The sequence below is a fragment of the Anarhichas minor genome, unplaced genomic scaffold (genome assembly GCF_050575085.1).
Source record: "Anarhichas minor isolate MPS153535 unplaced genomic scaffold, ASM5057508v1 ptg000074l, whole genome shotgun sequence".
Lineage (NCBI taxonomy): Eukaryota > Metazoa > Chordata > Actinopteri > Perciformes > Anarhichadidae > Anarhichas > Anarhichas minor.
In genome coordinates this window covers 11,735,849-11,796,796 of record NW_027466520.1, presented here as the reverse complement: position 1 = coordinate 11,796,796, position 60,948 = coordinate 11,735,849, and the positions used below count along the sequence as shown (strand labels likewise).

At 39.8% G+C, this 60,948-nt stretch overlaps 9 protein-coding genes, 1 long non-coding RNA gene and 1 pseudogene across 10 annotated transcripts in view; 1 reads left to right on the top strand and 10 right to left on the bottom strand.

Annotated features, from left to right (window-relative positions):
• Positions 1-325: 325 nt before the first annotated feature.
• LOC142937670 (cell adhesion molecule 4-like) lies at positions 326-7,412 on the bottom strand. Its single transcript, XM_076080719.1, has 7 exons — positions 7,137-7,412; positions 6,129-6,212; positions 3,385-5,099; positions 3,017-3,271; positions 2,757-2,838; positions 1,866-1,905; positions 326-1,526 (listed from the first exon to the last, which is right to left on the bottom strand). Exons 3-7 carry the CDS (start codon positions 3,548-3,550, stop codon positions 1,281-1,283), a joined length of 789 nt encoding a protein of 262 aa, XP_075936834.1. The 5' UTR covers positions 3,551-5,099; positions 6,129-6,212; positions 7,137-7,412; the 3' UTR covers positions 326-1,280.
• A 130-nt stretch (positions 7,413-7,542) lies between these two features.
• On the bottom strand, positions 7,543-9,544 carry LOC142937327 (uncharacterized). The gene is made up of 3 exons (XR_012949399.1): positions 9,457-9,544; positions 8,646-8,682; positions 7,543-8,183 (listed from the first exon to the last, which is right to left on the bottom strand). It is a non-coding gene; the product is annotated as an uncharacterized LOC142937327 (long non-coding RNA).
• Positions 9,545-9,928: 384 nt separating this feature from the next.
• On the bottom strand, positions 9,929-12,488 carry LOC142937815 (cell adhesion molecule 3-like). The gene is made up of 4 exons (XM_076080901.1): positions 12,461-12,488; positions 10,487-10,792; positions 10,116-10,373; positions 9,929-9,933 (listed from the first exon to the last, which is right to left on the bottom strand). The coding sequence occupies exons 1-4, from the start codon at positions 12,486-12,488 to the stop codon at positions 9,929-9,931; spliced, it is 597 nt and encodes a 198-aa protein (XP_075937016.1).
• A 4,063-nt stretch (positions 12,489-16,551) lies between these two features.
• LOC142937813 (B-cell receptor CD22-like) lies at positions 16,552-19,594 on the bottom strand (the record flags this gene model as incomplete). Its single annotated transcript, XM_076080900.1, has 4 exons — positions 16,552-17,345; positions 17,839-17,875; positions 18,648-18,729; positions 19,306-19,594. Coding segments are annotated over 4 exons (462 nt in total), but the record flags the coding sequence as incomplete, so codon positions are not given.
• Positions 19,595-19,607: 13 nt separating this feature from the next.
• Positions 19,608-21,389, bottom strand: LOC142937812 (myelin-associated glycoprotein-like; annotated as a pseudogene).
• Positions 21,390-22,722: 1,333 nt separating this feature from the next.
• On the top strand, positions 22,723-24,994 carry LOC142937811 (phosphoenolpyruvate carboxykinase [GTP], mitochondrial-like; the record flags this gene model as incomplete). Its single annotated transcript, XM_076080899.1, has 3 exons — positions 22,723-22,867; positions 23,217-23,312; positions 23,522-24,994. Coding segments are annotated over 3 exons (711 nt in total), but the record flags the coding sequence as incomplete, so codon positions are not given.
• A 95-nt stretch (positions 24,995-25,089) lies between these two features.
• On the bottom strand, positions 25,090-28,017 carry LOC142937810 (sialic acid-binding Ig-like lectin 14). The gene is made up of 7 exons (XM_076080898.1): positions 27,990-28,017; positions 27,262-27,633; positions 26,402-26,707; positions 26,031-26,288; positions 25,856-25,922; positions 25,750-25,789; positions 25,090-25,652 (listed from the first exon to the last, which is right to left on the bottom strand). Exons 1-7 carry the CDS (start codon positions 28,015-28,017, stop codon positions 25,434-25,436), a joined length of 1,290 nt encoding a protein of 429 aa, XP_075937013.1. The 3' UTR covers positions 25,090-25,433.
• Positions 28,018-32,454: 4,437 nt separating this feature from the next.
• On the bottom strand, positions 32,455-34,323 carry LOC142937809 (myelin-associated glycoprotein-like; the record flags this gene model as incomplete). The annotated part of the gene is made up of 4 exons (XM_076080897.1): positions 32,455-32,540; positions 32,617-32,889; positions 32,971-33,276; positions 33,897-34,323. Coding segments are annotated over 4 exons (1,092 nt in total), but the record flags the coding sequence as incomplete, so codon positions are not given.
• Positions 34,324-41,029: 6,706 nt separating this feature from the next.
• Positions 41,030-50,290, bottom strand: LOC142937596 (phospholipase D1-like). The gene is made up of 6 exons (XM_076080591.1): positions 48,923-50,290; positions 46,391-46,440; positions 46,086-46,221; positions 45,130-45,258; positions 44,669-44,783; positions 41,030-44,443 (listed from the first exon to the last, which is right to left on the bottom strand). Exons 2-6 carry the CDS (start codon positions 46,434-46,436, stop codon positions 44,363-44,365), a joined length of 507 nt encoding a protein of 168 aa, XP_075936706.1. The 5' UTR covers positions 46,437-46,440; positions 48,923-50,290; the 3' UTR covers positions 41,030-44,362.
• Positions 50,291-51,660: 1,370 nt separating this feature from the next.
• On the bottom strand, positions 51,661-56,400 carry LOC142937808 (cell adhesion molecule 4-like). Its single transcript, XM_076080896.1, has 6 exons — positions 56,373-56,400; positions 54,812-55,042; positions 54,363-54,671; positions 54,103-54,184; positions 53,212-53,251; positions 51,661-52,872 (listed from the first exon to the last, which is right to left on the bottom strand). The coding sequence occupies exons 1-6, from the start codon at positions 56,398-56,400 to the stop codon at positions 52,627-52,629; spliced, it is 936 nt and encodes a 311-aa protein (XP_075937011.1). The 3' UTR covers positions 51,661-52,626.
• Positions 56,401-57,286: 886 nt separating this feature from the next.
• LOC142937712 (B-cell receptor CD22-like) overlaps positions 57,287-60,948 on the bottom strand; it is a 5,424-nt gene continuing 1,762 nt past the window's right edge. The window contains exons 4-5 of the mRNA XM_076080769.1: positions 58,837-58,876; positions 57,287-58,497 (exon numbers count right to left, since the gene is read on the bottom strand). Of these exons, the coding sequence (XP_075936884.1) occupies positions 58,258-58,497; positions 58,837-58,876 (280 nt within the window). The 3' untranslated portion in view covers positions 57,287-58,257. The remainder of the gene's footprint in view (positions 58,498-58,836; positions 58,877-60,948) is intronic.

The following is a 60,948-nucleotide window of genomic DNA, read 5'->3' as shown; positions in this document are numbered from 1 at the left end:
TCAGAGTCTCCTGGTAGGTGAGTTGTTGGCTTTGTAGTAGAAGTCACTTTGTATTTAAATTGAACTGGTGTAATAAGATGCAGCCCGGCTATTGGCTGTTGTGCCCCGTTACAACATTTTTGCTGTATTTATGTTTTTGTCTATTTGCAGGTGATGGTCATTACATATATGTCTTACTTGATATTAGTGTATTTACAGTAAAATGTCATATTTAGTACATATCTGGGTTGCACCTCAATGACCAAATTTAAAGCCCCTGAAAGCTTGGCATCAAAACTTAAGAATTTCTCCATATAATAGGATACATATTTATGACAGAATAAGCAACAATCATCATTTAGCTTTAATTATGAGTTTAACACTAAAACACTTACACAACCGCGTCAATTGTCATCAAATTGTGATTCAAATGTTGCTCCTGATTGGTGACATCACCTCTTCCAAAATACAACAAGAACCATCTTAGATGATTCTTTTTTGTGTGAAATGAAAAAAACTTACATTTTTGTAAAAGCGTATTCATAAGTCACTGATCACACTGTATGCATTTGACCAACAGCACACATGGATGTACTGCAACATTTTTTTAAATCTCTAAAAGGAAGCTGAGAAATGTTACAACTGCAACTTTTAATTTATTAAATTCAACTCTTCAAACAAGTGGACTGATCACAGTACAGTGGGAAACTAAAGTGAAAATGTTTATCTCTTATTCATCCATAATTGAGTGACAAGTTTGTCTTTTATTCATGGATTTCTTCTTGCTGACCACAAAAGAGCCATGTGAAGAAAAAGGAAATGCAACAAAATAATTGTTTTGGCTTGCATTATGACACTACAAACACATAATATTGAGATTTGTTTGGCTTGCTTGTACTACAGAGTGATAGTTTGTAGCGTGCAAGATCATTTTTGCTGTTTATTGTAACTGCCAAGACTCAAAAACTGTTAATTGTGGCATTGAAACAGCTACTCATGTATTAAAGTGCAAAAATGAAAAACCTTCACATGCAGAAACAATGACTGTAAGTCATCTTTGGTTTAGCTGTAATAATTAAACACAGATCCATTTATGATGAAGAAATATGACGCATGTTACGTGAACAAATCAGCCATCCATGTGTGGTGAAAAGGAATTTAGAAATCCATCAACACCTCACGTATTGATAAATGTTCAAAATGTCCCACTTTAAATATATTGCAAAGAACTGAAGAAAAGATGTCCTTGTAAGAACAACAGCATATTTGTTGAATAAAAGTTCATGTCCATGCACTCGTTTTCACTTCAACACTTGAGCGTAGAGATCCTCTGGGCTGTCAGCAGTCTGTGTGAAGCTCTTTACTGTCTTGGACACTTTGACCTGTGCATACAGTGTGTCTTGCTGCTGTCCACTGTCCTGCACCGAGGCCGAGGACGGTTCAGGTCTCCAGTTGGAGAAGTTAATCTCTCCGTAATGGATCTCTCCTGTTTCTGTTTCTGTTGCTCTGGCTGGCTGTTGAACAGCTGGCTCCTCCGCTGTTAGGCTCTGTGATAAATGGACCAAACAAGAAATGTTGTGAAGCACCTTCATCTATTTCCTTCACTTCACCTCATTGGTCTCTCACTCAGCTCCCACTGCTATAAGACAGTGACAATCATCCAAATAACCAGCTTTTAATGGACACAACTATAGAAACCCTTATTGCTATGGCAGTGGATTATTAATGTGGGTTTCTAACAGGATGTTTCATCTTCCTGTTTGTCACCACATTTAGTCCCTAATGAGTAACCTGTTCAGTCCACATCTCAAGAGTGCAGACAGTATGACTAGTTAGAAACATGCTCATAACACATAATTATCTAAAGTATTTAAGTTGTTTCCTACCTGTGTCTGTTGTGAAGTTGAACGTTTTGACTTGAACCACCTGAAAGACACATGAGAGCTGTCAGCTTCATTTTTCTGTGTAATAATAAAGTGCTTTAAGTGCAATTTAGAAACCGTCATTAAGAACAGAAACAATCAACAATTAATAATACAGTACGAAAAGAGGAAATAGCTAAAAGCAAGTCATTTCACAGCATTGTTTGAGACCACCACATTATTCCTGCTTGTATAAGACACTTCTGATGCTTTAAAAGTGAATAAAAGAGTTTTGAGTCTGAGTATTGAAACTAAATGTGCTTGAAGTGTTCACTCATTCTGGACATCTGGCGGCCACTTCTTGTACTAACTGGTCTAAAGGTCTAAAGGTTTAGTTCAGACTGGTTTTACATTTGAAGACAGTGATCTCAGGTTTCTTACACTGATTTGTCAACATTAGGTTCAAAGATCTTTAATGACATCCAACATTTACATAACTTAGACTCCCAATTAGGGAATCAAGTTGGGTGATATTGACAAACTCTCAAAAAAATAAATGTGTCATCTGCATAAAAATTAATCTCTGTGTTCTGCATGTGTATATTATGACCTTGAGGCAGCGTGTAGACACAACAGTATGGCCCAGGTATAGAACCCTGAGGAACGCCACAAATACACTTTTGACTTTAAATAATCAGTTGAAACAAAAAGATATGAAAATAAATCAGACTCAGAGATTTTGATCAGTTGAAGACATTCATTCAAAATAGAATAATACAGTACAAAATGTCAGAGGTGTAAAAAAAAAGAGCTAATACTAACAAATCACAGATTACAATGAGAAGAATATCTGTACAAAAATACAATCATTTTGAGTGGATACATCTGGATATGAACTTGATTTGAGGTACTTACCAAATGGCAACACCCGCACAGATGAGTACAATGATTCCTCCAACAACTGCGACCCATGGTGACAAAGTTTCAAGCTGTTCTCCTACAGAAACAAAACATTATAAGTGACCAAGTCAAGTTAAGAAGAATGCTCAGCTTGACTTCATACAGTATTTTGCAAACGTATATTTAAAATGCTGCGTCACTAATGTTTGCAGACGTGATGTTAGCCAACAATAACTGCTCCTAATTCACAGGATGTGATACAGTTCCGTGTTTACCTTTAATAGTCAGAAGGATCTCTGATGTTTGATTACCAAGCTCATTGGTGGCCACACAGTAATAAACTCCTCCATCAGTGACATTAAAGCTGTAAAAGTCTCCATCAGATACATTGAAGGGTCCATCTTTGCTGATCTTGAACCAGGTGACGCTGACGGGAGGATTGGCTCTGCTGGAGCAGGTCAGGTTCACCCAGCTACCTGCTGACACCGAACCTGGTGGACTGATGGACGCCGAGGTGTCCTTGGGAGCGTCTGAGGAGAATGTGACGGAGATGTGAGGAAAGAGAGCAGCATCAGAGCCTGAACGAGATCCTTAAGAGAGAAGAATCATCATGTGCTGACAGGATCCAATAACAAACACTTACATGAAACACTGAGAGTCGTTGTCTCCTCTGATGTCTTGATATCTTTTCCTTCATTCACAGGATATCTGGCAGAACAGTTGATGATGAATCCATCATGTTTGTCTGACAGAGTGATGATATTCTGGATTTTAGTAGTGAAGGTTCGATCTGTGTTTTCCTCTGTCATGATGTGAGGGTCTTGTTGGAGGTTCCAGGTGAGTTTAGGAGGAGAGTGTGGACAGGGAGTGAAAGCTGAGCAGCTTATAGAGACAGACTCCTTCTCCTTCAGATCACCTGAGATCTCAATCCTGGGGCTTGGAGGAGAATCTGTGGTTTCAAATCAAATACAGATTGTACACTGAAGAACACAGCAACAAGACCAGGAGTCTACTGCCATGCTAGCAGTACTCTTCTACATTTGAGAGCAAAATATTGTACTTTTACTCCACTAACAGCTTTTGGATTGTTCCTTCATAAAAAAAGAAGAACGTGTTTGTTCGGGGCTTCTTGTCATTTTTCTGATGTTTCTGAGTTGTTAACAGAAATCACTTTTTTTCTCCTTTCCTCTCCCATTAATCACCTCACGACCCCTCAGATTTATCTTGTGACCCTCTGTAGGGGTAACATGAAATGTAAACTTAAACTAATGAATGTAGATTTTGTCCATTAATAATGGTAAATTGTCAAAAAAAACCTGAACTCATGAGACCTTTTCTATCGTTAAATGCAAAGGTCTGCATGAACAGAATAGTAGAGCACAAAAAAAATCACATTTTGATCCATGAAGTGTAAACATTTCATTCTCTGGTTGGTCTCTGTAGCAGATATTTACATTCACATTGAAGGTTAGCTTCAACTGATATCACATTTTATTCTAAACAATAACATCATAGACTGAGTGATAAAAACCAAAACTCTCTTACCTCGAACTGTTATTTGAAGAGGATCACAAGAAGCTGTTGCCAGAAATGGTCGGTTCTCAATCCTGAAGTAGTACCTGTCTGTGTATGATGTGTTTAAACTGGAAAATAAAGTGGTGCAGTTTTTCTGACTCAGGTCTCCAGTTAGATTCATTGGATAGATGTTATCCTTCCTGCTACTGTTGAAAATCACATTATTTGGATTTTGGCCAAACTGAGGATCATTTTTAATCCACACTCCGAAGGTTGATCTTGTGCTGTTGAATTCCTCTGGTTTACCAGTGAAGTTACATGGGATTTGCAAACATGATCCAGTCAGTGCTTCCATCTCTTGAGGTGTAGTAATGAATAGATTTAGATTCGGAACACAATCAGCCAAAGCACCTGTGAAACAGACTAATGATTAACAGTGGTGAGTAACATGTGTAAAAAAAAAAAAAAAAACATGAAGAGAAATATACTTCAGCAGTAATATTTTGCATTTTGGTCTTTTTATCACTGAACAGTTTTTGTATTGATTCATTTTCTTGGTTTTACAACAACTATCCTCCACGAGGCCGACCCCAGTGGTGACCAAACCCGTCTATATCTCCAAATAACTAAGTCAGTCTCGTCTCAGTGACAAAAGAGCTGACGCAGAGAATACAGAGTGTAACATTCACATGAATTTAGGGTAAAATGATATGTGTCAAATAGTAAATGATTCAAGAGGAATACAAGTGACTGAACCAAAAGCTCACCTGAGAGAAAGAAGACACTCAGTAACATGTTGGCTGTCACCGTTCTCACAGACCGGACTGCCATGACACTCATCACCTGGATTCACAAACACAACAGTGGATTTTACAAAGCGTTCAACATGCTCTGTACAACCACAAGTTCCTGTGTGTTAAGAGACCACCGCTCACAAGGCTGCAAATGTGTACGACTCAGAGTGTTAGATGAGAATAAAACCATGAGTGTTGTCTTACCAAAGAAGCCCACATCAACAAGAGAGTGACAAATAGATCCTTTGGTTGGTGGTTTTAAAGAGAAAATAATGATATTCATGAATTTCAACAGTCCAACAAACCAACTTCCCTTTTTTAGCTGTCGTAATTTAGAACCAAGTCAACTTCCTTTGAATTAAGAACACAGAGCGAGTGCTGTTTTATTTTTTATCAGATTTCTTCCCTTAACTGCTCATATCCTGTGAATATATCTTCTATAATCTTTATATATTACATATATCCCAAATAATTATAATAACAATAATAAGAACATGTAACAGCCAGTGACTTGAGTACAGTCACTGTGGAACACACTGAGCTTTATCTCTGTTGCTCTGCATCACAGGACTGATGAACCTCACAAACTATTATTTGTGTTATTACAATTTCATCATTGAATAAATGATTTACCCCAATAGCTAAACATTCTGCTTCCTCTTCTCTCAAATATCTATTAAAATCTTTAAAAAGTACATTTGATAAACACCAGCAGACAAAAGGTCAGGATTATTCTGTTTTATATTTAAAAAGAAAAACATGAAAATGTCCCATCAAGGAGCCAGTTTCACACAGATTATTGCAGAAACTGTATCTGTTGTTGTTTTCCTTCATAAAGGAACATAGAGGGGGAAATACTGGAATCCATGAGAAGCAGAGGAAAAGGACTCGCCAAGCAGTCAGAACAATATAAGGCACTCAATGGCATGAACAATACGGAAAAGGCTCAGATGAGCAGCTACTCTTTACAACTCATTGATATTTTATCCACCCGTGAGTCCTGACACACAGTTTTGTTCTCTGTGTACAATTTGCCATTTGATCCTAAAATGATTGATTGTAGCAGATATCAACTTACATTGGAGTGGGTGTTTTTCCTCAGTGCAGCCGTGCTGTCTGACCAGGTCAATGTAGAAGTCACAGGTCTATGAACCAAGATGGACTGTGAAAGGAAGGAGGAGTTAATGGAAGGTGGCTCAAAACATCACTGCTGGTGTTCCTGCAAATGGCAAATAAATCTATAATTCACACACTTGTGTGCACATTTGTACTACAACCACTACTGGATTCTGAAAATACCACAACGTCCATTAATTTACCAGCCAATGATTAAATGAAAGTATTCTAAATGAAGAAAGGACACATTTAGGGTTCATTCACAGGATATCTGGCAGAACAGGTGATGATGAATCCATCATGTTCGTCTGACAGACTGATGATCTTCTGGATTTTAATTGTGAAGGTTCGATCTGTGTTTTCCTCTGTCATGATGTGAGGGTCTTGTTGGAGGTTCCAGGTGAGTTTAGGAGGAGAGTGTGGACAGGGAGTGAAAGCTGAGCAGCTTATAGAGACAGACTCCTTCTCCTTCAGATCACCTGAGATCTCAATCCTGGGGCTTGAAGGAGAATCTGTGGTTTCAAATCACCTATTTCACGCTAAAGAAAACAGTCCTTTTACAGTTTGTACCAGTGATCCACAACATCTGCAAACTTGACCCCCTTATTGTTAAAGTCAGCTTCAACCATGTGGAAAAACCTCATCATGGGACATTTAAACCAGTTGCAAATTCATGTGGATGTTTATAAATGAATGTAGAGTCTGTCCTCTGCTGAGGATAAATGTGAAGGAGGGATGGAACGTCACCACATCACACTTCTCTTTTTGAAGAACTGGGCACATGACCATGCATGCCATATATCCCAATTTTGAGGACATTTTGAATAACCTGGTTTCTGTGACATTTGGCATCAGATGAGACTGTCGACAGTCCTACAGTAGTTAAAGGTAAGGGCCATGGTGTTTGCAGTTGAAGCCGAAGCTGCCACGACAACATTATAAACCTACTAATAGAACCAAACTCACTTACCTTGAACTGTTATTTGAAGAGGATCACAGGAAGCTGTTGCCATGAATGGTTTGTTCTCAGCTCTGAAGAAATATACGTCTGTGTACGTTTTGAGTAAACTGGAAAATAAAGAGGTTTCCAGTAAAACTCATGGATATGTGGTAACTGTCCCGCTACTGTTGAACATCACATTGTCTGGCTTGCGGCCAAACCTGGAGTCATTCTTAATCCACACAAGAAGATTGTTCTTGTGGTGAATTCCTCACCTCGTCCAGCGCTGAAGTGTCCAGAAGTGTCCTTACCGTACACTGCTGGGTTTCACATTACCCCCATGACGAAAATAGTGCAGAAGTACAGGCAGTTTTGTGAATGAGGAAGTCAAATATTACGACATCTTCAAATCTTTGGTACAAATGACACGACTCATTGCAAGCATTCATGTATATATGTCACATAGCGTACATAATATAATGATAATAATGACACATTTGAACATTTTACACTCACAGAAACCGTAATGCTGACTTTTGCACATTATATCAGCCGTTACCTCCACAGTTACATATCAATCATGAGTCTGTGTGTACATGCTAAATGATAACATAAGTGACAACACTTTCTGCTGATTGAAACACATCATTTTTTATTTTATTTAACACACTTTACATGCATCCAATGGAAACACCAGCTAAGCAATACAAATGATGTACATGGTCCAGGCATGTGTTTTGTATCTTAAGAACAAATAATAAAATCTGGTGCCAGGAATCAGTTTAACATGAGATAAAATATGAAAGAGGATGTTTTTACTTTTGTGTTGAGATGATTTTAACAAAGACACACAGTGCAGAGAAAGCACATATAAACATGATTCACTATTCCTCTTTAAAGAACGGAAGACCGTTAAGTATTAAGAGAAGATCTACACACATTGTGTAAGTGGCACACTAAGACTAATGAATACAGAACATATAACACAGTTGTCGTTCCATATCATCTTCTTCCTCTTCTGGCTCATGATGGATGTAACTCAACCACGCTGTTAACATAGTCCGCTTCTACTGCTTGCTGCAGCAGAAAGAGTTTTAGTTACTGCCAAGATGAACACAGATGCAACATGTCTTTTGTGTTACAGATGTGTCAGTGTCACAGGGCCTCACATTAGAGAACAGCAGACTGAACAATCCACCAACTAAATTAGGCCCTCAAAGAACATGTTAAACCTCACACACACACACACACACACACACACACACACACACACACACACACACACACACGATAGTGTTCGCCATATCATCTTTATAAGGTGATAACATGTCAATGTTGTGTTTACAGCTTGTTGGACTGCCCCTTAATAAATTAATGCAGGTTTAAAGCTGTTTTGACTTTGTGTTGTTTCAAACGTTCTTTATGTAGATTTAATTTTTGTCGGTATTCATTTCTGATGTTCTGTTTTTACGTATGAGTGAATGGAACCACTTTATAAAGAAATAATAATGAAATAGCTCTCCTCATCTCATATCTTACCTCCTGTGGTTTGGTGGAGCGTCTTGATCTAAACCAGCTGGATGAAAAAGAAGAATGAATGAATTCGTTGGTCACACTTTATAAGTCTATAATGCTTCATAAACATACTTTGTAATGTATTTTCTTTCAGCACGGCATCATTATGCATTTGATGATGACATATAAGGTCCAGTATCATAATCATTTATAATTGCTGGTCACTCGCTGACATTTGCAAGGATAGTAGTGCATTATAATTCCCATAGCTGTAATACATTATAATTGTTTTAGAAAGCATTGTACTCACTGTTATAATACATTATAATGTGGTTATACGTTACTCTGTGGTTATTGTTTTGATTTAAGTGAACATTGTGTGTTGTTATTTAGTAGAATTAATTAAATAATTCTTCACTTTTCTTTAAGCAAACAGTGCCCACTTAGAGTAACTTATAATCACATTATAATGCATTATTAAAATATTCTGATGTATTACAACAATGGGAGTTATAATACACTATGATCCTTGTAAATGTCAGTGAGTGACTAGCAGGTATGAAGTGTTGTACTTGACCTTATACGTCGTTGTAAAATGCTTTATAATGTGTATGATTATTGTTATCATCATCATGAATATTGATGGTGTATTATGCATTAATGCATTACAAATGTGTTCATAATGTATTATAGACATGGGCTTAGAGAGTAGAAAGTGTTTTTTGGGGTTATTTTGTAATGACAGTGATCTGTCTCATACATTCCAACCACATTTAAAATGAGACCAGCTGGTGTGTATCTGCAGACGATCGTATCGTAGAAAAGTTTATCTCACCACTCAAAGATGACCAATGTGCTGACGAGCATTACGATTCCCAGGATCTTCACTATGACTTGAGCACCAACCCGTTGATCGCCTGCAACACAACAGCATGGTCACCTTCTGAAATGGTATGACTCTAAAACATCTCAAATCATAATTCCTGCAGCTACCTTCAAATACCAACTGACGTCCAGTCGATAGCTGAAAGTCCAGCTCATTTCTGCATCCACAATAATACAATCTGCCTCCATCACTGCTGCTCACTTTAAAGCCATAAATCTGTTCATCAACTTTGATCAGTGTCAGTCTGCCATCATCGATCATGAACCACACAAAGGTGTCAATGGGAGGGTTTCCCCTGCAGGAGCAGGTCAGGTTCACCAAGCTGCCAACTGACACTAGATCAGTGGGACTGATGACCACTGAGGGTCAGGAAGACTTGGCACATACTGATGAGAAAAGTCAGCTGTCTTGCCATCTGCTTTCAATCTTTATAAAACAAAGACTCACATGAAACACTGAGAGTGTTTCTCTCCTGCTCAGCTTGACTTCATACTGTATTTTGAAAACGTATATGTAAAACAATGCTGCATCACTAATGTTTGCAGACGTGATGTTAGCCAACAATAACTGCTCATAATTCACAGGATGTGATACAGTTCTGTGTTTACCTTTAATAGTCAGAAGGATCTCTGATGTTTGATTACCAAGCTCATTGGTGGCCACACAGTAATAAACTCCTCCATCAGTGACATTAAAGCTGTAAAAGTCTCCTTCAGATACATTGACGGGTCCATCTTTGCTGATCTTGAACCAGGTGAAGCGGCTGACGGGAGGATTGGCTCTGCTGGAGCAGGTCAGGTTCACCCAGCTACCTGCTGACACCGAACCTGGTGGACTGATGGACGCCGAGGTGTCCTTGGGAGCGTCTGAGGAGAATGTGACGGAGATGTGAGGAAAGAGAGCAACATCAGAGCCTGAACGAGATCCTTAAGAGAGAAGAATCATCATGTGCTGACAGGATCCAATAACAAACACTTACATGAAACATTGAGAGTCGTTGTCTCCTCTGATGTCTTGATATCTTTTCCTTCATTCACAGGATATCTGGCAGAACAGGTGATGATGAATCCATCATGTTTGTCTGACAGAGTGATGTTCTTCTGGATTTTAGTTGTGAAGGTTCGATCTGTGTTTTCCTCTGTCATGATGTGAGGGTCTTGTTGGAGGTTCCAGGTGAGTTTAGGAGGAGAGTGTGGACAGGGAGTGAAAGCTGAGCAGCTTATAGAGACAGACTCCTTCTCCTTCAGATCACCTGAGATCTCAATCCTGGGGCTTGGAGGAGAATCTGTGGTTTCAAATCAAATACAGATTGTACACTGAAGAACACAGCAACAAGACCAGGAGTCTACTGCCATGCTAGCAGTACTCTTCTACATTTGAGAGCAAAATATTGTACTTTTACTCCACTAACAGTTTTTGGATTGTGATTCTTTATTGAAAAAAGAAGAACGTGTTTGTTCGGGGCTTCTTGTCATTTTTCTGATGTTTGAGTTGTTAACAGTCTCATCAAAGAAACATTTCCCCTCTGAACTTCTCACATGGTTTCTTTCAATAATTGTTTGAGACATAAAACACAAAAATTCTCCATTATTTCACAATGAAGCAAAAATTTGAGAAAGGGCCAAAATATGAACACATATGTTGAGCAGACTTTTTTTCTCTTTTCCTCTCCCATTAATCACCTCACGACCCCTCAGATTTATCTTGTGACCCTCTGTAGGGGTAACATAAAATGTAAACTTACACTAATTAATGTAGAATTTGTCCTTTAATGATGGCAAATTGTCAAAAAAAAAACTGAAGTCATGAGACTTCCCCTTTTTCTAGCATTAAATGCAAAGGTCTGCATGAACAGGCAGCTTCATCATGGGACTATTAATAGTAGTGGACAAAAAAAAAAAAAATGTAACAGGGCATGGTGGTAGACTCAAACGCAGACCAGAAGTTGAGTGAAATGGAATTTAATAAACACTTAACTTAGAACGTGAACACTACAAGAACACAGGGAATCCAGGGACGAGACAAGCAGACGTGGGAAACCGGGAGCAGGACACGACAAACAGGCGGTTAACACAAACAATGATCTGGCAGTGGGTGACTGGGAGGCAGGGGTTTAAATAGTGGCTAGAACAGGTGAGGAGAGTTGTGCTGATGAGGGAGTGTTTGATTAGTGATCAGGGGCAGGTGAAGGGAGCTAGACTGGTGCTGAGGGAGTGGCTGATAGGTAGAGTGAGGAGCTACAGAAAGAAACACACAAAGACACAGAACACACAGAACACAGAAGGCAAAGCCTGATCGTGACAAAAAATCCAATTAATATCCATGAAGTGTAAACATTTCATTCTCTGGTTGGTCTCTGTAGCAGATATTTACATTCACATTGAAGGTTAGCTTCAACTGATATCACTAATTCATTCTAAAGAATAACATCATAGACTGACTGATAAAAACCAAAACTCTCTTACCTCGAACAGTTAGATTAATTGGATAGATGTTATCCTTCCTGCTACTGTTGAAAATCACATTATCTGGATTTGGGGGAAAATCTAAATCATTTTTAATCCACACTCCGAAGGTTGTTCTTGCGCTGTTGAATTCCTCTGCTTTACCACTGAAGTTACATGGGATTTGCAAACAAGATCCAGTCAGTGCTTCCATCTCTTGAGGTGCAGTAATGACTAGATTTAGATTCGGAACACAAGCAGCCAAAGCACCTGTGAAACAGACTCATGATGAATAGTATATTGAATAAGTCTGCATGAAATGGTGATAAACAAACTTTGACAACATAAAAATGTAAGCATCAGCATTTTCTTAATAACTATCACCTACGACCTTCAGTCAGGACATGAACAGTTGGAAGAAGTAAGTCTTTCTGCTCTGGTCTTACAGTTCACACTGTAAATCATTCAAGTAACGTCTCCAATTAAAAGTGACTGAACCAAAAGCTCACCTGAGAGAAAGAAGACACTCAGTAACATGTTGGCTGTCACCGTTCTCACAGACCGGACTGCCATGACACTCATCACCTGGATTCACAAACACAACAGTGCACTTAGTAGTATTCTTGGTCATAATGCAGATTTTATTAAGCCTTTGTGTCCTTTTGAAGTAACTTCCCATTTAAAATTCACACATTGACATGCCCTGTATTCACTGTGTTTTAAGTAGTCATTTGAGTTGAGTTGAACATATATTACATAAATTCTACTCAATATGAGAGCGTTGACTCATGTCCTGTAAACACATAAAAAATGTAACATTTCATAATGCCTTTCTTTAAAATGCATATCATAAAACAAATAACTATGTGGCCTTAAAACTCAACGATGTAAATCAATAAAAGCAGTAAAATGATTTGCCTTACCAAATAAGCCCGCAGCAAAAAGGAGAAACAGCAAGGTCTTCACATTTTCAAGCGAAGTGCTGCAATTGAGGAACTTCCACTAATGTCAAAGTATGCGACCACGATACCAAACACCTTATTTAGCCTTTGCAAGAGACGTTTTGAAAACTCATGAGCTGATAGACAGCTGTTAGATACTTTTCATATCCGGCTTGCATTTTTATCACACGAATCACTGCAAGTCTGTATGTCATGTCTTCTTTCTGTGGAATATTTCATTATCATGTGCAAGAGCAATGACGTTGAAATCCAAAATAAAGCTTTTTTGTAGAGTTGCAGAGTAGATATTTCACAGAGCCAGCAGTGTGCTGGATGTCATATTTAGACACAGTAACCCAGCTATATGTGTATTTTCTGCATGCATAAAAACAAATGATCAAATATGTACAGTTTACATATGAAAACAACTGGTGAGGTAAAGAAATAAAGCTTATTTTATCTTTAAATAAAACAAGAAGAAAACAGGAAAAGTAACATAAACTGTGAAAAGATGTTAAAGAAAAGATGTATTTATTCCTGTGTTATCCTGTTTTTTTTACAAATAATCACGAGAATTTCACATTAATAACTATTTACATTCACCCAAAATCTGGGGTCGTCTTGTTCGTCTATTATTTGCCGGCCTGGAGAAAAAAAAGGTGATTTACGTTTCTTGTATGTGGCACACCAACACATAGAAACAGGAGATAAGAAATGATGTACGGTTCCGTTGATATTGAACATGACATCTTCCACTCCATCTCCACCTTCCTTCTCCATCCGGCTCACAATACTTGGATCTCAATCACTCTGTTGACGTAGTCTGCTTCTCCTGCATCCCGTGGAAACAAAACTACACGGAGAGAGTGGTGTTGGTGCTCTGCAGTGAACTTACTGCAGCTGAAAGAGCTTTGATCACTGCACAGCACAAGTGCTTTCTGCAAAATGGTTGCAATATGTCAAGTCATTTCTGTCACAGCCGGGTTACGGTTGTTTTACAAAGTGGATGTTGGTCGGTTATAAGGTCAACTTTGTTACAGAAGATTAATGTGATAAACAAAGATAAACTGTGTGCTGTCAGTAATAGATTTGTTTGAGAAAGAAGAATATGTTATTGTTGCATCCATTCCTGCAAACTATAGCCTACTAAACATTCTTAGAAGGGCATGCTGGGGGTTGAGTAGTTTAGACACATCAAATATAACTGTAACGCGCCACTTCGAATCCAGCCGGGGACACCTCTCTGTCTCCCCTCACTTCCTGTTTGAGTATTAACAAAAAGTGAGTTCAGCTCTCCTTACTGAAATGGGTCTGCATTGCATTCTGGTCTAGCATCACCTGATTGCTTTCCTTCCTCCTGAGACTTGAGCAAACCGTTTCGTTTTTGGATAATAATGTACCTAGCTCCTCATGTAGCTTACCTTTACTGGTTTGGTGGAGCGTCTTGATCTAAACCAGCTTGAAGAAAAGGAGATGACGTCAAGGAGTCCTGTTGTTTAAGATGTCATATCAATGATCTATTACATAGACAACATTTTACATGTCAACAATTGACGAAGTAGTCCATCTGTGCAAATGATCATATGACAGAAAAGTTTATCTCTACACTCAAAGATGACCACAATGACTTGAACACCAACCCGTTCATACTGTTGATCACCTGCAACACAACAGCATGGTCCCCTTCTACTTAAGGGGACATTTTATGACTCTAAAACATCACAAACCATTATTCCTGCTGCTGTTACCTTCAAATATCAGCTGCCGTCCAGGTGAGAATTTCCCACCATACGAATTGGAACATCCACAATAATAGAATCTGCCTCGTTCACTGTTGGCCACTTTAAAGCCATAATCCTGTGTATGAACATCACTCCGCTCCAGGTTGCCATCACTGGTAATAACCCAGGCAAAGACATCAGCAGGAGGGTTTCCTCTGCTGGAACAAGTCACATTCACCAAGCTGCCCAATGACACTGGATCAGTTGGACTCATGACCACCTTCATGTCTTTTGGAGGGTCTGGACGATTTGGCATATGGAGAGATTTTGCAATGATGAGAAAAAGTTTTTAAACTACGGGTAAGATTAGAATATTCAACAGCAAACTAGAACCTCTAGGTATCGGCTCGCGACATCATTTCTGAGTTGGTAGCGACTAGTTGACATGTTTATGAACACTTCAGCAGTGCCAGTGGTTTTAAACAAGTATTTAATGAATGAGATGAGGTTTCACATAAAACATCAAGCGCCACAGTCGTCTCTGCTGCTATTTGTCCCCTTCCTTCATTCACAGGGTAGCTGGCCGAGCAGGTGATGTTCAATCCATCATGTTTATCTGACAATGTGACTTTCTCCTGGATTTTGGTTGTGAAGGTTCGATCCCAATTGTCCTCTATTTGGCTCAGAGAGTCCTGGTGGAGAGTCCACTTTAGTTTAGGAGGGGAGCTTGCAGTGGGAGTGACATTGCTCTCGTAGCTGTGCCTACGGTTTAGAAATGCGATCTGAATTGTAAGTCGCTTTGGATAAAAGCGTCTGCTAAATGACTGTAATGTAATGAGTGACAGCTGAGCAGGTTATTGTGACAACTCTGCCCTCAACTAGCCGACCTGAGCTTTCAATTGTGTGGACTGATGGCGTGTCTGTGTAAGACCATAAATGACATTATTTAGATTTGTTTCATTGCACAGATTATTCACCTTCATTTTGCCAGGTTATCTCCTTTGCAAGAGAGACAGCAATTTATGCAATGAAATCAAAGATTCAAAAACATCTAAAAATGTAAGTTTAGAATCGCCCAATGTCTTAGTTTTATGGCACAACAAATTCAGTATTAAGTTGTGGGGTATCTGAAGTTTGACAGTCTCTATATCTACTCTGGTGAACAATAGCTTTAACGTTGAGGTTCTAAATTTAGATGTTTTAGTTTGAAACCGTTTTAAATGAAAATGACGGTTGCTAATAAATTCAGCCTTCATTTTCTGTAGACTTTACAATCATCATAATTGTATCTATCTTCTGTAATAATACAAAGACAACTCCATCAAATAGCTTTAGATTGTATGATCCTAGATACAGTGGCCGTATTTGGACATGTCACAGTGAGATTGTCAGGCCAACCTGTCTATTGTTAAACTTTGCTCAGTTATCAGTCTGGGCCAAACTTCCCAGCATTCATGGGAAAGGTCCAGTTCCTATATAATGTGGAAGGAAGATGATTTGAGACCACATGCAGATAGCCTGTGATCACACATGAAATAAGTCCTGAGCAAGAACATACAATTCAGTGCATTTAAAAAAAGATAAAATTCTGTTTTTGTGGTTTAGTGATTTAACCTCAAACTGTTGAGGCTTAGGAATAGTGATCATGTAGAGATAATGCTGGAGTGCAGAAATGCACATTCCATGAGAGGGATATAGATGTTCAAGTTACAGTATACATGTCACCACCTTGTAGTGTGAAAGTCAGACCAAATATATGAGCAATGCAAGAGACACTCAGTAACAGGAGTTACACATCTAGATTATGCTGATTGTCTTGAAACAAACCCAAGTTCACACTGCATTTCTTCTCTTGAAAACAGGTGATGAGCCGGAAGGGGAATTGCTGCTCATGGCAACTTCTGGCCCTTAAACACAACGGAATAACTTAAACGTTAATTTGGTTAACAAAACAAACATTTTTATTGTAGAAAATGATTTATCACAAGTGAGAATCCTGCAGAATCCGACTAACCAACTTCCCCTGTGTACTTGAAAGTTCTCAGACTTTGTTACAAATGACACAACTCATTGCAAGCATTCATGTATATATTTCAAGTAACTCAAGTAACATAATAATAATGACATATTTGAACAGGTGAAAGTATGAACTTCATGTATTTTACACGCACATAAACCGTAATGCTGACTTCTGCACATTATATCAGCCGTTACCTCCACAGTTACATAGCAATCATGAGTCTGTGTGTACATGCTAAATGATAACAGAAGTGACAACACTTTCTGCTGATTGAAACACATCATTTTTAATTATATTTAACACACTTTACATGCATCCAATGGAAACACCAGCCAAGCAATACAAATGATGTACATGGTCCAGGCATGTGTTTTGTATCTTAAGAACAAATAATAAAATCTGGTGCCAGGAATCAGTTTAACATGAGATAAAATATGAAAGAGGATGTTTTTGCTTTTGTGTTGAGATGATTTTAACAAAGACACACAGTGCAGAGAAAGCACATATAAACATGATTCACTATTCCTCTTTAAAGAACGGAAGACCGTTAAGTATTAAGAGAAGATCTACACACATTGTGTAAGTGGCACACTAAGACTAATGAATACAGAACATATAACACAGTTGTCGTTCCATATCATCTTCTTCCTCTTCTGGCTCATGATGGATGTAACTCAACCACGCTGTTAACATAGTCCGCTTCTACTGCTTGCTGCAGCAGAAAGAGTTTTAGTTACTGCCAAGATGAACACAGATGCAACATGTCTTTTGTGTTACAGATGTGTCAGTGTCACAGGGCCTCACATTAGAGAACAGCAGACTGAACAATCCACCAACTAAATTAGGCCCTCAAAGAACATGTTAAACCTCACACACACACACACACACACACACACACACACGCACACACACGCACACACACACACACACACACACACACACACACACACACACGCACACACACGATAGTGTTCGCCATATCATCTTTATAAGGTGATAACATGTCAATGTTGTGTTTACAGCTTGTTGGACTGCCCCTTAATAAATGAATGCAGGTTTAAAGCTGTTTTGACTTTGTGTTGTTTCAAACGTTCTTTATGTAGATTTAATTTTTCATTTCTGATGTTCTGTTTTTACGTATGAGTGAATGGAACCACTTTATAAAGAAATAATAATGAAATAGCTCTCCTCATCTCATATCTTACCTCCTGTGGTTTGGTGGAGCGTCTTGATCTAAACCAGCTGGATGAAAAAGAAGAATGAATGAATTCGTTGGTCACACTTTATAAGTCTATAATGCTTCATAAACATACTTTGTAATGCATTTTCTTTCATCACGGCATCATTATGCATTTTATGATGACATATAAGGTCCAGTATCATAATCATTTATAATTGCTGGTCACTCGCTGACATTTGCAAGGATAGTAGTGCATTATAATTCCCATAGCTGTAATACATTATCATTGTTTTAGAAAGCATTGCACTCACTGTTATAATACATTATAATGTGGTTATACGTTACTCTGTGGTTATTGTTTTGATTTCAGTGAACATGTTGTGTTGTTATTTAGTAGAATTAATTAAATGTTTCTTCACCTTTCTTGAAGCAAACAGTGCCCACTTAGAGTAACTTATAATCACATTATAATGCATCATTAAAAGATTATGATGTATTACAACAATGGGAGTTATAATACACTATGATCCTTGTAAATGTCAGAGAGTGACTAGCAGGTATGAAGTGTTGTACTTGACCTTATACGTCGTTGTAAAATGCTTTATAATGTGTATGATTATTGTTATCATCATTATGAATATTGATGGTGGATTATGCATTAATGCATTACAAATGTGTTCATAATGTAGTATAGACGGGCTTAGAGAGTAGAAAGTGTTTTTTGGGGTTATTTTGTAATGACAGTGATCTGTCTCATACATTCCAACCACATTTAAAATGAGACCAGCTGGTGTGTATCTGCAGACGATCGTATCGTAGAAAAGTTTATCTCACCACTCAAAGATGACCAATGTGCTGACGAGCATTACGATTCCCAGGACCTTCACTATGACTTGAGCACCAACCCGTTGATCGCCTGCAACACAACAGCATGGTCACCTTCTGAAATGTTATGACTCCAAAACATCTCAAATCATAATTCCTGCAGCTACCTTCAAATACCAACTGACGTCCAGTCGATAGCTGAATGTCCAGCTCATTTCTGCATCCACAATAATACAATCTGCCTCCATCACTGCTGCTCACTTTAAAGCCATAAATCTGTTCATCAACTTTGATCAGTGTCAGTCTGCCATCATCGATCATGAACCACACAAAGGTGTCAATGGGAGGGTTTCCCCTGCAGGAGCAGGTCAGGTTCACCAAGCTGCCAACTGACACTGGATCAGTGGGACTGATGACCACTGAGGGTCAGGAAGACTTGGCACATACTGATGAGAAAAGTCAGCTGTCTTGCCATCTGCTTCAATCTTTATAAAACAAAGACTCACATGAAACACTGAGAGTGTTTCTCTCCTGCTCAGCTTGACTTCATACTGTATTTTGCAAACGTATATGTAAAACAATGCTGCATCACTAATGTTTGCAGACGTGATGTTAGCCAACAATAACTGCTCCTAATTCACAGGATGTGATACAGTTCTGTGTTTACCTTTAATAGTCAGAAGGATCTCTGATGATGTTTGATTACCAAGCTCATTGGTGGCCACACAGTAATAAACTCCTCCATCAGGGACATTAAATCTGTAAAAGTCTCCTTCAGATACATTGACGGGTCCATCTTTGCTGATCTTGAACCAGGTGAAGCGGCTGACGGGAGGATTGGCTCTGCTGGAGCAGGTCAGGTTCACCCAGCTACCTGCTGACACCAAACCTGATGGACTGATGGACGCCGAGGTGTCCTTGGGAGCGTCTGAGGAGAATGTGACGGAGATGTGAGGAAAGAGAGCAGCATCAGAGCCTGAATGAGATCCTTAAGAGAGAAGAATCATCATATGCTGACAGGATCCAACAACAAACACTTACATGAAACACTGAGAGTCGTTGTCTCCTCTGATGTCTTGACATCTTTTCCTTCATTCACAGGATATCTGGCAGAACAGTTGATGATGAATCCATCATGTTTGTCTGACAGAGTGATGATCTTCTGGATTTTAGTTGTGAAGGTTCGATCTGTGTTTTCCTCTGTCATGATGTGAGGGTCTTGTTGGAGGTTCCAGGTGAGTTTAGGAGGAGAGTGTGGACAGGGAGTGAAAGCTGAGCAGCTTATAGAGACAGACTCCTTCTCCTTCAGATCACCTGAGATCTCAATCCTGGGGCTTGGAGGAGAATCTGTGGTTTCAAATCAAATACAGATTGTACACTGAAGAACACAGCAACAAGACCAGGAGTCTACTGCCATGCTAGCAGTACTCTTCTACATTTGAGAGCAAAATATTGTACTTTTACTCCACTAACAGCTTTTGGATTATGATTCCTTGTTAAAAAAAGAAGAACGTGTTTGTTCGGGGCTTCTTGTCATTTTTTCTGATGTTTCTGAGTTGTTAACAGAAATCACTTTTTTCTCCTTTCCTCTCCCATTAATCACCTCACGACCCCTCAGATTTATCTTGTGACCCTCTGTAGGGGTAACATGAAATGTAAACTTACACTAATTAATGTAGATTTTCTAAAAAATACTGAACTCATGAGACTTCCCCTTTTTCAAGCGTTAAATGCAAAGGTCTGCATGAACAGGCAGCTTCATCATGGGACTATTAATAGTAGAGCACAAAAAATATTCTATTGATCCATGAAGTGTAAACATTTCATTCTCTGGTTGGTCTCTGTAGCAGATATTTACATTCACATTGAAGGTTAGCTTCAACTGATATCACTTTTTATTCTAAACAATAGCATCATAGACTGAGTGATGAAAACCAAAACTCTCTTACCTCGAACTGTTATTTGAAGAGGATCACAAAAAGCTGTTGCCAGAAATGGTCGGTTCTCAATCCTGAAGTAGTACCTGTCTGTGTATGATGTGTTTAAACTGGAAAATAAAGTGGTGCAGTTTCTCTGACTCAGGTCTCCAGTTAGATTCATTGGATAGATGTTATCCTCCCTGTTACTGTTGAAAATCACATTTATTTGGCCAAAGTTAGGGTCATTTTTAATCCACACTCCGAAGGTTTTTCTTGCGCTGTTGAATCCCTCCTCTGATTTACTACTGAAGTTACATGGGATTTGCAAACAAGATCCAGTCAGTGCTTCCATCTCTTGAGGTGTAGTAATGACTAGATTTAGATTCGGAACACAATCAGCCAAAGCACCTGTGAAACAGACTAATGATTAACAGTGGTGAGTAACGTGCAAAAAAACAAAAAACATGAAGAGAAATATACTTCAGCAGTAATATTTTGCATTGTGGTCTTTTTATCACTGAACAGTTTTTGTATTGATTCATTTTCTTGGTTTTACAACAACTATCCCCCACGAGGCCGACCCCAGTGGTGACCAAACCCGTCTATATCTCCAAATAACTAAGTCAGTCTCGTCTCAGTGACAAAAGAGCTGACGCAGAGAATACAGATTGTAACATTCACATGAATTTAGGGTAAAATGATATGTGTCAAATAGTAAATGATTCAAGAGGAATACAAGTGACTGAACCAAAAGCTCACCTGAGAGAAAGAAGACACTCAGTAACATGTTGGCTGTCACCGTTCTCACAGACCGGACTGCCATGACACTCATCACCTGGATTCACAAACACAACAGTGGATTTTACAAAGCGTTCAACATGCTCTGTACAACCACAAGTTACTGTGTGTTAAGAGACCACCGCTCACAAGGCTGCAAATGTGTACGACTCAGAGTGTTAGATGAGAATAAAACCATGAGTGTTGTCTTACCAAAGAAGCCCACATCAACAAGAGAGTGACAAATAGATCCTTTGGTTGGTGGTTTTAAAGAGAAAATAATGCAATTCATGAATTTCAACAGTCCAATGAACCAACTTCCCTTTTTTAGCTGTCGTAATTTAAAACCGAGACAACTTCCTTTGAATTAAGAACACAGAGCGAGTGCAGTTTTATTTTTTATCAGAGTTCTTCCCTTATCTGCTCATATCCTGTGAGTCTATTTATTCTGAAATCTTTATATATTACAAATATCCCAATAATTATAATAACAATAATAAGAACATGTAACAGCCAGTGACTTGAGTACAGTCACTGTGGATCACACTGAGCTTTATCTCTGTTGCTCTGCATCACAGGACTGATGAACCTCACAAACTATTATTTGTGTTGTTACAATTTCATGACTGAATAAATGACTTACCCCAATAGCTAAACATTCTGCTTCCTCTTCTCTCAAATATCTATTAAAATCTTCAAAAAGTACATTTGATAAACACCAGCAGACAAAAGGTCAGGATTATTCTGTTTTATATTTAAAAAGAAAAACATGAAAATGTCCCATCAAGGAGCCAGTTTCACACAGATTATTGCAGAAACTGTATCTGTTGTTGTTTTCCTTCATAAAGGAACATAGAGGGGAAAATACTGGAATCCATGAGAAGCAGAGGAAAAGGACTCGCCAAGCAGTCAGAACAATATAAGGCACTCAATGGCATGAATAATACGGAAAAAGCTCAGATGGGCAGCTACTCTTTACAATTTATTAATATTTTATCCACACTTGAGTCCTGACACACAGACTGGCAGCAAGGTAACACCGGCGTGCCCCGGCTGTTATGAAGACATCAATCTAGCTTGACTCATGTGTTTGTTTCTTTGCCAACAAAGACATCAGTTGTAAATATTGTAAGGCCCCAAACAGAGCAAGAAGATGCTCATATAAAACGTATATATATTCCCATCTCTTTCATCACAGACTCTCTAAATCCAGAGTGTAAACAGTGCCATCTAGTGGTATGTTAAAGCAATGCCACCTATAGAAATGGAGAGACCTGTGGATCAGACACAAGTATGAACCATGACATTCAGATGTAGATTATTACAAAATCCACATTTTTTTAAAGATTACTGTGACGTTGAAGGTAGACTAAACTGTTTTGTAAAAAAAAAAAGGAAGCTCGACCCCGTGTGCCCACCCCAATTCCCGCTTCTGTGCCCCGGCGGCTCAGTGTCCCATCATTGACCCCCGGTGGGAGAGTGAGGAGGGCGTTCCCATCGACGCCATCATCTTCGGTGGCAGGAGGCCGGAAGGTTGGTGCTGCTCTCGTTGAGCATCCAGAGTTTTTCTCTCAAAAGTCTCAGACTTTATTTGAATATTATCAGCATTTTCATGCATGTTTTACCTCTCGAAGCATTTAGTCGTTAGTCTTCTGTGGTGTGACTGTCACAGAGGGAAGTGAGCTAAATTAGTCTAACTTGCATTGCAACCAGAAAAGGAAGCCCACAAACATCATGCACAATGACGCGGTGCTCGTGTTGTCTTCTTCTTTTAACACATTACATGTTTGAGTCGTTACAGTTTGTGTTGCACGTCAACGTGAGAAGTCGCGCAGCACACGAGCAGCAGTGCATTAAACGTGATCAAATGTTGACGTTGTAGGAGTCCCTCTGGTGTACGAGTCCTTCAATTGGCAACACGGAGTCTTTGTTGGAGCCTCCATGAGGTCTGAAGCCACGGCAGCTGCTGAGCATAAAGGTACTAACGCGCACCTGATCTCCATGTGGTCTGAGTCCCTGTAAAATACATTCGTACTGATTTACAGTTCTGGTCTGGTTGACTATTTGTTGATATTGTGACATCACCTATGATGTTTCAGCCATTGCAGGGCTTTCCTGTTGATGAGGTGTTTTATGATAATAGGACGTTACTAGTGCTGTTACTAAAGCCAATTCTTTATCCTCCAGGCAAGGAGATCATGCACGACCCCTTCGCCATGCGGCCGTTCTTCGGTTACAACTTTGGCGACTACCTCGCTCACTGGCTGAGCATGCAGAGCCGTAAAGCCCCCACACACCTGCCCAAGATCTTCCACGTCAACTGGTTCAGAAAGGACCCGGCGACCGGCGCCTTCCTCTGGCCCGGCTTCGGCGAGAACGCCCGCGCGCTGGAGTGGATCTTCAAGCGCTGCAGCCGGGAGAGGGAGGACGAGGCGGCCAAGAGGAGCATCATCGGCTGGCTGCCAGAAGATGGCGCCATCGACACTAAAGGTCTGAGCGGCAACGTGGATATGGGCGCCCTGTTCGACGTGCCCAAGGCTTTCTGGCAGAGGGAGACGAAGGAGTTGAGAGCCTACTTCACCCAGCAGGTTGGCGCTGATCTGCCAGCTCAGGTGGAGGCTGAGCTGAAGGCACTGGAGGACCGAGTGCACAATTAAAACGCTACGGACAGGAAGTTCAACCAGAAACAGGGCTGTAGTCACTGATGACTCAGGATTCAGATCATTAGGGTGCACTTATTAAGAGTCACTGGCTGGGTTTACACACACAGAGAACTTAGTTCTATCACCACAGATTGGGTTTCATCCATGAAATACAGGTATAAGAGAGTTCTAGTACTCGCTGCTCAGTAAAGATGATTTATTCAGTTGTTTTTTTCAATAATGAATAAAAAACTATGCCTCAAAAAGACCAATTGCCAGGCCAGCAGTTAACTTTCTCTGTGTGTGTGAAAACACAACCAGTGACTCTCGTGTTTCTCTTTGGAATAAAAATGCCAGAGATAAAAAGCTAATAATCTATAATGCAACAACTTTGTGAAAAGACTTCCCACTAATAACACTGGTGAGAGAGACTGGTGGTAGGAGGGAGGTTTGTCTCGACATGAAGGTTAGATTTCTTTGACGTTGTCAAACTCCTCATATAGAGAAGCTAATCACTACCTCCATTCACTCACAAGACCTGGCATTGTACTAAAACACAATCAACACGGCCTTGTGGTGCCTTTTGAGACGTTTAACAATACAACGTCCAGGTTGCTAAGGTTTTCAGGCTGAAGCCCAAACATCTGTTTTTTGCAAATTTCGGACAAAAAAAGTTACGCATATTTTTTTTAAGTGAGTTATAGCACCAGATCTTTTAATACACTATTGACTTGAGTCTCAGGAACTGCCCTTTCTATTTTCAATTAAGCTTTATATTCAAATCAATTTATATCAGAACACCATTAAGTACTCGAAACACCGTTTTCCACTGGGCGTTACTATGCATAATTCATTTTGCCGCTTATGTAATGTTTGTGATTAAGTTGTGTGATTTTCAGGTGGTGTTTACACGCAATATGTGAAATGTTGGACCAATAAATGCAACTGAGATTAATAGGTAATTTTAGAAGTTGTATGGTTTTTATTACGGTGCAATGAATAAATGTCTTCAAATGTGTCTCATGTTCATTTTTGAAGTTATTAAAATACAAATAAAAAATGGAGAATGCAAAAAAAAAAAGTAAGAAGCGAGCTCAGTAAATGACACAAACATTTAAAAGGTAAATATAATCTTGTAGTACAATGTTAACGTGTGAACAGAGCTGTCTTTCAGAATACTTCCCTATTGAGAGCTTGGGGACATCAATTTGAAGTGATCTGATAACACATTTCCGATCACACAGCCACCCATATGAAGTCCGTTCAAAAATATAGATGATGGTATCTCGATGACTGGCTAAAACTATCTGAGCTGCAGGAGTTCCCCTTTAATTAACTGTGAGCAATGAAGATTGCACTTTCTCCTGTTTCTTTTTCAACATAAACAGAGATGAAACTTCTTGTATAAGTAAAAAGCATATTAAGAATCCAACCCAAATGTGACCACAAGACAACACTCATTTTCTCTTCACTTGAGCGTAGAGATCCTCTGGGACGTCAGCAGTCTGTGCAACGTTTGCCGAGTCGGACACTTTGACCTGTGCATACAGCGTGTCCTGCTGCTGTCCACTGTCCCGCACCGAGACAGAGGACGGTTCAGGTCCGCGCCTCGAGAAGTTGATCTCGCTATAATGGACGTCTTCTTCTGTTCTCGCTGTCTCTTCAACAGTCAGACTCTGCAAATAAATAAATAAAGCAAAAAGGAAGTGTTTGTGAGCCTTCAGCCGGATCCTTCCAAATGATTACAGAACTACAAAGAGTTTATGTTCTCACCTGACTCTGTTGTGCAGTTGGATGTGTTGACTTCAAACGCCTGGAAGACAAAAGGTTGGGTTCAATATACAGAGTGCCAGAAGAAGATTTAATTTGTGATACTTACCAAACACAGACAACCAGACAGATGAGTACGATGATCCCAATGATTCCTCCAAGAACTGAGCCCAATTCTAGAAGGTTAACTTTGCCTCAAGACAAGATGGAAAAAAAACAAATAGAAGTGACTAAATGAAGACAATGTGAACATGTGACATTATCGAAGTCCTTTTAATAGTTACCTTTAATAGTCAGAAGGTTCTCTGATGTTTGATTACCAAACTCATTGGTGGCCACACAGTAATAAACTCCTCCATCAGTGACATGAAAGCTGTAAAAGTCTCCTTCAGATACATTGATGGGTCCATCTTTGCTGATCTTGAACCAGGTGAAGCGGCTGACGGGAGGATTGGCTCTGCTGGAGCAGGTCAGGTTCAGCCAGCTACCTGCTGACACCGAACCTGGTGGACTGATGGACGCCGAGGTGTTCTTGGGAGCGTCTGAGGAGAATGTGACGGAGATGTGAGGAAAGAGAGCAGCATCAGAGCCTGAACGAGATCCTTAAGAGAGAAGAATCATCATGTGCTGACAGGATCCAATTACAAACACTTACATGAAACACTGAGAGTCGTTGTCTCCTCTGATGTCTTGATATCTTTTCCTTCATTCACAGGATATCTGGCAGAACAGGTGATGATGAATCCATCATGTTTGTCTGACAGAGTGATGATCTTCTGGATTTTAGTTGTGAAGGTTCGATCTGTGTTTTCCTCTGTCATGATGTGAGGGTCTTGTTGGAGGTTCCAGGTGAGTTTAGGAGGAGAGTGTGGACAGGGAGTGAAAGCTGAGCAGCTTATAGAGACAGACTCCTTCTCCTTCAGATCACCTGAGATCTCAATCCTGGGGCTTGGAGGAGAATCTGTGGTTTCAAATCAAATACAGATTGTACACTGAAGAACACAGCAACAAGACCAGGAGTCTACTGCCATGCTAGCAGTACTCTTCTACATTTGAGAGCAAAATATTGTACTTTTACTCCACTAACAGCTTTTGGATTGTTCCTTAATATAAAAAGAAGAACGTGTTTGTTCGGGGCTTCTTGTCATTTTTCTGATGTTTCTGAGTTGTTAACAGAAATCACTTTTTTTCTCCTTTCCTCTCTCATTAATCACCTCACGACCCCTCAGATTTATCTTGTGACCCTCTGTAGGGTCTGTAGGGAACTCATGAGACTTCCCCTTTTTCAAGCGTTAAATGCAAAGGTCTGCATGAACAGGCAGCTTCATCATGGGACTATTTATAGTAGAGCACAAAAAATATTATATTGATCCATGAAGTGTAAACATTTCATTCTCTGGTTGGTCTCTGTAGCAGATATTTACATTCACATTGAAGGTTAGCTTCAACTGATATCACATTTTATTCTATACAATAACATCATAGACTGACTGATAAAAACCAAAACTCTCTTACCTCGAACTGTTATTTGAAGAGGATCACAAGAAGCTGTTGCCAGAAATGGTCGGTTCTCAATCCTGAAGTAGTACCTGTCTGTGTATGATGTGATTAAACTGGAAAATAAAGTGGTGCAGTTTTTCTGACTCAGGTCTCCAGTTAGATTCATTGGATAGATGTTATCCTTCCTGCTACTGTTGAAAATCACATTATTTGGTTTTGGGCCATTTTTAATCCACATTCCGAAGGTTGTTCTTGCGCTGTTGAAGTCCTTCTCTGGTTTACTACTGAAGTTACATGGGATTTGCAAACAAGATCCAGTCAGTGCTTCCATCTCTTGAGGTGCAGTAATGACTAGATTTAGATTCAGAACACAAGCAGCCAAAGCACCTGTGAAACAGACTAATGATTAACAGTGGTGAGTAACGTGTAAATAAACAACAACAAAAACATGAAGAGAAATATACTTCAGCAGTAATATTTTGCATTGTGATCTTTTTTTCCTTGAACAGTTTTTGTATTGATTCATGTTTTTGGTTTTACAACAACTATCCCCCACGAGGCCGACCCCAGTGGTGACCAAACCCGTCTATATCTCCAAATAACTAAGTCAGTCTCGTCTCAGTGACAAAAGAGCTGACGCAGAGAATACAGATTGTAACATTCACATGAATTTAGGGTAAAATGATATGTGTCAAATAGTAAATGATTCAAGAGGAATACAAGTGACTGAACCAAAAGCTCACCTGAGAGAAAGAAGACACTCAGTAACATGTTGGCTGTCACCGTTCTCACAGACCGGACTGCCATGACACTCATCACCTGGATTCACAAACACAACAGTGGATTTTACAAAGCGTTCAACATGCTCTGTACAACCACAAGTTCCTGTGTGTTAAGAGACCACCGCTCACAAGGCTGCAAATGTGTACGACTCAGTGTTAGATGAGAATAAAACCATGAGTGTTGTCTTACCAAAGAAGCCCACATCAACAAGAGAGTGACAAATAGATCCTTTGGTTGGTGGTTTTAAAGAGAAAATAATGCAATTCATGAATTTCAACAGTCCAACAATCCAACTTCCCTTTTTTAGCTGTCGTAATTTAAAACCGAGACAACTTACTTTGAATTAAGAACACAGAGTGAGTGCAATTTTATTTTTTATCAGAGTTATTACAATTTCATCATTGAATAAATGATTTACCCCAATAGCTAAACATTCTGCTTCCTCTTCTCTCAAATATCTATTAAAATCTTTAAAAAGTACATTTGATAAACACCAGCAGACAAAAGGTCAGGATTATTCTGTTTTATATTTAAAAAGAAAAACATGAAAATGTCCCATCAAGGAGCCAGTTTCACACAGATTATTGCAGAAACTGTATCTGTTGTTGTTTTCCTTCATAAAGGAACATAGAGGGGAAAATACTGGAATCCATGAGAAGCAGAGGAAAAGGACTCGCCAAGCAGTCAGAACAATATAAGGCACTCAATGGCATGAATCATACGGAAAAGGCTCAGATGAGCAGCTACTCTTTACAACTCATTGATATTTTATCCACACTTGAGTCCTGACACACAGTTTTGTTCTCTGTGCCTTTAAATATGAAAACAGAAGTTCAACAAGTAAAACGCTAGTCAGTCCTCTGGATGCTTCTGCATTGATGCTACAAGTAATCAGACAATTTGTTGATGAATAACTAGAATTAAATATATCATAACTAGAATAAATAGAAATATGAAAGACAGTTTTCTACCATTTGCCATTTGATCCTAAAATGATTGATTGTAGCAGACATCAACTTACATTGGAGTGAGTGTTTTTCCTCAGTGCAGCCGTGCTGTCTGACCAGGTCAATGCAGAAGTCACAGGTCTATGAACCAAGATGGACTGTGAAAGGAAGGAGGAGTTAATGGAAGGTGGGTCAAAACATCACTGCTGGTGTTCTTGCAAATGGTAAATAAAGCTATAATTCACACACTTGTGTGCACATTTGTACTACAACCACTGTTGTAATCTGAAAATACCACAACGTCCATTAATTTACCAGCCAATGATTAAATGAAAGTATTCTAAATGAAGAAATGACACATTTAGAGTCACAACAATGCATATTATGAGATGGAACTGATTATTTAAATTGTTAAGAGCTTGCATGCGTAGAGAAACACTCTCTCTCTCCTTGATTATTACATGCAGAAATAACTTTATTTATAGTGGATGCATTTATTGAATATTGTTCATGTTGAAATTAGATTATTAGGATCTTTCTGTTATTGAAAAAGGTTTTTATTCTCTGGATTCTGACTTTGACTCTACATGGTGTTTTTGTACCATTGTCTCACTTCATTGGACAGTCTCCTGTGAACTTTTGTGTTTTTGTCATCTTAAAACATTTACATGCACCTGCACTTTTCATCTGAGTCGTGTGTTTTGGGTCCATGTCTTGCTGGTTTCCAGTGTAGCTTAATACATATGTACATATTCAGGTGATGATGAATCCATCATGTTCGTCTGACAATAATAATAACTCATAAGGTCCCCTTTCAGGATGAATACAAAAGAAATAGCAACATTGTGTGAGTCTGCTCTTTTGTACATGATAATTCCTGTACTTATTGTTCTTTTAATGCAATATCCTATAAAATCCTACATGTTCCCATCCTTAGTACACACAACATATACTTTGAAATGAAAATCTCATTTCTCAATGAATACATTTTATTGTAGAAAATGATTTATCACAAGTGAGAATCCTGCAGAATCCGACGAACCAACTTCCCCTGTGTACTTGAAAGTTCTCAGAATTTGTTGAGGGCTTTGCACATGCCTTACCCTCCACCACTTCTCCTTATTAGTCTGGTTGATAAGCCACACAGCTGAAACAAAGGTTTCTCATCACATTCAGAGTGTCAACACCAACTAAACGTGTGGGAAACTTCACAAACAAGTATCTGCCTCGATGAATAGCATGTACATTGAATTTTAGTTGTGCTGCAGTGAATGTGATGTCCTCCTGAGGATCATTAATAATGCACTATTAACTGGACTCCTAATCACGTGGATTTATATATATATATAACAATAAGTCTTGATTTGTCATTTCAGTACATAGACTGTTTGCACTGTATGAACACCCCACATATTAAACCATATTATCTGTAGGGGAACGTGGGCTTTCCACAGTATGAGACAACGAGTTAATTAGTCAGTTATAAATACAACTTATTCTCAGTTGTCGTGTTGAGCATCAGAAATATTTGAACCATATGAAGTCAGATATTACGACATCATAAAGATACAAGCATTCATGTATATACTTCACGTAACTCAAATAACATAATGATAATAATGACATATTTGAACAGGTGAAAGTATGAACTTCATGTATTTTACACGCACAGAAACCGTAATGCTGACTTCTGCACATTATATCAGCCGTTACCTCCACAGTTACATAGCAATCATGAGTCTGTGTGTACATGCTAAATGATAACATAAGTGACAACACTTTCTGCTGATTGAAACACATCATTTTTTATTTTATTTAACACACTTTACATGCATCCAATGGAAACACCAGCTAAGCAATACAAATGATGTACATGGTCCAGGCATGTGTTTTGTATCTTAAGAACAAATAATAAAATCTGGTGCCAGGAATCAGTTTAACATGAGATAAAATATGAAAGAGGATGTTTTTACTTTTGTGTTGAGATGATTTTAACAAAGACACACAGTGCAGAGAAAGCACATATAAACAAGATTAACTATTCCTCTTTAAAGAACGGAAGACCCTTAAGTATTAAGAGAAGATCTACACACATTGTGTAAGTGGCACACTAAGACTAATGAATACAGAACATATAACACAGTTGTCGTTCCATATCATCTTCTTCCTCTTCTGGCTCATGATGGATGTAACTCAACCACGCTGTTAACATAGTCCGCTTCTACTGCTTGCTGCAGCAGAAAGAGTTTTAGTTACTGCCAAGATGAACACAGATGCAACATGTCTTTTGTGTTACAGATGTGTCAGTGTCACAGGGCCTCACATTAGAGAACAGCAGACTGAACAATCCACCAACTAAATTAGGCCCTCAAAGAACATGTTAAACCTCACACACACACACACACACACACACACACACACGATAGTGTTCGCCATATCATCTTTATAAGGTGATAACATGTCAATGTTGTGTTTACAGCTTGTTGGACTGCCCCTTAATAAATTAATGCAGGTTTAAAGCTGTTTTGACTTTGTGTTGTTTCAAACGTTCTTTATGTAGATTTAATTTTTGTCGGTATTCATTTCTGATGTTCTGTTTTTACGTATGAGTGAATGGAACCACTTTATAAAGAAATAATAATGAAATAGCTCTCCTCATCTCATATCTTACCTCCTGTGGTTTGGTGGAGCGTCTTGATCTAAACCAGCTGGATGAAAAAGAAGAATGAATGAATTCGTTGGTAACACTTTATAAGTCTATAATGCTTCATAAACATACTTTGTAATGCATTTTCTTTCATCACGGCATCATTATGCATTTTATGATGACATATAAGGTCCAGTATCATAATCATTTATAATTGCTGGTCACTCGCTGACATTTGCAAGGATAGTAGTGCATTATAATTCCCATAGCTGTAATACATTATCATTGTTTTAGAAAGCATTGTACTCACTGTTATAATACATTATAATGTGGTTATACGTTACTCTGTGGTTATTGTTTTGATTTAAGTGAACATTGTGTGTTGTTATTTAGCAGAATTAATGACATATTTCTTCACTTTTCTTGAAGCAAACAGTGCCCACTTAGAGTAACTTATAATCACATTATAATGCATCATTAAAAGATTATGATGTATTACAACAATGGGAGTTATAATACACTATGATCCTTGTAAATGTCAGTGAGTGACTAGCAGGTATGAAGTGTTGTACTTGACCTTATACGTCGTTGTAAAATGCTTTATAATGTGTATGATTATTGTCATCATCATTATGAATATTGATGGTGTATTATGCATTAATGCATTACAAATGTATTCATAATGTATTATAGACATGGGCTTAGAGAGTAGAAAGTGTTTTTTGGGGTTATTTTGTAATGACAGTGATCTGTCTCATACATTCCAACCACATTTAAAATGAGACCAGCTGGTGTGTATCTGCAGACGATCGTATCGTAGAAAAGTTTATCTCACCGCTCAAAGATGACCAATGTGCTGACGAGCATTACGATTCCCAGGATCTTCACTATGACTTGAGCACCAACCCGTTGATCGCCTGCAACACAACAGCATGGTCACCTTCTGAAATGTTATGACTCTAAAACATCTCAAATCATAATTCCTGCAGTTACCTTCAAATACCAACTGACGTCCAGTCGATAGCTGAATGTCCAGCTCATTTACGCATCCACAATAATACAATCTGCCTCCATCACTGCTGCTCACTTTAAAGCCATAAATCTGTTCATCAACTTTGATCAGTGTCAGTCTGCCATCATCGATCATGAACCACACAAAGGTGTTAATGGGAGGGTTTCCTCTGCAGGAGCAGGTCAGGTTCACCAAGCTGCCAACTGACACTGGATCAGTGGGACTGATGACCACTGAGGTGTCTCTGGGAGAATCTGGAAAATTTAGCATATAATCATGAGAAAAAATCTGCTGTTTTGCCATCTGCTTTCAATCTTTATAAAACAAACACTTACATGAAACACTGAGAGTCGTTGTCTCCTCTGATGTCTTGACATCTTTTCCTTCATTCACAGGATATCTGGCAGAACAGGTGATGATGAATCCATCATGTTTGTCTGACAGAGTGATGATCTTCTGGATTTTAGTTGTGAAGGTTCGATCTGTGTTTTCCTCTGTCATGATGTGAGGGTCTTGTTGGAGGTTCCAGGTGAGTTTAGGAGGAGAGTGTGGACAGGGAGTGAAAGCTGAGCAGCTTATAGAGACAGACTCCTTCTCCTTCAGATCACCTGAGATCTCAATCCTGGGGCTTGGAGGAGAATCTGTGGTTTCAAATCAAATACAGATTGTACACTGAAGAACACAGCAACAAGACCAGGAGTCTACTGCCATGCTAGCAGTACTCTTCTACAGTTGAGAGCAAAATATTGTACTTTTACTCCACTAACAGCTTTTGGATTGTTCCTTATTAAAAAAAGAAGAACGTGTTTGTTCGGGGCTTCTTGTCATTTTTCTGATGTTTCTGAGTTGTTAACAGAAATCACTTTTTTTCTCCTTTCCTCTCTCATTAATCACCTCACGACCCCTCAGATTTATCTTGTGACCCTCTGTAGGGGTAACATGAAATGTAAACTTACACTAATTAATGTAGATTTTGTACATCAATGATGGTAAATTGTCAAAAATAAAAGTCATGAGACTTCCCCTTTTTCAAGCGTTAGATGCAAAGGTCTGCATGAACAGGCAGCTTCATCATGGGACTATTAATAGTAGAGCACAAAACAAATTCCATTAATATCCATGAAGTGTAAACATTTCATTCTCTGGTTGGTCTCTGTAGCAGATATTTACATTCACATTGAAGGTTAGCTTCAACTGACATCACTTTTTATTCTAAACAATAACATCATAGACTGAGTGATAAAAACCAAAACTCTCTTACCTCGAACTGTTATTTTAAGAGGATCACAAGAAGCTGTTCCCAGAAATGGTCGGTTCTCAATCCTGAAGTAGTACCTGTCTGTGTATGATGTGTTTAAACTGGAAAATAAAGTGGTGCAGTTTTTCTGACTCAGGTCTCCAGTTAGATTCATTGGATAGATGTTATCCTTCCTGCTACTGTTGAAAATCACATTATTTGGATTTCGGGGAAAATTTAAATAATTTTTAATCCACACTCCGAAGGTTGTTCTTGTGTTGAATCCCTCCTCTGGTTTACCACTGAAGTTACATGGGATTTGCAAACAAGATCCAGTCAGTGCTTCCATCTCTTGAGGTGCAGTAATGAATAGCTTTAGATTCGGAACACAATCAGCCAAAGCACCTGTGAAACAGACTAATGATTTAAGAACACAGAGTGAGTGCAGTTTTATTTTTTATCAGAGTTATTACAATTTCATCATTGAATAAATGACTTACCCCAATAGCTAAATATTCTGCTTCCTCTTCTCTCAAATATCTATTAAAATCTTTAAAAAGTACATTTGATAAACACCAGCAGACAAAAGGTCAGGATTATTCTGTTTTATATTTAAAAAGAAAAACATGAAAATGTCCCATCAAGGAGCCAGTTTCACACAGATTATTGCAGAAACTGTATCTGTTGTTGTTTTCCTTCATAAAGGTTTCGTGGTAAATAATTTACATCATTTTGACATCAGACGTCTGTCTCTCCCGCTGCACGTGAGGATCAGCTGTTGTGAGTAGGTTCCACCGTTGCCACGGCAACGGTTGCATAGCTGCGGCGGTTTGTTTAGGGTGGGCGGGACGTTCCGACGTTCCTTTCAAGTTTGATTATTTGTGACGTCACGTTTCAAAGGTGCCTTTGATGAAACATTGCCATATCATGTTGAATGATAGATGAACTCTCACATTTTGAAGTAACAGTCAAACAGTCAACATGTCTTCCGATAAAGTCATCCGATTTAAAGGCCAGAGTGCAGAATTAACTGTAAGTCAACTGACCCATCATCAGAGACTATTTGAACAATACGAGTCCCTCAAAAGAGAATTAAATAGCCTCCTTCCACTCCAGAAGGAGGTGAAACAATTGAAGGAAGATCGAGAAAGTTTACAGCAAAAACACGCGGCTGAGTTGAAGGAACATGTGAGAATGTTCGCGAAGGAAAGATCGCTAAGGCAAGAAGAAGAAGTGCAGCGGTTTAAAACCACAGAGAAGTATGAAGCATTGGAGAAAGCAAATTTGAAAGATTTCAACTCTAGAATTCAGGAGAAAAATAAAAAGATAAAATCTCTGGAGAAAGAATACAGACTCTTAAATGAGGAATTTACCTCATTTAAGAAGAAAGCTGAAGAACAAAGCCTCAAAGAAGCTAAAGACACTGCAGAATTGGAATCCTGTAAAAAGGAGTCCAAGAAAAAGAGTGGCTTCATTGAGGGAATGAGGCGTCGCGTTGACAGAATCACGACCTCAAACAATTATCAGCAAATGAAGATAGAGGAGCACATCAAGTGTGCTCAGTTAAAAGAACAGGAAATCAAGGAGCTCCGAGAGCTCATTCCTGAATTGGAGAACAGGTTGCGAAAAGCAATCAGCAAGACTGAGGACCTACAGGCTGAGAGGACTCAGATCCAAATAAACTTGTTGGAGGCTCAGGATCAACTTGTTTCTACTAAGAAGCTGCAGGAGGAAGTCAGACTCTTGAAAGTTGAGGCAGATGAAAAGAACAAAGCGCTGGACAAGGCTGACCAGATCAACTGTTCTGTGAAAGAGCAGCTGGAAAAAGTGAAGCAGCAGCGGTGTGAAATAAACAACAAATATAAGACCGTGAAAGAGTCCAAGGCCGACTTGACAAACAAATTGGACGCGGTCATGGCGGAGAAAGAAAAGTTGGAAAAAGAACTTCAGCTCTGCAAGGAAACTGTAGCACAGCAAAATAAACAGCTCAGCCTCCAGGACACCGAGATTGTGAGACTTGAGGGGGTTATTGTGCAAACTAATAACAAAGTAAATTCTCTCGTGCTAGAGCAAAATCAATGGAAAAGTTTCCAGCAACAACTCGGAGTACGACTGAATAATAACATTTCGATTCTGCGTCGGGGGAAACGATTGAAAAACAATCTGGATGCCAACCCCATAAGCAGGCTCAGAAAAAGTCTGGCACAAAAAAATGCCGAGATAGCAGAGCTGAAGAGCAGGCTGGCACAGCGGCCGCAATACGCCATCCTGAAGTTGGCAGCGTCCGAGTGGGACACGCGAGACCTGAGGATGAAGTTAATGGCTGAAAAGGGAAACTCCAGAATGTACGAGTTGGAGATTGGAGGCAAGAAATCTTTGCCTCCAATTTCTAAAAAAAGCCAGACTGTAAAGTTGGAGATTGGAGGCAAGACATCTTTGCCTCCAATGTCTAAAAAAAGCCAGCCCCCCCCCTCAGGTTAAAGAGCAGAAGAAGGATCTCACTCCTGACCTAAGGACGGTAAAGTTGGAGATTGGAGGCAAGACATCTTTGCCTCCAATGTCTAAAAAAAGCCAGCCCCCCCCTCAGGTTAAAGAGCAGAAGAAGGATCTCACTCCTGACCAAAGGACGGTAAAGTTGGAGATTGGAGGCAAGACATCTTTGCCTCCAATGTCTAAAAAATGCCAGCCCCCCCCCCCCCCCTCAGATCAGGCACAGTGCGTCCATGTCAAGAAACACTCGCATCACGCTCAGAAAGCCAGCGAGTATGTCTAAGGGGTATCTGACGATCAACCCCCTCCCATCCATGCCCAAATTACAGTAGTGTGGAGTTAAAGTCACACCACATCCTACCCTACCCCCATTGTCCTAGGTCAGGGGTCGGCAACCTTTTCTATAATTAACATAGAAGAGTCTGTTCATTCTTGCTTATGAATTATATTCTCTCTGAACACGTTTCTCTTTTTGGAGAGTCATGTGAGATGACTTCTTCAATTAGCGCAATGTTCCTGCTCTTCTTTCTATTTCTTTCTCAGCCCTGTGTGTCACGTGTGTGTAAACCTCGCTGGAGTCAGGAAACTTGTCAGAATACTCATATTTGATTGCTGCATCACGTGATGTGATTTGCAATGCATTGGTTGGTGTGTTTCCTGCACCCCCGAACAAGTGCCGTAACGGCTGAATAAGAGGCGCCGGTTAAAGTTTCAACTTGGTGCCCAATATGTATAATTCCGAATTATCTATCGGTTTTTCGTTCCTGGGTCCGGATCCGGTGTGCCAGTTGGGGACCTCAGGGAGCCGCAACAGAGAGGCTAAAGAGCCGCAGGTTGCCGACCCCTGGTCTATCTGTCTCTCTGTCTGTCTCTCTGTCTGTCTCTCTGTCTGTCTGTCTTGTATCTGTCTCTCTCTCTCTGTCTCTCTGTCTGTCTCTGTCTCTCTGTCTGTCTCTCTGTCTCTCTGTCTTGTATCTGTCTGACTGTATTCATCTTCTGGAGCAACAACTGAACTTCTGACTCACCCAGAATCTGATGATCTGAAGTATTTTATTCTTGCTTTAACTAAGTTGTCTTTATAGCTGTACTTAGGCCTGCCTCAGTTGTGATTGGACTGTGAGTTTCTGCCTGACTGAGGAGGTGTGACATAGTCTCTGCTGCTGAATAGCTCTGCTGATTGCAAAGGGAGGAGCTTGCACTCCTGGTAGCAATCAGTAGATAGCTGTCCTTAACCACTGTTGGTGGTCGGAAGCGTCAGCTCTCGAGCGTTACACAAACGAAGGCTAGGGCGGTCAAAGGAAACAGGGCGACTTCGTCAAGCGAAGACTTCTCGAGCGTGTACTTAGGGAGTTTCTATTTGTCTACCATGTGTTTGCATCCGATTTCTGTCCGCTCCTCTGCTCGGTGGTCACGTAGACATTGGGTCACTCCCAGGTGCCGTGACCCCGCTAACCTCATCTATCCTACTCTCTCAGCTCATGGCGAGCAAGTGGTAGTGGGGGGACTTTGGAATTGCCAGTCGGCAGTGCCGAAAGCTGAGTTCATCTCAGGCTATGCTTCCTTGCTCTCCCTCAGCTTTCTTGCTCTAACTGAGCCGTGGATCACACCAGAAAACACCACCACACCTGCAGCTCTGTCAGAAGTGTACTCTTTCTCTCACACTCCCAGAGCTGTGAGGCGAGGTGGTGGTACTGGCCTGCTAATCTCCCCAAAATGGAGATACTCTCTTGTCTCTGTTCCACAGTTCTTCCCGTCCTCTTTCGAATTTCATGCGGTTATTGTCACTCACCATTGCTGTTGTGTATCGCCCACCAGGCCCTCTTGGTGAGTTCCTGGAGGAGCTAGACACATTAGTCTCACACTTCCATGACGATGGCTCAGCACTCATCCTGCTCGGCGACTTTAACATCCAGACTGATAAATTAGAACCTCTTCTTTCCTTCCTCTCCTCCTTTGTCCTTTACCACTCTTCCTCTCCTCCTACCCATGTTAGGGACAGGAACCTCTCGAAACTGTGGGAGAGCCGCACGTCATCCAGCCGTGCCAAAAACTCAGCCGGTTCAAATTCTGATCAAAAGTATTTAATCTTACAGAAGCTAAAACAATTGCAAAGTGAATTACACTATTTACACCATCGATGGAAATATGATCTGCGGAAAAGAGTCCACACACGCTCCAACCAGGAAGCTTGATACCTGCAGGATGCAATGTGACGAACTGAACGAGCACTTCCGTTGAATCTTCTTTCATAGTCCGTAAAAGTCATAACATGTCTGTCTCAGTTACAATTAGCTTAAATCCAGCTGACTCCTCCTGGCTTCAGTCAGCTGATCGCCCTCGCGTGACCTTATTGGCTGTTGGTCAGTCGCTCCTTCTACGCGTCCCTCCCTCTGTTAGGCCCCGGTAACGGAGTCGCTGCCCATCTTTCATCAGGCTGACAACTCACCTCTTCAAGAAGTACTACCCTGAGACTTCCGCTTAGCACTTATTGTATTCGTATTAGTTTGTTATTATTATTACATTCGTTTGTTTCTGCACTGTACATTTGCTCTGGTTCATGCTCTTAGATGCTTGTTTGAAAAAGGAGATGTACTTATGACTTCTGGTGTCTTGAAAACCGATGTTGAATACACTTATTGTAAGTCGCTTTGGATAAAAGCGTCTACTAAATGACTGTAATGTAATGTAATGTCTGCTCTCTGTCTGTCTGTCTCTCTCTCCGTCTGTCTGTCTGTCTGTCTGTCTCTCTCTCCATCTGTCTGTCTGTCTGTCTGTCTGTCTGTCTCTCTCTCCGTCTGTCTCTCTCTGTCTGTCTGTCTGTCTGTCTGTCCGTCCGTCTGTCTGTTGCATGTGTACAGATTGTAAAGCCCTCTGAGGCAAATTTGTAATTTGTGATTTTGGGTTATAACAAAAATTAATTGAATTGAATGTGAAAAACAATTATTGATTGAACAGTTTTATGTTTTATAATGCATTATATTACATTATAGAATTACAGAAGTCAGATATTTGCTAATAATGCAGGTACAAGGTGATCACAAGCAGCGCTCACACACGCTGCACTCAACACTCGGACTGTAAATATCATTCACTTTGTAGTGAATAGGGAGATTTTAGACACAGTCTGGACAGTTTGTCAAATGTGTTGAGTTGAAACTTATCTTACTTATAATGTACCAGTTCACTAATTCTACTTTATGCATAACTACATACTCACTGACATAAGGCTCATATGTCTCAGACATTATAAAAGTTGTTATATAGAGTCACACAGGGGTTAATGCTGTGTAAACACTAATATAATTAATATATTTTTGCCACTTCACTAAAACAAAGAACAATAGAAGGTGAGTAGCATACATTTTAAAGATATTTGCATTGCATCTCAGTATAATAAAATATACATGAATAATACACACAACATATTGTTTCCTCTTCCCTGCCCCAGGTTTAATGTGGAGCTAATATGAATCATTAACTAAAACATGTCCACTCTGAATGAGTCAAAGTCTCGTTTTCTATCTGTTTCTCTCACAAGGTTCCATGACGGTCTTTGAACACTAAATACCTTTCCGCAATAGAACCCATAGAATCTTTCCTGTTGGCTTTCTCTCAAACAATCACAGCATTGATTTAATAATCTATAGAAAACGTTTCTCAACACTCTGCATTGTAACACTTTGATGTAAATTCACAGTGAAATTCTAACATTTACCTACTGTATTGTGCTAATACTGTATAATGCTGTAAAAGCAAGGCGTTCTGGGAGTCATAACAGTATACTGTTTCATATAAATGTAATATGAAAGTCATAGTATAGTATTTAATATAAAAGTCAGTGTAGTATTTCATGAAATATTTTTAATATATTAGTGTTTATTGTCAACAAGTGTACAAAAATAGCACGGATGTATGTATACCTTATTAAAGTGATTATTTCTAATCCGACTGCTCGATTTATCGATGGAAAATAATCGAAAGTAATCGACAGCTGCAGCCATAATACAGGATGTTGTTGGGTTCAGTGGTTCGAGCTGCTGCCTCACAATAAGGACAATCAGGAGAAAATATCCAAATAAATAAAATACAAATATTTCAATACCGTTGATTCTTTTTCAGATTCCTTTCTACAACCCTTATTGTTTTGATAAATGTTTATTTTTATTTTTTACGATCTGTGTCATGAATAAAATAAGCCGAATGTTCAAAGGACTTTGTGTAGTATTTGGTGTCATCTAGTGGTGAGGTTGTAGATTGCAACCAACTGAATACGCCTCTGCTCCACTCCTCCCTTTACAAGAGTCCTTAACGTGAGCAGAATGAAAACCCGTGGCATCACTTCTTTAGGAGCAAAGAAAGCCAGACGGCGGCTGGTGATACCACAATTTCACCCTCTGTAGCTCTCGTTATCGCTGTTTCACAAGCGTGTGGAGAACTAATTGCCAACAGATTGAGCAGTTGTTTCCATCGAATCACAGACAGCGGTGATGTGGTTCTTCAGTTTGTCATGAGGTTTATCACATTTATTATGATTTTTAGTTCTACCACCACTGACATAACCAATGTACTTGTGCTAAACTGTAAGAACACAGTATTTTATACCTGCTATTAGCAGAAGACTTGATGAACACAGCTTCATACGATAATGAGTATAAATGGCTCATTCCGATAGAAGACCACATTTTAATGACTTATTATTACATCATTTATTTATTCCATCATTTCACAAAAAGCGACAAATGACATGCAGATCTTTTAAGAGGTCGCCACAAGAAAACAGTCTGTGCAAAAAAGTGCATTTTCATAGAGACACGGTGATTAAAAGCTGGACAGAGAAAAGAACGTGTTTCTGAACCTCTAGACGTCAGGTGTGAGGAAAATGAGGCGACCGCTGAAGGTTTCAATACTCATTTACACCTGTTGTGACTCCATGTACACAATATGTTTGTGTTCCTGATAACTCAGAAATGACCTAAAACAATACTCATAAACATTTCTGGGTTTAAAGTCAGTTATTCCGGATGCACAGAAAACACTTCCATCCAAATCAACTTCTTTGCTGATGACATAATCCCATTTCTGAAGGGTGAATTCGGTTTTTGTCTGTCAATATACTTTATGTTTTAGATTTAAACAGTCTGACATTGCACACAACAGCAAACCTTTTCTTTGCCTGTTCAGATGACTTTACCTGGTAAAATGTTTCGGGGGGGGGGGGGGGGGGGGGGGATAGCTTTAGATATTCCTGATTTTTAAAGCTTAAAAAGCAGGACGTAGAAACACAGGCAGGTAGAGAGGACGATTAAAAAGAAGAGCATCCATCAATAACAACAGAAGAGAAGTTTCAGGTGCATCCGGACGACACACAGGCACAACGTTTAGCATCAATAACGTCCATGGCTTTTAAAAAGGCAACCAGTTCAGCTTCATGCTTTCATCTGTTTAATGTTTAATGGCAATGAGCAGCTGTCATGCTGTCAGCTACGGGTATCGTCTTTTTTTTGGTCAAATTTATAGCACAAAACAGCGTCATGCAGATCACTCACAGACCAACGAGGAAGACACGGAGGGACATTGATGCTGCGTTCCAGAAACGTCGGAAAATCTGAGACTTTTTCTCAAAATTGTGACGACCTGACGTTGAGTTTAACAGCGTGAAGGCTGCAGACCATCGTTTCTAATTTTATTAATAAACTTAAACTTCAAGTATATCTTTAAGACTACAAAAACCTTAAAACTGCACTAATAAATATCTTAACGCTGCAATAATAGATTATTTTGGCCACTTGGTGGCAGCAGAAACAAAGGTGCTGAAGGAACTTGCATCCGCTCAATCGTTGCCCAACAAACTAATGTTGCCTGTTTGTATAAACTTGGCTGTTGCTAAAGAATTCCTGCTTGCTGACATTAATGAAACGCAGCATTGTAATGAACTTATCATGCATGAATCTGAGAGTTATGCAGTAAAAAAACAGAACGGCAACGCTTTATTCAAGTCTGTAATTACCTGGAAAGGCTGGTTATGTGTCCACGTTTTCTATAATGAATACCAAAGAACTAACAATGTTACTTAGATTCTTTTAAATTTAAATTAAACTTTGTCTACAGGCAGAAAACTATTATAAGGAGTGTAAAGTTTCCAATCAAATGAATGTTTATTTAGGTATGAATAAAGATTTCCCCGTTACTGTAATTAGCACCAAACTATAGCAGCTCTTTCCAGAAAATGGTATTAATTGGAAATTACAGACCTGCAAAGTAAAGTGCTACCAAAAGAACTACAAAGACCAGATCAGAGCACAAGAACAGGTCACTTAAGGCTAAACGTAGAACAGTATGAGGAATGTAATGAATGTACGTACTGTACTAACAGTCTTTCATCTTTGGCACTTGTGATTTCCTGTTTGACATAAATATTAAAAAGCTTCAGAGATATGAGAGAAAATGGCTGGAGACGTCCGACAGCTCTTCATCCTCTTCTCCTTTATTAAAGTCCCCTTCTTCTTCTTCTTTATATTATTTTGTGTCTTTTTCAAACCCTCAGAGCTGCGTTTGCCGGCCCTGAACGTTGCATAGTGTTGTTGCAGAACGAAGGAGACTGTAGAGGAAAAGCCTGGTGGTTTGCGCTCCATGTTTGTTGGTACATGTGTGTCGTTTACGTGTCATCGTAGTCTCCATGTTGTTCCAACGACACAGTGTCAGTGTGAAACTTATTCACGTGCATCCGGTGGCACCGCTGGTACAAAAGGCTTTGTTCACAACCACAGCTGACGCCATTTTTGGAGGTCATTTTGCAGCTAAAACCCATCTTCTCTAGGATCAGCAGCTGTGACCACACAGGTTACCTTAAAGGGCCAGCGCGTCGCATTAAAGGGGATCTATCGGCAGAAAGGGAATGTTATGTTTAAAATGATGTTCTCTTTAGTGTTTAATCACCTGAAATATCTTGATAATGATATATTTTAGGATATAGAAAGTTTTCTGAAAATAAATAAATTGTATTCAATTCACGAATAAGTTTACAAAACCATGTCTCATATATACGGAGTACTTTCTCATTAAATGAAGGGAGTATGTGCTCGTTCTTATCAATATAGACGGGGTTATTATGTATCAGGATGTGATTCAATTGACAGATGATGAATTATATTGAATTATTCCAGATTATCTAAAACAACTTTTTTCACGGTCAAATTGAAAGTTTAAATATTGATAATAAAGCGAAGAAAGCCTACACTACGGTAAGAACAGCAGGTCAGTTGAACCACAAAGACCGTCTGTCAACTGTGAAGGACGTTTCGAATCATTTAAACTATGTTTTTCTCGTCCACATGCATTTGTTTACAATCGGTTCGCTCACGTTTGTTTCCACTATTATTATCACAACCGAAAGAACCAATGATGGAGACACAACTGCAACGATCCATTACATCAGATGTTTGTGATCACTTTCATACTACAACAAAGATAAAAGTAAGTCGGTCAGACGTTTATAAATTATATCCAAACACCAGGTTTTTATCTCCAAAGAAACTCTCCGTTTAACTCTAACTTTTACTTTTTGTGGCTCATGTTGAGGAGCGTTGCAGCACAGACAGACTGCACCAAGGTCAAGGATTTTTACAGCACAAACAAACTGGTTAGAAAATATTATTCAATTATGTTTGCAGAGGGGAACCACTGTAGTGCAACGCTAACATGTCATCAGATACAGCTGTCAGTTTATTAAAAACACAAAAAGGCTGTTTTCAGCCACTATGACCTCCAAAATGGCACCAGAGTGGGTCTCATTAACCTGAAAGCCTTCCTGATGTTGTGCGTGAACACATGAATGCACTGGCGAGTCCCTCTCGGTCTCAGGTCCAGACCTCCATGGGCACCATGGCCTCCTTGCAGCCCATGGGGGGAAGCAGGTTCTGCTCGCACAGGAACTGAAGAGGGAACTGGACCAGGAAGCCGCGGATCTTCTTCAGCTCCTCGTGAGCCCGGGCCGGGTCCTCCTAGTCCAGGCCCGGCTTGGCGAGGTAGCCCTCCAGCTCCAGGATGCTACGGACGTCACTGGACGGAAGACTTCGGAAGACCTGAAGAGAGAAAAAACAAAAGAAAACAGGACGGAGTCAGAGAGAGAACCAAGGGTTGGTGTCCAGAACTGGTCCTGAATAAATGTATTACAAACAAAAGTGTTTTAATGACAAATGACAATGGAATCAAATCTGCTCAATCACGACTATTTTAAAAACAACTGACATTTCATGATTTGAAATCCTATTTGTAAACACGATACGGAGCCGTCGTGTCGGACTCACCTTCTGGTAGATGGTGGCGTTTCGAGCGCAGGTCGTCATCCAGACCTTGTAGAACTGGTCACTGACGGGATCCGACACGTCGATGGAGGGATCCGTGTTGGCGCCCAAAATCATCCTGAGAGAGAGAGAGAGAGAGAGAGAGAGAGAGAGAGAGAGAGAGAGAGAGAGACGGAGAGGTGAGGAGGTTTTCTGATCAAGGTAGCGCACAAAAAAACGGACTGGGTCGTCTTATTTCACAGTTTGTGGGTTGGTAAGAACTCCAGATAGCCAAATGTATGTGAGTTCATTCATTTTTCATGATATGTCCCCTTTGAAACCTCAAATTTAGAGACGGTTGCGTGACGGATTACTGAACGGGAATGTTGGGCACAGGCCCAGGGGCCCAACATGTCAGGGGCCCCCCTGGACAAAGAACAAAAAATACATGAAACAAATATTGTTCTAGTGTAATAAGTTATTACGAGCGTATTTTCCAGCTTGGTACTCCTGCCCGTCCATCACCGCCGTAACCGTCTCCGAGTCCTCCACGATCACCACCACCTCGCTGTCCCTCTTTCCCAGCATGCTCCGGTCGTTGATGTTGGCAGAACCTGCAGAACCACAAAATGAGTGCGATCCCAGAATCGGCCAGCAGGGGGCGCTGCAGCGCCTGAGCTCAGACTACATGCTGACGTTCATACTAGTAAAATACAGGAAATGAAATAGTCCAAAGAAATGTATATAAAAAAAATAATTAAAGATATCTGTTAAATACTTAATAAATGGGTCTTCACTTTCATATCAAGGGCATGGAAGTGAATGATGTCCTTTATATTTAATAGTTATGTTTATCTTTATGTCACTGTAGACAGGAGCTGGACAAAATAACAGAAACGATTACAGCATTCTATTATTAAATTGTTGTTTCAGACACAAAATGAAAGTTCCTTGTGGTAACTCTAATCTTTAATGATGTAGTTTTATTTACACTGAATTATATTTTAGTTCCTGTTATTTGTAGCTGCGCTCTACAGTTATCTGTGTGAAAGAAACATCTGTTACCCGACACATATTTCACACCATATCTCATTACGGTACAGTTCAGACATTTCTTCATTTAAAGGGTCAGAAGGGAAGTTTGGGAACCGCAGTTCTGCTTTAGGTTATGTGGAACCTTTAAAGGTTCAGTTCTAGTTCAAAAACACAAACATGTTTAGAAAACCAGCAGCAAAGTATCAAACAAATGACTTTTCTTTGTAACATTTTCAAGCTTTTTAAATATTTCCTCTTTGATATAAAAGGACGCCACCGTCTCTGTGCTGCTCCCGTTTCTTTCTCCTCTATTATACATGAGCCGTCTGGACTCAGGGGAATATTTCATTACATCTTGTCATCTTTTAATCATGCGATGGAGGAATCGAGAACGTGAGAAAATTACCGATGATGACGGTGTTGTCGTCGGCGATGAGCATCTTGCTGTGGACGTAGATGAGCTCGTGTGACCAGCTTCCCCTCCAGCTCGGCGTGAGTCCTCAGACCGGCGATGGAGATGTAGTTTATCCACTGGTCTCCCACTGGAAACCAGCAGCAAGCAGTCAGAGTCGTGTTTGACCAATTCATTTAGGACACGATGAACGACTTTTTAAAGATTCTTCTCAACAAATCTTGAGTTTTTTCATGTTGTCAGGCTAGCAACACACGAGAGACACTCATGTAAAGGGAATGTGAAATTAAAATACTCACTCTCTCTCTTGAGCTGGGACATGATGGAGTGTTCTCCTCTGTTCATGGTCCTGCAGGGAAAACAGAAGGTGGATGAGAAGCAGGTCCACATTCCTCAAGCCTCTGTGTGTGTGCGCGTGCGTGCGTCAGTGTTTGCATGGAGAGGGTTGAGTGTTTACTCAAGAATGCAGGCTAGATAATGAATGTCAGCCACAAAATGAATGGCATGTACACACACGCACACACACACACACACACACACACACACACACACACACACACACAGTTATTAATCAGCAGTGCAATGCATTAAAACGGGGGTGATCTGATGTATTTCTCAAAGACTGTATGTAAGAAGTGGACGTAGTCGTCGTGACGTCACCCGTTGGTTTGTGGACTGATGTTTCGAAGCGATTTGGCCGTCGCCATCTTGGTTTTCTTGCAACCAGTGAACAGGAAGTGACCATATCTGGACTGAGGAGGAGTGACGTAGAGACGCCGTATACGTCTCTGGTAGAGACCTGTCAATCACCGTGTAGCCCCGCCCTAAAGCATCCCCTGCTTTATGGTCTGTTTGACTCTAAATGGACCATAATGTACTAAATGAACATCATGCTGTATTGAAGAAGACTTGAAACTAGAGATTGAGACCATAAACTCGTGTTTACAATGTTTACTGAGGTAATAAATCAAGAGAGAAGTAGAGTCATTTTCTCATAGACTTCTATACAACCAGAGGAGTCGCCAAATGTGGATTAATCCGCCGCTGAAAATAGTCCCCAACAAATGCTGTTTCCTCCTGTTTGATGCCAGTAACAAAGACATTACAGAATGAAGAATAACACCACATGTGACTGGTTTAAGAGAGAAACTGTGGTCTGATCATGTGATACATCATGTTTGGAAATACTCCGACAGCAGAAATTAAACAGCCGCCGGAGGGAAGAAAGCACTTCAGTCGAGATTACTAGAACCTCTGAGAGGAGACATGCACACTGCAGTCAAACATGTGTTTTAATCATTTTACTTACCTGAAATACATTAAAACAAACATGAGTAAATGAGAGCAATCGAAGAAAAGAACAGCAATAATGTGTGTTTTTTAAAAGTAATTTGTTTAAAGTAGTAAATAGCAGTTAATAAAAAACTGGTGTAATGCATAATAGAGAAATGTAAGAATTTATAGGCCACACGTCAGTAGCTTTTATGTATTAAATCACCTTAATACTTCTAAGCCTGGGTCCATCGCCTCAATTTATTATATTTTTGTTATTAAAATTAAAAACACAAAGTTCTGCAAGACTCAAGTGATGTCTTGAAATCTCCTGTTTGAGTCCAAAACCTTTAAAATACAAAGTTTAAGACGATATATATCAGAGAAAATTGTCACATTTGAGAAGCAAATATTTGACTTTTTTGCTTTGACCAACAGATTCAAGACAGTAAATCTTAAAAAGCTCAATCAACTAAAAGATATACTGAATAAATCTCCATATTATATAAACGAAGCTGCAAACTCAGAAACCCAAAAGCCGTTCAATCTGGATCAGAACCACAGCAAAGCACACGGCATCACCACCGACTCACCAGCCCGGCTCTGGCCGATCAGAGCGGCCGTCCTCAGCTCCGCCGGCCTGCCGGGGATCAGCGTGTGCTGGCTGGTGATGCTGATGGACCAACCTGAATACAGCGGCCACAAACACTGAGACGGCAGCACAGACGGAGGCCAACGCTGCCGGAGGAGAAGCTTTAAAGAACGCCAACTCGTGTTCTTGCGTGTTCGTTTTAATACCTCAGATGGCCGAGACAGACGTCACTGTTGTCCCATAGTGTGACTTTGGTGTTTTTAAAGATTTGGTTTAGATTCACCCAATAAGTCACACAATAACACAAACAAACTATCCGATCAAGGCAGCGGTAGAGAAGCAACTCCTGTGTTCTGAGAGCTAACATCACTGTTTTTGTGAGTAGTCTGGTGGTAGATCACAGCTTCAGTTCCCCGTCAGAAAGGTCTGTCTGACAGCAAGTTAAACAGGTGAAAACATTCTAAATATAGTGTAAAACTTAAACTGACAGATTCTTTTAGGCGTCTAAAATACATCCACAGCAGTACATTGATTTGCTTCATCTACTGTAGTACCACACTGTAGTACTACACTGTAGTACCACACTGTAGTAACACACTGTAGTAACACACTGTAGTACTGCACTGTAGTAACACACTGCAGTACTACACTGTAGTACCACACTGTAGTACTACACTGTAGTAACACACTGTAGTAACACACTGTAGTACTACACTGTAGTAACACACTGTAGTAACACACTGTAGTACTACACTGTAGTAACACACTGTAGTACTACACTGTAGTAACACACTGTAGTAACACACTGTAGTAACACACTGTAGTAATACACTGACTGTGGAGAAGAACCTCATACAAACACACTTAAAAACATCACAACTGTCCTCTTGAAAGAACGTAAATAATAAGACCATTATGCCATCAATAAACATAACTAAATATATTCAATAAATATCTATCCACTCACTCTCTTCTTCTTCCAGCTCGCTGTCGGCCGAAGCCAGTCCGTGTTTCTGCAGGTGTCTCCGGATGCTGAACCTGGACCTCTTCGGCCTCCCCTGACCTTTCAGCCTGGGCTGGTCCGCCGAGTCCGTCACCGTGAAGAAAAAAAAATCACTTTTTTTCTCCTTTCCTCTCCCATTAATCATCTCACGACCCCTCAGATTTATCTTGTGACCCTCTGTAGGGGTAACATGAAATGTAAACTTACACTAATTAATGTAGATTTTCTAAAAAAAACTGAACTCATGAGACTTCCCCTTTTTCAAGCATTAAATGCAAAGGTCTGCATGAACAGGCAGCTTCATCATGGGACTATTAATAGTAGAGCACAAAAAACAATTCCATTAATATCCATGAAGTGTCAACATTTCATTCTCTGGTTGGTCTCTGTAGCAGATATTTACATTCACATTGAAGGTTAGCTTCAACTGACATCACTTTTTATTCTAAACAATAACATCATAGCCTGACTGATAAAAACCAAAACTCTCTTACCTCGAACTGTTATTTGAAGAGGATCACAAGAAGCTGTTGCCAGAAATGGTCGGTTCTCAATCCTGAAGTAGTACCTGTCTGTGTATGATGTGTTTAAACTGGAAAATAAAGTGGTGCAGTTTTTCTGACTCAGGTCTCCAGTTAGATTCATTGGATAGATGTTATCCTTCCTGCTACTGTTGAAAATCACATTATTTGGCCTTTGGCCAAAGTAAGGGTAATTTTTAATCCACACTCCGAAGGTTGTTCTTGCGCTGTTGAATCCCTCCTCTGGTTTACCACTGAAGTTACATGGGATTTGCAAACAAGATCCAGTCAGTGCTTCCATCTCTTGAGGTGCAGTAATGAATAGATTTAGATTTGGAATACAATCAGCCAAAGCACCTGTGAAACAGACTAATGATCAACAGTGGTGAGTAACATGCAAAAAAACAAAAAACATGAAGAGAAATATACTTCAGCAGTAATATTTTGCATTTTGGTCTTTTTTTCCCTGAACATTTTTTGTATTGATTCATTTTCTTGGTTTTACAACAACTATCCCCCACGAGGCCGACCCCAGTGGTGACCAAACCCGTCTATATCTCCAAATAACTAAGTCAGTCTCGTCTCAGTGACAAAAGAGCTGACGCAGAGAATACAGATTGTAACATTCACATGAATTTAGGGTAAAATGATATGTGTCAAATAGTAAATGATTCAAGAGGAATACAAGTGACTGAACCAAAAGCTCACCTGAGAGAAAGAAGACACTCAGTAACATGTTGGCTGTCACCGTTCTCACAGACCGGACTGCCATGACACTCATCACCTGGATTCACAAACACAACAGTGGATTTTACAAAGCGTTCAACATGCTCTGTACAACCACAAGTTCCTGTGTGTTAAGAGACCACCGCTCACAAGGCTGCAAATGTGTACGACTCAGAGTGTTAGATGAGAATAAAACCATGAGTGTTGTCTTAACAAAGAAGCCCACATCAACAAGAGAGTGACAAATAGATCCTTTGGTTGGTGGTTTTAAAGAGAAAATAATGCAATTCATGAATTTCAACAGTCCAACAATCCAACTTCCCTTTTTTATCTGTCGTAATTTAACATCAAGTCGACTTCCTTTGAATTAAGAACACAGAGCGAGTGCAGTTTTATTTTTTATCAGAGTTCTTCCCTTAACTACTCATATCCTGTGAGTCTATTTATTCTGAAATATTTATATATCCCAATAATTATAATAACAATAATAAGAACATGCAGCCAGTGACTTGAGTACAGTCACTGTGGATCACACTGAGCTTTATTTTTGTTGCTCTGCATCACAGGACTGATGAACCTCACAAACTTTTATCTGTTTGTGCAGAAATAACTTTCTTTATAGTGGATGCATTTATTGAATATTATTCATGTTGAAATGAGAGTATTAGAATCTTTCTGTTCTTGAAAAATGTTTTTCGTAACAGCACACTGATTAATCTAAATATTGTTACAAAGTCTTGTTTTTTTTATTGTTTTCAGTTTTTCTCTTATTTCCTGTTTTATTTTGGTATTCACCTATAGATACTTCACTTCCTGTCCTCGTGCGTTTCCCGTCACTGTGATTACCTAACCGGCCCTGATCAGTTTCACCTGTGTCTAATAAACCTTCCTCGCTTGTGTATTCAGTGTGTGTGCTCTCTTTTGTCTGTTCATGTCTTTACTGGTTGAGGGATCATTTCTGGGTAGTTTTCTAGTATTTTGGACCTTGGTTCTGGATTCTGACTTTGACTCTATGGTGTTTTTGTACCATTGTCTTACTTCATTGGACAGTCTCCTGTGACATTTTGGTGTGGCTTGTCTGGTTTTTAACTCTGCTCCCCTGACTGTGAGCTCTTCAGAGCCCTGTGGCTCAGAGTCTCCTGGTAGGTGGCGTTGTTGGCTTTGTAGTAGAAGTCACTTTGTATTTAAATTGAACTGGTGTAATAAGATGCAGCCCGGCTATTGGCTGTTGTTCCCCGTTACAACATTTTTGCTGTATTTATGTTTTTGTCTATTTGCAGGTGATGGTCATTACATTTATGTCTTACTTGATATTAGTGTATTTACAGTAAAATGTCATATTTAGTACATATCTGGGTTGCACCTCAATGACCAAATTTAAAGCCCCTGAAAGCTTGGCATCAAAACTTAAGAATTTCTCCATATAATAGGATACATATTTATGACAGAATAAGCAACAATCATCATTTAGCTTTAATTATGAGTTTATCACGAAAACACTTAAACAACCCTGTCCATTGTCATCAAATTGTGATTCAAATGTTGCTCCTGATTGGTGACATCACCTCTTCTAAAATGCAGCAAGAACCAACTTGGATGATTCTTTTTCGTGTGAAATGAAAAAAACTTACATTTTTGTAAAAGCGTATTCATAAGTCACTGATCACACTGTATGAATTTGACCAACAGCACACATGAATGTACTGCAACATTTTTTTAAATCTCTAAAAGGAAGCTGAAAAATGTTACAACTGCAACGTTTAATTTATTAAATTCAACTCTTCAAACAAGTGGACTGATCACAGTACAGTGGGAAACTAAAGTGAAAATGTTTATCTCTTATTCATCCATAATTGAGTGACAAGTTTGTCTTTTATTCATGGATTTCTTCTTGCTGACCACAAAAGAGCCATGTGAAGAAAAAGGAAATGCAACAAAATAATTGTTTTGGCTTGCATTATGACACTACAAACACATAATATTGAGATTTGTTTGGCTTGCTTGTACTACAGAGTGATAGTTTGTAGCGTGCAAGATCATTTTTGCTGTTTATTGTAACTGCCAAGACACAAAAACTGTTAATTGTGGCATTGAAACAACTACTCATGTACTAAAGTGCAAAAATGAAAAACCTTCACATGCAGAAACAATGACTGTAAGTCATCTTTGGTTTAGCTGTAATAAAATAATTAAACACAGATCCATTTATGATGAAGAAATATGACGCATGTTACGTGAACAAATCAGCCATCCATGTGTGGTGAAAAGGAATTTAGAGATCCATAAACACCTCACGTATTGATAAAAAATGTTCAAAATGTCCCACTTTAAATATATTGCAAAGAACTGAAGAAAAGATGTCCTTGTAAGAATAACAACAGAATATTTGTTGAATAAAAGTTCATGTCCATGCACTCGTTTTCACTTCAACACTTGAGCGTAGAGATCCTCTGGGCTGTCAGCAGTCTGTGTGAAGCTCTTTACTGTCTTGGACACATTGACCTGTGCATACAGTGTGTCTTGCTGCTGTCCACTGTCCTGCACCGAGGCCGAGGACGGTTCAGGTCTCCAGTTGGAGAAGTTAATCTCTCCGTAATGGATGTCTCCTGTTTCTGTTTCTGTTGCTCTGGCTGGCTGTTGAACAGCTGGCTCCTCCGCTGTTAGGCTCTGTGATAAATGGACCAAACAAGAAATGTTGTGAAGCACCTTCATCTATTTCCTTCACTTCACCTCATTTGTCTCTCACTCAGCTCCCACTGCTATAAGACAGTGACAATCATCCAAATAACCAGCTTTTAATGGACACAACAATAGAAACCCTTATTGCTATGGCAGTGGATTATTAATGTGAGTTTCTAACAGGATGTTTCATCTTCCTGTTTGTCTCCACATTTAGTCCCTAATGAGTAACCTGTTCAGTCCAGATCTCAAGAGTGCAGACAGTATGACAAGTTAGAAACATGCTCATAACACATAATTATCTAAAGTATTTAAGTTGTTTCCTACCTGTGTCTGTTGTGAAGTTGAATGTTTTGACTTGAACCACCTGAAAGACACATGAGAGCTCTCAGCTTCATTTTTCTGTGTAATAATAAAGTGCTTTAAGTGCAATTTAGAAACCGTCATTAGAAACAGAAACAGTCAACAATTAATAATACAGTACAAAAAGAGGAAATAGCTAAAAGCAAGTCATTTCACAGCATTGTTTGAGACCACCACATTATTCCTGCTTGTATAAGACACTTCTGATGCTTTAAAAGTGAATAAAAGAGTTTTGAGTCTGAGTATTGAAACTAAATGTGCTTGAAGTGTTCACTCATTCTGGACATCTGGCGGCCACTTCTTGTACTAACTGGTCTTAAGGTCTAAAGGTTTAGTTCAGACTGGTTTTACATTTGAAGACAGTGATCTCAGGTTTCTTACACTGATTTGTCAACATTAGGTTCAAAGATCTTTAATGACATCCAACATTTACATAACTTAGACTCCCAATTAGGGAATCAAGTTGGGTGATATTGACAAACTCTCAAAAAAATAAATGTGTCATCTGCATAAAAATTAATCTCTGTGTTCTGCATGTGTATATTATGACCTTGAGGCAGCGTGTAGACACAACAGTATGGCCCAGGTATAGAACCCTGAGGAACGCCACAAATACACTTTTGACTTTAAATAATCAGTTGAAACAAAAAGATATGAAAATAAATCAGACTCAGAGATTTTGATCAGTTGAAGACATTCATTCAAAATAGAATAATACAGTACAAAATGTCAGAGGTGTAAAAAAAAAGAGCTAATACTAACAAATCACAGATTACAATGAGAAGAATATCTGTACAAAAATACAATCATTTTGAGTGGATACATCTGGATATGAACTTGATTTGAGGTACTTACCAAATGGCAACACCCGCACAGATGAGTACAATGATTCCTCCAACAACTGCGACCCATGGTGACAAACTTTCAAGCTGTTCTCCTACAGAAACAAAACATTATAAGTGACCAAGTCAAGTTAAGAAGAATGCTCAGCTTGACTTCATACAGTATTTTGCAAACGTATATTTAAAATGCTGCGTCACTAATGTTTGCAGACGTGATGTTAGCCAACAATAACTGCTCCTAATTCACAGGATGTGATACAGTTCTGTGTTTACCTTTAATAGTCAGAAGGATCTCTGATGATGTTTGATTACCAAGCTCATTGGTGGCCACACAGTAATAAACTCCTCCATCAGTGACATTAAAGCTGTAAAGGTCTCCTTCAGATACAGTGACGGGTCCATCTTTGCTGATCTTGAACCAGGTGAAGCGGCTGATGGGAGGATTGGCTCTGCTGGAGCAGGTCAGGTTCACCCAGCTACCTGCTGACACCGAACCTGGTGGACTGATGGACGCCGAGGTGTCCTTGGGAGCGTCTGAGGAGAATGTGACGGAGATGTGAGGAAAGAGAGCAGCATCAGAGCCTGAACGAGATCCTTAAGAGAGAATAATCATCGTGTGCTGACAGGATCCAATAACAAACACTAACATGAAACACTGAGAGTCGTTGTCTCCTCTGATGTCTTGACATCTTTTCCTTCATTCACAGGATATCTGGCAGAACAGGTGATGATGAATCCATCATGTTTGTCTGACAGAGTGATGTTCTTCTGGATTTTAGTTGTGAAGGTTCGATCTGTGTTTTCCTCTGTCATGATGTGAGGGTCTTGTTGGAGGTTCCAGGTGAGTTTAGGAGGAGAGTGTGGACAGGGAGTGAAAGCTGAGCAGCTTATAGAGACAGACTCCTTCTCCTTCAGATCACCTGAGATCTCAATCCTGGGGCTTGGAGGAGAATCTGTGGTTTCAAATCAAATACAGATTGTACACTGAAGAACACAGCAACAAGACCAGGAGTCTACTGCCATGCTAGCAGTACTCTTCTACATTTGAGAGCAAAATATTGTACTTTTACTCCACTAACAGCTTTTGGATTGTTCCTTATTAAAAAAAGAACGTGTTTGTTCGGGGCTTCTTGTCATTTTTCTGATGTTTCTGAGTTGTTAACAGAAATCACTTTTTTTCTCCTTTCCTCTCCCATTAATCACCTCACGACCCCTCAGATTTATCTTGTGACCCTCTGTAGGGGTAACATGAAATGTAAACTTACACTAATTAATGTAGATTTTCTAAAAAAAAAACTGAACTCATGAGACTTCCCCTTTTTCAAGCATTAAATGCAAAGGTCTGCATGAACAGGCAGCTTCATCATGGGACTATTAATAGTAGAGCACAAAAAATATTCTATTGATCCATGAAGTGTAAACATTTCATTCTCTGGTTGGTCTCTGTAGCAGATATTTACATTCACATTGAAGGTTAGCTTCAACTGACATCACTTTTTATTCTAAACAATAACATCATAGACTGAGTGATAAAAACCAAAACTCTCTTACCTCGAACTGTTATTTGAAGAGGATCACATTCAGCTGTTGCCAGAAATGGTCGGTTCTCAATCCTGAAGTAGTACCTGTCTGTGTATGATGTGTTTAAACTGGAAAATAAAGTGGTGCAGTTTCTCTGACTCAGGTCTCCAGTTAGATTCATTGGATAGATGTTATCCTCCCTGCTACTGTTGAAAATCACATTATTTGGCCTTTGGCCAAAGTAAGGGTCATTTTTAATCCACACTCCGAAGGTTGTTCTTGCGCTGAATTGCTCCTCTGGTTTACCAGTGAAGTTACATGGGATTTGCAAACAAGATCCAGTCAGTGCTTCCATCTCTTGAGGTGCAGTAATGACTAGATTTAGATTCGGAACACAATCAGCCAAAGCACCTGTGAAACAGACTAATGATTAACAGTGGTGAGTAACGTGCAAAAAAACAAAAAACATGAAGAGAAATATACTTCAGCAGTAATATTTTGCATTTTGGTCTTTTTTTCCCTGAACATTTTTTGTATTGATTCATTTTCTTGGTTTTACAACAACTATCCCCCACGAGGCCGACCCCAGTGGTGACCAAACCCGTCTATATCTCCAAATAATTCAGTCAGTCTCGTCTCAGTGACAAAAGAGCTGACGCAGAGAATACAGATTGTAACATTCACATGAATTTAGGGTAAAATGATATGTGTCAAATAGTAAATGATTCAAGAGGAATACAAGTGACTGAACCAAAAGCTCACCTGAGAGAAAGAAGACACTCAGTAACATGTTGGCTGTCACCGTTGTCACAGACCGGACTGCCATGACACTCATCACCTGGATTCACAAACACAACAGTGGATTTTACAAAGCGTTCAACATGCTCTGTACAACCACAAGTTCCTGTGTGTTAAGAGACCACCGCTCACAAGGCTGCAAATGTGTACGACTCAGAGTGTTAGATGAGAACAAAACCATGAGTGTTGTCTTACCAAAGAAGCCCACATCAACAAGAGAGTGACAAATAGATCCTTTGGTTGGTGGTTTTAAAGAGAAAATAATGCAATTCATGAATTTCAACAGTCCAACAAACCAACTTCCCTTTTTTATCTGTCGTAATTTAACATCAAGTCAACTTCCTTTGAATTAAGAACACAGAGCGAGTGCAGTTTTATTTATCAGAGTTCTTCCCTTAACTGCTCATATCCTGTGAGTCTATTTATTCTGAAATCTTTATATATCACAATAATTATAATAACAATAATAAGAACATGCAGCCAGTGACTTGAGTACAGTCACTGTGGATCACACTGAGCTTTATCTCTGTTGCTCTGCATCACAGGACTGATGAACCTCACAAACTTTTATCTGTTTGTGCAGAAATAACTTTCTTTATAGTGGATGCATTTATTGAATATTATTGTTGAAATGAGAGTATTAGAATCTTTCTGTTCTTGAAAAATGTTTTTAGTAACAGCACACTGATTAATCTAAATATTGTTACAAAGTCTTGTTTTTTTATTGTTTTCAGTTTTTCTCTTATTTCCTGTTTTATTTTGGTATTCACTTATAGATACTTCACTTCCTGTCCTCAAATTTAAAGCCCCTGAAAGCTTGGCATCAAATCTTAAGAAGTTCTCCATATAATAGGATACATATTCATGACAGAATAAGCAACAATCATCATTTAGCTTTAATTATGAGTTTAACACTAAAACACTTCAACAACCCTGTCCATTGTCATCAAATTGTGATTCAAATGTTGCTCCTGATTGGTGACATCACCTCTTCCAAAATGCAGCAAGAACCATCTTAGATGATTCTTTTTCGTGTGAAATGAAAAAAACTTACATTTTTGTAAAAGCGTATTCATAAGTCACTGATCACACTGTATGAATTTGATCGACAGCACACATGAATGTACTGCAACATTTTTTTAAATCTCTAAAAGGAAGCTGAAAAATGTTACAACTGCAACTTTTACTTTATTAAATTCAACTCTTCAAACAAGTGGACTGATCACAGTACAGTGGGAAACTAAAGTGAAAATGTTTATCTCTTATTCATCCATAATTGAGTGACAAGTTTGTCTTTTATTCATGGTTTTCTTCTTGCTGACCACAGTCTCCCACAAAAGAGCCATGTGAAGAAAAAGGAAATACAACAAAATAATTGTTTTGGCTTGCATTATGACACTACAAACACATAATTTTGAGATTTGTTTGGCTTGCTTGTACTACAGAGTGATAGATAGTAGCGTGCAAGATCATTTTTGCTGTTTATTGTAACTGCCAAGACACAAAAACTGTTAATTGTGGCATTGAAACAGCTACTCATGTATTAAAGTGCAAAAATGAAAAACCTTCACATGCAGAAACAATGACTGTAAGTCATCTTTGCTTTAGCTGTAATAATTAAACACAGATCCATTTATGATGAAGAAATATGACGCATGTTACGTGAACAAATCAGCCATCCATGTGTGGTGAAAAGGAATTTAGAGATCCATAAACACCTCACGTATTGATAAAAAATGTTCAAAATGTCCCACTTTAAATATATTGCAAAGAACTGAAGAAAAGATGTCCTTGTAAGAATAACAACAGAATATTTGTTGAATAAAATGTCATGTCCATGCACTCGTTTTCACTTCAACACTTGAGCGTAGAGATCCTCTGGGCTGTCAGCAGTCTGTGTGAAGCTCTTTACTGTCTTGGACACTTTGACCTGTGCATACAGTGTGTCTTGCTGCTGTCCACTGTCCTGCACCGAGGACGGTTCAGGTCTCCAGTTGGAGAAGTTAATCTCTCCGTAATGGATCTCTCCTGTTTCTGTTTCTGTTGCTCTGGCTGGCTGTTGAACAGCTGGCTCCTCCGCTGTTAGGCTCTGTGATAAATGGACCAAACAAGAAATGTTGTGAAGCACCTTCATCTATTTCCTTCACTTCACCTCATTGGTCTCTCACTCAGCTCCCACTGCTATAAGACAGTGACAATCATCCAAATAACCAGCTTTTAATGGACACAACTATAGAAACCCTTATTGCTATGGCAGTGGATTATTAATGTGGGTTTCTAACAGGATGTTTCATCTTCCTGTGTGTCTCCACATTTAGTCCCTAATGAGTAACCTGTTCAGTCCAGATCTCAAGAGTGCAGACAGTATGACTAGTTAGAAACATGCTCATAACACATAATTATCTAAAGTATTTAAGTTGTTTCCTACCTGTGTCTGTTGTGAAGTTGAACGTTTTGACTTGAACCACCTGAAAGACATATGAGAGCTGTCAGCTTCATTTTTCTGTGTAATAATAAAGTGCTTTAAGTGCAATTTAGAAACCGTCATTAAGAATTGAAACGGACAATTAATAATACAGTACAAAAAGAGGAAATAGCTAAAAGCAAGTCATTTCACAGCATTGTTTGAGACCACCACACTATTCCTGCTTGTATAAGACACTTCTGATGCTTTAAAAGTGAATAAAAGAGTTTTGAGTCTGAGTATTGAAACTAAATGTGCTTGAAGTGTTCACTCATTCTGGACATCTGGCGGCCACTTCTTGTACTAACTGGTCTAACTACTGCTGATCAGCTGTCTCCGGTGTTTACAGACATCTTCAACACCTCCCTGGAGACATGCCACGTACCAGCCTGCTTTAAGGTCTCCACCATCATCCCCGTCCCCAAAAAACCAAGGATCACAGGACTTAATGACTACAGGCCCGTCGCCCTGACGTCTGTGGTCATGAAGTCTTTTGAGTGCCTTGTCCTGTCTCACCTTAAAACCCTCACCAACCCACTCCTGGACCCCCTGCAGTTCGCCTACAGAGCCAACAGGTCTGTAGACGACGCAGTCAACTTGGCCCTTCATTTCATCCTCCAGCATCTGGACTCCCCAGGAACCTATGCCAGGATCCTGTTTGTGGACTTCAGCTCTGCCTTCAACACTATCATCCCGTCTTTGCTGCAGGACAAGCTCTCCCAGCTGCACGTGCCCGACTCCACCTGCAAGTGGATCACAGACTTCCTGTCTGACAGGAAGCAGCACGTCAAGCTGGGAAAACACGTCTCAGCCTCCTGGACCATCGGCACCGGTTCCCCCCAAGGCTGCGTTCTTTCCCCTCTGCTCTTCTCCCTGTACACAAACAGCTGCACCTCCAGTCACCAGTCCGTCAAGCTCCTGAAGTTCGCGGATGACACCACCCTCATTGGACTCATCTCTGGTGGGGATGAGTCCGCCTAAAGGTGGGAGACTGACGATCTGGTGACCTGGTGCGGTCTGAACAACTTGGAGCTCAATGCTCGAAAGACAGTGGAGATGGTTGTGGATTTCTGGAAGATTGCAGCCCCACATGTCCCTATCACCCTGTGTGACTCCCCCGTCGACGCGGTGGAGTCCTTCCGCTTACTGGGCTCCATCATATCCCAGGACCTCAAGTGGGAGCTGAACATCAGCTCATCACAAAGAAGGCTCAGCAGAGGATGTACCGTATTTTCCGCACTATAAGGCGCACTTAAAAGCCTTTAATTTTCTCAAAAAACGACAGTGCGCCTTGTAATCCGGAGCGCCTTATATATGGATCAATTGGTTAATTGGTTGATCCATACTGGTTGTACACGGCGCTCTGTCAAAATGTTTCAGTACGACTGGTAAACTACAAAGCCGCACCGCGGTAAACACCGGTACTGTGCTTACTCCTAGTCCAACACCACTTGTGTGTGTATAAAGACCCCAAAATGGCACCTTTCAAGAGACACGCTTACGACGCTATTCTATTCTATGCGCCTTATAATCCGGTGCGCCCTATATATAAAAACAGTTCTAAAATAGGCCATTCATTGAAGGTGCGCCTTATAATCCGGTGCGCTTTATAGTGCGGAAAATACGGTACTTCCTGAGGCAGCTGAAGAAATTCAACCTGCCAAAGACAATGAAGGTGCACTTCTACACAGCCATCATTGAGTCCATCCTCTGCTCCTCCATCACGGTCTGGTACGCTGCAGCCACTGCCAAGGACAAGGGCAGGCTGCAGCGCATCATTCGCTCTGCCGAGAGGCTGATTGGCTGCAATCTGCCGTCCCTCCAGGACTTGTTCGCTTCAAAGACCCTGAAGCGAGCAAGAAAGATTGTAGCCGACCCCTCTCACCCTGGACAAAAACAGTTCGTGCCCCTCCCATCTGGCAGGAGGCTGAGGTCCATCAGGACCAAGACCTCACGCCACATAAACAGCTTCTTTCCATCCGCAGTCGGGCTCATTAACAGAGCCCTGGACCCCCACTGACTCTGTCATCCCCAGGACAAATTCCCACCGGTCACTCCCCTGCATCCCTTCTATTA

Excerpts from the sequence above, each read along its gene's own strand:
- LOC142937596 (XM_076080591.1), bottom strand. The coding sequence starts at position 46,436 with ATGAACAGAGGAGAACACTCCATCATGTCCCAGCTCAAGAGAGAGA. Across the intron at positions 45,259-46,085 it reads CGACAACACCGTCATCATCG|GTTCTGCCAACATCAACGAC; the intron begins GTAATTTTCTCA and ends GTGGTTCTGCAG. Across the intron at positions 44,444-44,668 it reads ACGCCACCATCTACCAGAAG|GTCTTCCGAAGTCTTCCGTC; the intron begins GTGAGTCCGACA and ends TTCTCTCTTCAG.
- LOC142937670 (XM_076080719.1), bottom strand. The coding sequence starts at position 3,550 with ATGACAGAGGAAAACACAGATCGAACCTTCACTACTAAAATCCAGAAT. Across the intron at positions 2,839-3,016 it reads GATCCTTCTGACTATTAAAG|GAGAACAGCTTGAAACTTTG; the intron begins GTAAACACGGAA and ends TTGTTTCTGTAG. Across the intron at positions 1,527-1,865 it reads CAACTTCACAACAGACACAG|AGCCTAACAGCGGAGGAGCC; the intron begins GTAGGAAACAAC and ends CATTTATCACAG.
- LOC142937810 (XM_076080898.1), bottom strand. The coding sequence starts at position 28,017 with ATGTTACTGAGTGTCTTCTTTCTCTCAG. Across the intron at positions 26,289-26,401 it reads AACGACTCTCAGTGTTTCAT|ACGCTCCCAAGAACACCTCG; the intron begins GTAAGTGTTTGT and ends CATTCTCCTCAG. Across the intron at positions 25,923-26,030 it reads GAACCTTCTGACTATTAAAG|AATTGGGCTCAGTTCTTGGA; the intron begins GTAACTATTAAA and ends TTAACCTTCTAG.
- LOC142937808 (XM_076080896.1), bottom strand. The coding sequence starts at position 56,400 with ATGTTACTGAGTGTCTTCTTTCTCTCAG. Across the intron at positions 54,185-54,362 it reads GATCCTTCTGACTATTAAAG|GAGAACAGCTTGAAAGTTTG; the intron begins GTAAACACAGAA and ends TTGTTTCTGTAG. Across the intron at positions 52,873-53,211 it reads CAACTTCACAACAGACACAG|AGCCTAACAGCGGAGGAGCC; the intron begins GTAGGAAACAAC and ends CATTTATCACAG.
- LOC142937815 (XM_076080901.1), bottom strand. The coding sequence starts at position 12,488 with ATGTTACTGAGTGTCTTCTTTCTCTCAG. Across the intron at positions 10,793-12,460 it reads GAGTGTCTTCTTTCTCTCAG|ATTCTCCTCCAAGCCCCAGG; the intron begins GTGAGCTTTTGG and ends TTGAAACCACAG. Across the intron at positions 10,374-10,486 it reads AACGACTCTCAATGTTTCAT|ACGCTCCCAAGGACACCTCG; the intron begins GTAAGTGTTTGT and ends CATTCTCCTCAG.